At 47.7% G+C, this 52,282-nt stretch overlaps 1 long non-coding RNA gene and 6 other non-coding genes across 10 annotated transcripts; 3 read left to right on the forward strand and 4 right to left on the reverse strand.

The window, feature by feature from the left end:
* Positions 1-5,088: 5,088 nt before the first annotated feature.
* Positions 5,089-11,599, reverse strand: LOC131741761 (uncharacterized). Of its 4 annotated transcripts, none has more exons than XR_010836628.1 (7): positions 11,004-11,599; positions 10,384-10,456; positions 9,543-9,655; positions 8,824-8,884; positions 7,588-7,662; positions 5,568-5,740; positions 5,089-5,479 (listed from the first exon to the last, which is right to left on the reverse strand). It is a non-coding gene; the product is annotated as an uncharacterized lncRNA (long non-coding RNA). The 4 variants fall into 4 exon arrangements; XR_010836629.1 differs by having other exon boundaries at positions 11,453-11,598; XR_009331192.2 differs by lacking the exon at positions 10,384-10,456 and having other exon boundaries at positions 11,004-11,594.
* LOC131741946 (small nucleolar RNA SNORA71) lies at positions 6,420-6,553 on the reverse strand. The gene has a single exon (XR_009331295.1). It is a non-coding gene; the product is annotated as a small nucleolar RNA SNORA71 (small nucleolar RNA).
* Positions 8,105-8,237, reverse strand: LOC131741950 (small nucleolar RNA SNORA71). Its single transcript, XR_009331299.1, has one exon. It is a non-coding gene; the product is annotated as a small nucleolar RNA SNORA71 (small nucleolar RNA).
* LOC131741947 (small nucleolar RNA SNORA71) lies at positions 10,023-10,156 on the reverse strand. Its single transcript, XR_009331296.1, has one exon. It is a non-coding gene; the product is annotated as a small nucleolar RNA SNORA71 (small nucleolar RNA).
* Positions 11,600-23,984: 12,385 nt separating the features above from the next.
* On the forward strand, positions 23,985-24,118 carry LOC131741948 (small nucleolar RNA SNORA71). Its single transcript, XR_009331297.1, has one exon. It is a non-coding gene; the product is annotated as a small nucleolar RNA SNORA71 (small nucleolar RNA).
* A 1,150-nt stretch (positions 24,119-25,268) lies between these two features.
* On the forward strand, positions 25,269-25,402 carry LOC131741945 (small nucleolar RNA SNORA71). Its single transcript, XR_009331294.1, has one exon. It is a non-coding gene; the product is annotated as a small nucleolar RNA SNORA71 (small nucleolar RNA).
* Positions 25,403-26,950: 1,548 nt separating this feature from the next.
* LOC131741949 (small nucleolar RNA SNORA71) lies at positions 26,951-27,082 on the forward strand. The gene has a single exon (XR_009331298.1). It is a non-coding gene; the product is annotated as a small nucleolar RNA SNORA71 (small nucleolar RNA).
* Positions 27,083-52,282: the final 25,200 nt, after the last annotated feature.

Consider the following 52,282-nt stretch of genomic DNA (forward strand, 5'->3'; position numbering starts at 1 on the left):
CTGACTGAACGAACGCACTCCCAGCACACTAAGGTTAACTCTAGGAGGTGGGGCTTATGCTGGGCGAGCACTATGGCACTTGGCATCCTGCCTCCAGTAGGTTCTGGAACATGATGCAGGGATTCCATCTGGCACACCTGATAAATACCTGGCCCTGTTCTGCCAAGATGGGGAAGAGGGATTCCAGGGGATGGGGAACCCAGGCTGGAGGAGCTTCTTTACCAGATGCAGCAGCCTCCCTGTAAAGAAGGCATCCTTGCAACACTCTTCTTTCATGGAATTAGCCTCAAACCCCTCATCATCTACATCTGTGTGCTGTCCAGTAAGGTAGCCACCAGCCACACGTGCTGTAAGCATAACCAAGATGTGCTATAAGCATGAAATGTACACCACATTTCAAAGATTTAGTTTGGGGGAAAAATATAAAACATCTCAATCATTTTTATATTGATTATATCTTGAAATGACAATATTTTTTGATGTAGTGAATCCAATAAAACCATATTACTAAAATGTATTTCATCTGCTTTTTATTTCTTTAGTGCAGCTAGTAGGAAAATTTTAAATTACATGTATGGGTTTATATTGGACAGCGCTGTTCTAGACTGTGCACTCCATGAGGCCCCTCCTCAGCTTTGTTCAGGATTGTGTACACAGCTTAGAGCAAGGCCCACACACAGTGACTGTTCCATAATCTGGAAATAGGACTTATTATGTATATACGTGTATGTGATCCCCATGAGGGCAGATCCTGCTTCTCAGCACAGTGCCTGACAAATCTTTTTTTCATGGACAAATAAACCTTCATTCTCCCAGATGGCCGTTCTCCTGGCTTGATTATACTATACCTAAAACTCCCACCAGCTGCCTCACCTCTGGTACCAGGCACCAACTTGCTGATAGGATCATGGCCCTTCTTGACCCTAATCCTGATTCTTGGGCCACTTCGGTCATACCCTGCCAAGGTTTTTTCAAGTTTAGAAGACCTAGGATGACTCCTGCCTCAGACACAGCCGTAATGAGATGCGCACTTGATACTTTGGCGTTGGCTGAAACATGCCTATCATCTCTGTACATGTCAGGTTCACAAGTTCAGTCCTCAAGACTGGTGATTTAGATGGGGACTATTTTAGGAAGACTGGATAATAGGCCATAATTTGAAACAGATGGAGGGAATAGTAAAATATCCTAATTTCCAGTTTCCCAGTACAAACAAGCATCTGACAGCCTCGTATGCTTGTGCTATTTATGAAATCAGCCTGCCACATTTTTCACTACTTGATACCCTAGGAAATGGAAAGCCAGCTGAACCATTCATTGGAAGGGAGACAGGTCCCTTCATTTCTCTGAGCTTTGGTTTCCTCATTTATAAAATGGAGGATAATTAAGTCTACCTCACTGGTTATTGCAAAGATTAAGTGAAGTAATTATAGATACAGGCTCACTTAGTACCGTGCATGGAATTTAATAAAAGTTCAATCAATGGTAAGGATGATTAACACCAGCCCCCCTGGGACGTATGCAAATTTGCAAAGAAGTAAGTATTTATGGTGTCACGTTAATTGATGAGTCTGTCATAATGACATTTTATATTTGTTCTTCATTTTAACTATCAACAAGCTAGACATGCTCATCGAATAAAAACAGTTGATGTGTACAGAGCACTCAGTGTGAGGCAGGTACTGTGTTATGCATTTAACAAGCATCATCTTATTTCATCATTACTATTTGTGGTAGGTCCTATTCTGATGGTCAAACTACAGAGCCAGAAACTGAGGCTCAAGGAGGCAAAAGAATGTGCTCCAGGCCCCACAGCAATTAAGGGACAACATCAGAATTCAACAGGCTCTTAATGATTTCTCTAGGTCGCTTCCTAATGCAGGCCGAGTTAGGTATCCTGGTGACATGCCAGTTGTAGTCATGGGGGCAGAGGGACCTCAGTGAACTATTCCTGGTACCCATGGTCGAGGCCACCACTGGCTTCATCCCTCATCCTTAAATGCAGATTGAGCTCCTCGCCTGTGTCAGCCACTATACTGGTAAGTAACACCCTGTAGGCTGTTATTAGCAGAGACTCATTTAGCTCCCTCTACTAATGGTACAGTGACGGTGAATGTAACGTCTCTTAGAAAGAAAAGGAAGACGGGAATTTTGGTCACTTGGCCACGCCTTGTAAGAATTCAGGGAAAACGGAACCCCAGGCCTTGTAGCAGGTGCTGCTCAGACTCCATAGCCAGGCCTTGTACAGCAGCACAAACATGGTTTGGAAATAAGAATCTCATCCTCTCCCTGTAAAAATTCTAGAAACGGTCTCTTGCCTACAACAGGAGCTCAGTGCTCTGCACCTCTGGACTCTGCTGTTAAAGGGACTTAATTCTTCCATCTCTTCCTGTTTTTGTTCCTGCAACCAATCACTCAGGCTCTTGACACACTAAGAACTCCCCAAGAGGAAAACACGCCTAGCTTGGTTAGCAGTGTTCTTGGTCCCAGACCAAGGTCATGGGTTAGGCCTGCCCATGGGTGATGGCACCGAGTCCACCGAGCTATGGTCGGGGGGTGGGGCGAGGGGCTGCGTGCTGACAACGCAGAGCCTGCCCTCCAGACATGCACACAACCTGGTCTGACTAGCTAATCCCAACTTGATTCGGCTGCTGCCCTCACCACATGGCAGATGTTGCTAATTAGCTGTCGCCCTGCAGAGGCCTCAGAGGTGTCTCGTCCCCCCAGTTCCCTGGGCCTGGTATCCCAGAGGGAAGATTCCTCCCATCGCTGGTCCGTGCTGTGATGGAGACCGCACAGGCTGCCATGAACGCCCAGAGGTGAGACTCCCTCTACTCAAATCACACCTCCTAGGTGAGGCCTTCTCCATCTACAGATTCAAAGGCCAGGCCCCCTGCTTGTCCCGACTTCCTGTCCTGTTTCTCTGCTTGATTATTTTTCTTCTCAGTCCTTCTCTAGCACACTAGACATTTCAGTACTTTATGGTATGTCCCTGTCCTCTAAAATGGAAGCACCATAAAGGCAGGGGTTTTCGCTCTTTTGCCTTCTTTTATTTATCATTTCCCAGAATTGTGCCTACCCAAAATTGAACTTGATGTGAATGAAAGGAAGGGCAAGGGATCCAGTCTGGGTGGAGGTTTAGCCAGTGAAGGTTTCCTACAGGAAGTGACACAAGCTGAGTCAGGCAAGCATCTGAAATGGAAGGGGCGTTCCAGGCACACAAAACGCAGGCCAGGAAAAGGGCAGCATGGTCAGGAACCTTACGTGGTAGCATGGCTGGGGCCTATGGCGCTTGTGGGGCGTAATGTGTGAGACGCGGGTGGACAGTAGACCATGGTCACAGGGGAGGGCCCTGCATGTCTACCCTGGTGAGTAGGAAGCCTAAGCTGGGGCTGAGGGTCAGGTGGGAGAGGGTAGCAGAGGGCAGGCGAGGGCAGACTTAAGAGGCTGGGTCAGGAGTGAGCATCATTTATAATTTGAAAGTGAACAGGTTAACGATCAGGAAGCGCTGTCCTCTACTGAGTGCTATGTGAGGGGCGGGCAGGCGGGGTGGTACAACCTGTACTTCTAATGCATTACTTCACCCACCCTCACCTCCAGTCATTATACCAGGATGCCACGGAAACAGGGAGAGGAATGAGTGACGCCTCCGGAAAGCGACCAGTCTGCCGAATTACGAAGGAAATTTTGGTGCCCTTGGGCCAAGCCACGGTCACACCTCCGGTCAGAGATCACACCTCCGGTCAGAGATCACACCTCCGGTCAGAGATCACACCTCCAGTCAGAGATCACACCTCCGGTCAGAGATCACACCTCCGTAGGCTTGTGACTCCCCTCCCCTCCCCTCCCCCATTTCACCAACCACAGCACCTCACGCCTCTCCCCTCTCCAGTGCTCCATCGCTGCCCCCTCCTACAGAACACAGACAAGATGGCATCAGGGACTCCCAGGCTATAGGACTGAGGTGGGGGGTCCAGAAAACCATGAAAGAATAAACAGAATAAAGGGGAGGGGAATGGGGCATAGACACTGGTACCAAAAGCTGACAGGAAATTGCTTAGCAATGAGGGGACAGTCGGTGTTAAAGAAAGAGGGCTCCAAGTGTCAAGGCAACAACCATCAGCAAAATCTCGCTGGAAAGGAAGGGGCTTTGGCTAAGTGGGCGGACATGTGCTCCCTTTTCACTAGAGGACTAGGGCCATGGTGGGATGAAACTGGCCCAGAGAGGAGTTGGAGCAGGTGGGGGGTCCCTTCAAGAGAGCAAATGGGAGACTTCACGTGGCCCTTGGGCAGGTACCGAGGACGGGGGAACGGCAGAAACAAGGACCTCTGCTGCGGCTGCCCGGCAGCGTGGACCCCTCAGGCCCAAGAATGCCTCCCACTGACAGAAGCCATCAATTTGCTGACCTCACATGGGCCTGACCACCTGGTTTCTACCTCAGCCCCAGTCAAGGTGATTCAACGTCACTGGAAGGAATGGACAGCGAACTCCTCCCTTCTCACCAGGGCTTTTGGGAGAATTACCCTGTGTGGACGACACCTGAAAGGTGAGCAGAGTACCATGTACCCACAGGGTGGTGAAGCGCACCACTGCCGTTATCATTACTGTACCAGTAACCCCAACACCTGGCCTTTGCCCACCACACCCCCAGAGTTCTCCCAAGGGCAGCTGTTCCTCATACATCCCTCTCCCAACCCTGCTCCAAACCATCTCCCCAAATTCACCCCGTGTACTTTCACCCCCAGAGCCCAAGGCTCTCCTGCCTTCCTCGAGGACTTCAGCCCCTGACTGTCTCTACGTCCACCGCACCCTCATCCTCTCTTCCGAAGCCCTGGAGCAAACATTCCTCCGCCAACAATTCCCGCCTCTGCTAAACCTGAGCCCCCAGAAGCACTTGGGATTATTCAACCCCAAGTCAATGCTACATATCCCATGCCCCATCCCTAGGTCAGGTCTCAGGCGTGTGCTAAGTGGAAAGTCTCAATGACTGAAACCGGGAAGACCTGCCCCTGTGACCCACTCTGCCTCTGTACCCAGATGTGCACATGGAAGCAAGTAGTAGAAACAGAAAACAAAACCATAAAAAGTGGCAAGGCAGTTTCAAGATTTATTGAAGTGGGTGAGAGGACACGATGCCCAGCACAGAAGACTCCAACAGGAACTCGTTTCTAAAGTGACACCAGGAGCAGACGAGGGCACACGGAGGCCACTGGATGACCTGGTCCAGACGGAAGGAATGCAGACTTCTGGGTCCACGGTGCTCTGTGGCACCTGCTGGGAAGGGCAGAGCCCACTGAAGGTTCCCGGTTCTGAATCCCAAGCCCCCAGAGTCCCAGGACTTTCCCTCTGCCCCCCTCACAGGGGCAGAGTCCTTCCACACTGCGCTAAGGCAACAGGAGGAGAAGGTCTGGTGACGATCAGCGGCAATGTCCCTCTTCACTCTGCTGTGCCAGCAGCCGTGAACAGCCCCAAAACAACCTGAAGGAGGAAGTCACATGAGGCTGGCAGCTGGGAATTTCTATTTCAGAAACACAGGCCGACTTAGCCCCCCTTGGCAGTTACTCACCATGAGGAGGCTCCTTCAGGGGAGCTGGGACCCAGGTCACCATCCTGAGAGGCCAGAGCTTCCATCCCTTGAGGCTCCTCCTCCAAGGCAGCACCCCAGAGTGATGAGGAGGCCACGCGGCAGGAGGTCAGGACCAGGGATAACTCTCCAACGTCACCTCATCTTCCTTCAAGCTGACACGCAATAAGAGTGCCCCCAATTAGTCAGGCATGAGCTGTGGGCTTTTCACACCAAACTCGGCTCAAAAAGGAATCTCAAAACTCCCAGAGAAGAGTCAAAATGAACATTGTCTTTAAAAAATGGGCCTTCTCACGGCGACAGAGCAAATGTAGTAACTGGCAGACAGACGGCTGGAGAGCTCGCTCTCAGGAGCTCTTCCCTCTCAGCCCTAGCCCCGTGGCAGGAGTGGGGACCGCCACCCCCAGCAGCTGTCCCCCGCACTGTCATTACTGCCTGTACGCCAGACTCCCAGGTGCTCACACTCACCCCAGCCTCAAATCGTCCTCGTGTTCCTCCCTTCCCCCCGAAGACCTTCCTACGGCCTATCACATCTCACTCTCACATCTCACTCCTTCAAAGGCCAGGTCCACCACCTCCAACAAGCTGCTTCCCTTTGAAAATCTTACGGCAACCACTATACACCACCCAACATTGTGCTTATTCATTGTGTGTAATTCATCCCGGTTCCTTACACCCCTAAAGTATCTAAACCTGACACAGACGTAGCCTGGCTCTGCTAAACAGGAGGCCAAGCTGAGACATGCCAAGCTTGGAAGACTCCTGTCACTGCCTGTCACACAGCAGCCCCCAGTGCCTGAGGGCTGGAAAGCACGGGCTGGAGAGAAGCAGGAGTGTGTGAAAGCGCCAGCATTTGAAAGGGACAGGTGTGGACCCTCCAAACACGGGAAATTGCTTTCCACAATTCCTCTCCCTGCATTATCAACGACCAGAGCACGGACAGCCCATGGTCACTTTTGAATGCAGGTGCGTACAAGGCAGAGAGCACTCCAGGAAGAGAAGGGACTGCCAGTGGCCTGTACGGTAGACTGAGTCTGGGGAAACCACCCAGCCAAGCACAGGACCCACGGAGTGGACATTCTTTCCTGCAAAAGCCCAAAAGAAACCTTCTCCCAAGGGGAATCAAAGAGAAGTCACTTTGGGGCTTCCCTGGGGGCGCAGTGGTTAAGAATCTGCCCGCCAATGCAAGGGACACAGGTTTGAGCGCTGGCCGGGGAAGATCCCACATGCCACAGAGCAGCTAAGCCCATGTGCCACAACTACTGAGCCTGCGCTCTAGAGCCCACAATCCACAACTACTGAAGCGTGTGCGCCTAGAGCCCGTGCTCTGCAACGAGAAGCCACGACAATGAGAAGCCTGCGTACCACAATGAAGAGTATCCCCCACCGCAACTAGAGGACGCCCGCGTGCAGCAACAAAGACCCAACACAGCCAAAAATAAATAAATAAATTTTTTTTAAAAAAAGCACAGTAAAAAATCCACTCCAAAAAAAAAGAGAAGTCACTTTGGACAAAAACGGGAAAATATTATAGTTGGAAATTACAGAAATCATGTGGTCTTAAGAACCACAAAGTCACCTCTAACACAGCTTTGGTTTTTCAAATGAAGAAAACAAGGTTCTGAATAGGACACTGACTAAGACGGCAGCAGAAGGGGATTCAAAGCCAGGGGAGGAATCTCTGATGCCCAGGTCCACCCATTTTCCATCACAACATGCTGCTGCCCACACTCCAGGGAAGGACAGATACCCCACAACTCTCACTGCCCCAGTGGAACTCTAGAGGCTCCATCCCTGCAGCAGCCACTGCAGACAGTGAAGGGCCAGATGCGGTCCAGGATGCCCAGGGCTGGGGTGGTGAGCAGACCTGGGGACTCATGGATGCTGCCTTCAGCTCACCTCTCGGCTCCCCTACATCTTCACACAAAGCCCCTGGGAACACACACACACGACCACCAGATGAGAGGACCCAACACTCCAGAGAATGGACCAAAGATCTTACCTCAAGGACACTGGGGTCTAGACACCACTCCTGACATGACAACTTCCATGACACCTCTGCACACAGTGGACTCATCTGCAACAGACAAGAAGCCAAGGATGAGCACCCGACTTGTCCCTGCTCACAGCAGAGCATGTCAGGCACCAGGAAAGGACTTAGTGCAAGAGTTACCAGACAGTAAACGTTCTGCATATGTTGGCTGTTATTATTTTCTGAACAGACACACTATTTCTTCATAAAAAAGGGAGACAGTGGATGGCCTATGGCAGGGTGGCCAATGCTGATCAATGTGTAATTGATCAGTGATAGGCGGAAAAGGATGCCATTGCCAGGTTTACGGGAACGTGCCATGGCCGACTGACAGCAACTGGGCGTCAAGGGGAACTTAAGCAGCACATAGGGCCTGGTTCCCAACAGCAGGGGCAGGAAGCGAATGCCCCAACAATGATACTAATGCACTCATGATAGACCCCAAGGCCCTGGAGGCCCAAGGTGTGGCAGGGAAGAAGCAGGAGTGTGTGTGAAAGCTACCGGAACTGGAGTGTGAGGATGTGAACCCTCCAAATGCAGGACAGCCCTACCATGTTTCCTCTGCCTGCACTACCGAAGTGCAGGCCACAGGCAGCCCGTGATCACTTCCAAGTGCAGGGGCAGGAAAGGACAGAGGGCTTGCTGAAAAAGGAGGCCAATGGCAGAGGCCTGGAGCAGTCAGGCTAATGGAGCACAAGGACCCAGTGTCCGCCTCTAATCCTGCAGAAAAGCCTTCCACGTGGCCCGGAAGGGAGAGACAAAGGGAGGACACCTCTGAAAGAAAAGTGACAGAGTTCTCAGGTTGTAAAAGACAGGGACTAGGTGATCTGAAGACAAATGGCCTCACTGTAGTCCTGCTTTATGGAGGATGAAACCAGCGATAAGAGAAGGTCCCAAAGTTAGGAGGAGGCAGAGAAGTGACTGACACCTGGGTACAGGTGGACATACCAAAATCCTTTCCCTGCCTCCATTCACACATTCTGCTGCCAACATAACAAACAGTCTGAGGAAGGGTTCCCCAGGGGCTCTCAGAAACAAGCACATAAAGAGGAACCAGGTGTGTTCTCAAAGGCCCCAGAGAGGGTAAAGCTGAGGACCGGGTCGAAGCAACTCTTGTCTCTCCTCTAGCTGCTTCCCAGACCACGGCGGGACCTGCGTGCACCTTGAGGAAGGCAAAGCCCCAGATCTCAAGGGAACAGAGCTCACCTCAGTAGCACGTGGTCCAGCCGCTTCTTGACAGGATGGGGACACCTCTCAAGGGTCTCCTCTGCAACAATGGAGAAGCCCTGGATGAGTAACCTAGATCCCACCTGGCCACAGCACGTCCTGGGAAGCCCAGGCCGAGTACGTGCATAGCGGCCACTTCACAAACGTGGGCTGCTGTTACCACCCACGAGCCACGCCACCACTCATGAACAGGACGGAAGTTATTACTCCACATGGGACAACAGCTCATCTGCATCTGAGGCAGGAGCCTTTTCAGATCATCTTTTGTGCAAACTCTGACTTTGTAGTTTCTGGAAGCTGGATCTGAACAGGATAAAAGTCCAGGACAGGTTTGGGAGCATGCAGCACCTGACAGGCCATGGTTGGCCTGGTCTGGCCTTGACCCGGGGGTGAGGTAGGAGGGATAAAAGCACCTCAGGCTACCTGCGGAGGTGAGGTCTGGTGTCTATTTAAGTCTTGTCCAATTACAATACTGCTCTGGTTCCTGCCACCATAACCGCAGGCCACGGGGAAAGTCTCCCTTGGTGGACTGGGCTCCATCTCTTGCCAAGGGACCTCCAAGGGATAAATACTGCTCAATAGGAAGATCAATTCCAAGAAAAGCAAACACAGGAAGTGCCCCCACCTCTCCCCTGGCTGGCTGACTCACAAGCAGTCTTTCCCTGATTCTCCATGACATGATGGGCCACGCCACCTACCGGGATGCGTCTGTCCTTTCCTTCTTTCCTGCTGGGCAGTTGTTCCACAGTTGCTGAGCACCGGACACCTGCCAGGCACTGAGCCTAATGGGAGGCAAAACTCATACACCGACCTTGAGATCAGAGCAGAGAGAGGCAAGAAAATAAGAAAACCAACGATTTCCATGAAGTATTATTAGTGCCCTCATCTCACATCAAGCCACTTCCCACACTACATCACACCAGGAAACATGCTTGACTAAGGACCTGGAAAGGGGAGAGGGAGGAGGCAGACCTGGCTTCCTGGAGAGAAGCCCTTGGTAAAAATTACCCGAAAAGAGGCTCCACAGCCAGCCCATAGCTCCTTGGACATAGCCCATGCTTTATCTTCCTTTTTTAAAAGCTTCTCTGCAACTAGCACTGTGCCTCGCATAGGGAGCACTCAGTAAGCCGGACACCAGGGGCCATGAGGCAGATGTAAAGGCGGCGGGAGGAAGGCCGTGTGGGACAGCTCCAGAGCTGGGAAGGGACAGGAGTGATCCCTCCAACCACGGGGAAACGCTTTCAGCAACTCCTCTGCCGGCACTACCAGTGACCAGGGCACGAGTAGCCCACGATCACTTCCGAATGCAGGGCAACAAAGGGCAGAAAAAGAGCCAGGCACAGGAGCCCATGTTAGCTGCCGACTCTCCGCCCAAGCAGGGGAAAGCTGCCCAGCCAAGCCCAGGACCCCAATGCTATCCTCACTTCATGGAAAGGCTCCATCTCCCCTCATCAACAGAGGCCACAGGAAGACCAACTTCTCGTAAACATGCCTCAAGTACTCATCCACCCACAAAATACCAACTAAGCACCTACTAACCACTCGCCAGGCACTGGGGATTCAAAGACACAGACCAGGCCTCTGCCCTCCCGGGCTGCTTGCTGTTTCCCCCCTGGAAGGAAAGAAAAGCTCAGGAGAATGAAGTAATTCACCCGAGGTTCCACGGCTAACCAATGGCTGCGTCAGCGTCTGAACTCAGGCCTTTCTGGCCCCCAAACCCGGCCCCATCCTCCTGCACAAGGCTTTGCAAGACAGTTCCCAGAAACCCCTGGGCCCAGGGACCAGCCCCTCTGCGGCGGGGCAGGAAGGCCACAGCCCCCAGCTCAAGGCCCTCAGGAGCAGCACTTGCCCGAGGGACAGCTCAACCCCTGGACACAGTAGGGCGCAGCAGGTAGCGCGGCTCAGGCTCCTGCAGGAGAGGAGGGGCGCCGACAGAGGCAGGCGCAGCAACGCCGTTCGCGGGAGGGTCTAAAGCAGAGCGGGGCCCGGCCAGGGGACGGGTGCGGAAGGGCTCCAGTGCGAAGCAGGGCCAGGAAGCCAGACTCTGCCCCTCGGGGGCCCTGGGGCGCCCTCATTTTAAAGCTCAAACATCCGTTTGGAAAAGCAAGTTTCAACACTTTCCCTTAAAGCTTATTAAGGGGAAACGGGCTAACGGTTACCAGAATATTTGGCCGGTAACCGACGAGCGGCTTTGGGGCCTGAAACGCTGGAGTCGGAGGTGATGGGCAGTGACTCAGGGGCTCTGGCGCTCCTCGGGCCAGGTTCACACGGGCTCTGCACGACCCCCTCCGGGACCTCGGGCCCACGCGTCAACCGACCGGTCTCTCGACACCAGCGGGCACAAGTCTCCCCACGGGGCGGGTAAGGCTCCGAGACGGCCGGCAACCCGAGGCCTCTTTGTCGAGGCCACGAGTCCCGAAAGGTCCACACACGGCGGAGGGGACGGGCTCAGAACAGAGGGCGGACAAGGGCTCTGAGGTGACCTGCGGCCGGAGCTCCCCGCCCCCTCAGGCCTCAGTTTCCCCTCCTGTCGGGGGCGGGGAGACGGAGCACCGGCCTTGTAGACCTCCGGGGGGTCCCTGGGCAGCGCGGCCCCGCAGTGACTCACCCAGAGCGCCGGGACTCTCGGCTGCAGGTCATAGGGGGCGACGTGAGAAGATGCTGCACAGTTCCCGGCTACTAGGATGCATGACTCAGCGTTCAGCGGTTGCGCGCCGGCGGAAATGCAGTTGAGGTGCGGGGTGCAGCCTAGAGCGGCAGCTCCCAGGGCGCAAGCGGTTTCTTGCGCCCCCTTGTGGATGAGAGCTGAAACTCCGACCTTCCAAGTCTCCTAGCATCCTTTCCTCTTCCCAACCACCCATCTGAATATTAAATGGCTAGGACATCTGTAGTTTTGACCTGTCTACTCCTTCTCCCTGATTTTCTTGTGGCATTCACTTTTCCAGTTGAATTCAGTCTTGTTGGGAATATCAATTATGGTGTCCTGCCCTCTCCTGAGAAAGGGTTGGGTGTGGGACCCAAGCTGGGGAAATTATACTTTCTTCCTTAATTATGTGTATCTCGAGTGTGAGAGAGCAGGGACCCTAAAGGAGCTTGGAGGCTAGTTGTGGATCTATGAGTGGAGTCATACTTCAATCAATTTCCATACTAATCTGGTTTCTTGTAGGTGGTGTACCTTAGCCGGGTTTTGAAGGACTCAAACAGAAAGGGGGAATGGGAAGATGTTCAGAAAAGGGAGGAAAAGGAAGATGCACAAGCTGATGTGGGGGAAGGGATGGGGGAGTGGATACATGGGTTGGGATGTGAAGAAGTTAGAAACTGGATAGGGCATCTCATTGCATGGCTTGTAATAGATGAATCTTTTTTTTTTTTTTCGGTGGTACGCGGGCCTCTCACTGTTGTGGCCTCTCCCATTGCGGAGCACAGGCTCCGGACGCGCAGGCTCAGCGGCCATGGCTCACAGGCCCAGCCGCTCCGCGGCATGTGGGATCCTCCCAGACTGGGGCACAAACCAGCGTCCCCTGCATTGGCAGGCGGACTCTCAACCACTGCGCCACCAGGGAAGCCCTAGATGAATCTTTAAATGTTACAAGAGAAGAAATAAATTCTCATTGTTGCAATGGGAGAGGCACTCACTTGATTTTGAAATGTAAGAAAACGTCCATGTGTCTCAGTCTGCTCTTGGTTCCTGAGGGCTTAAAAAAAATGAGGAAAAGGACAACTGAAATGATCCAAATAAAGTAAAATCAATAAAACAATGAATAGAAACCAAAATGGCAGAAAACGAGCATAACCATATTTAGAGCAACATAGCCAAACAACTTTAGGAATGAGAAAAGGGTCTTTGTACAGTCAGCAGAGGGTAAAAAGTTAGAGAACAATGTGTTTGACTTTTTGCCCATAAAATTTTAAATTTAGGTAAAATGAACACATTCCTGGAATATATTTAACAGAATTGCCTTAAGGAAAAATAGAAAACCTAAATAATTTCATAACACTTAAACAAATTGAATCAGTTAACAATCTTCCCACAAAGAAAACATCATACCCAGGTGTCTTTTTTTATATATATAAATTTATTTATTTGTTATTTTAAAAAATATTTATTTATTTTATCGATTTATTTTTTTGGCTACATTGGGTCTTCGTTGCTGCGCGCGGGCTTTCTCTAGTTGTGGCAGGCAGGGGCTACTCTTCATTGCGGTGCGAGGGCTTCTCATTGCGGTGGCTTCTCTTGTTGCAGAGTACAGGCTCTGGGTGCGTAGGCTTCAGTAGTTGCAATGCGCGGGCTTCAGTAGTTGCAGCACGCAGGCTCAGTAGTTGTGGTTCGCGGGCTCTAGAGCACGGGCTCAGTAGTTGTGGCGCACGGGCTTAGTTGCTCCGCGGCATGTGGGATCCTCCCGGACCAGGGTTCGAACCCGTGTCTCCTGCGTTGGCAGGAGGATTCTTAACCACTGCGCCACCAGGGAAGCCCCCAGGTGTCTTAATAGGTAAATTCTACAAAGATTTGTAGACTTACACAGTCTCCCAGATTATAAAGAGAGAACAGTTGTCAGTTCACATAATCCCCAAATTAGAAAAGGTTAATAAAAGAAAAGTAAATTACAGGTTAATTTATTCAGTAATGTAGATCTAAACATCCTAAAAGTATATTGGTAAGTTTCAGGCGGAAGCAGCCTTGGTCAGTGATGAGAGATTAACAGAGGACCCAGCTCAGATTCAATCACCTTCAGGCTCCTCTTCCTTTCACTGTTGTTGCCCACCCCCCGCCGACTGCATCACTGGGTAGGGCCTGCCAAGTGAGCTCATCCAGGAAGGAGCTGGGTCTTGGCCAAGCATCCCAAGCAGGGCAAACCAGAGAGACTCTGAAGTCTATGCATGCTTAACACCTATGCACCTAGGCACGCTCAACACCTCCCAACCCACCCATGAGATGAGAGACCTCTGAGATGGGTGACTCCTCCCTTTCTCTTATTCCAATGGACCTGCACGGGTTACACTGTCACAGGTTTAATTATCTTCTGCTTGTCCTCATGAAGCTTGTGGGAAAATTTCCCCAAAGTGTTGCCCTTTAAAGATATTCCCAAGAGTCTTCATTAGAAGGGCCCACCATTTAAGGATTAGAATGGAGATTTTTGAACCCCTCCCTTCAGGATGGTAGAACGTAGGGTGACTCTGCTGGACGAGAGAAGGATGTGCTAGGAAAACATCAAGTATTTTCTATGTTCAGCCAAGTATCCCTAACATCTCTGCTTTTCAGTCAGAGTCTGTGATGTGAATGGCACGTCCATGAGTTGGGCAGTACACAACCCGCACAACCATATGTGGCAATCCTGCCTACCTACAGTGGAAGATGTATGGAGATGGACTTCAGGGCAAATGTAGCATATGTCCCCCCCACGGAGTAAATGTAAAGTCAGAAATCCACACACAGAGAGAGGGGGAGATGCAGGACAGAGATTACTGGTGGAATTTCAGTCCCTGGTGTTTGTCATCTTGGAAGCCCAGTTCCACCTCTACATTTCCTTTTGTTCGGTTACATAAGCTTTCTAAGAAAGTAATTCTTTTTTTTTTTAGCATAAGTTAGGTTTCTGTCACCAACACTCCTGGCTAAATGCCCAAGTCTTTTCCTTAACTTATCCTAAATGGCCAGTTATTAAGGTATTCCATCAGTAGGGGTGAGCGGGGGAGGTTGGCGTTTGCACGAGGCACTGCGTGCTAATCTCAGATGACTTTCCCATCTACAACACTGGCCTACCTAACTGGAGATTCCAGCAAACAGGGCAGCATGCTGAGGTCTTGAAATAAATGTGTTACGACAACCTTTGCTCTTGGCGTTCAGATAACAGTCCATGCTCAGTGGCTTGTCCTTATTTGTCAGTCAGCAATGTGTCTGCAGACGTTAAAAACAAAACAAAACTGCAGTGCACTCTCTGCAAGCTCCAGAAGGGATTGATGTTTCAAGTGGGTCTTTTGCCAGAAGGGGATGTATTGGGGACCTACCCAGGCAGGAGTAGGCTGGTGATTAGGTCTGCCTGGACCAAGGCTCTTTCAAGAGTGGACACAGGGGGGCTTCCCTGGTGGCGCAGTGGTTGAGAATCCGCCTGCCGATGCAGGGGACATGGGTTCGTGCCCCGGTCCGGGAAGATCCCACATGCCGCGGAGCAGCTGGGCCCGTGAGCCATGGCTGCTGAGCCTGTGCATCCGGAGCCTGTGCTCTGCAACGGGAGAGGCCACAACAGTGAGAGGCCCGCGTACCACAAAAAAAAAAAAAAAAAAAAAAAAAAAAAAAAAGAGTGGACACAGGGGGCTTAAGGAGGCTTTAGGGGGAGGGGGAGCCACCAGCCACTTGGAGCCACTGGTCATCAAGACAGAACAGTAGCACCAAAAAGGGGGCAGGGGCACTGCTGAGCCAATGAACCTACTATTCATTCATTCATTCATTCATTCATTCAAAACATGGTAAATAAGCGCTTCTGCGGCACTATGCTGGTGGGTGTGTCCAACAGATGTCAACAACAGCCTGATTGGCAGGAAATTGAGAAAGGAACAACAAAAACTACCACCTAAATAATTCCCCAAACAACTGTTCAAATGATTTTTTCCCCATAAAGGCACTGGAAAAGCTATACCACTTTTCCAACTGTTTTTTGTTTTTGTATAATGACTGGAGGCAAAGGGATGAATGAAAGACGTCTCTTGTGTCTGCCTTCCTCCAAGCTTATAGTCTAATAATCCACTAATAGCAAATAAGTTCTGTCCCATAAATGCAAGCATGGCTTTCTATTGGGAAGTCTAGTAGTTTATCACATTAAGAGGTCAAAAGTATGGTAAATATCACAGAATTTGGAGGAAGACATATTATGGATTAAGTTATGTACCCCCGAAAAGTGTTATGTTGAAGTCCTAATACCTGGTACCTGGGAATGTGACCTGATGTGGAAATAGTGTTTGCAGATGTAACTAAGATGTAAGTTAAGATGAGGTCATGTTGCAGGAGGGAGGACCATTAATCCAACATGACTGGTGTCCTTATAAATGAGGAGAAAGACACCCCAGGAGAATGCCAGAGATTGGAGTGACACAGCTGCAGGATTGATGGACACCACCAAGCACTAGGAAAAGGAAGCCTCCTACCCAGAGTTTTAGAGGGAGCAGGGCCCTGCTGACATGTTGATTTCAGACTTCTAACCTCCAGAATAGTGAGAGAATAAATTTCTGTTTTAAGCCACCCAATTTGCGGTAATTTCTTATGGCAGCCCTAGGAAACTAATTCAATAGACATACTTGAAATTTTTCTCTACCACATTTTACACATTAGCAAGCTACTTAATACCTCTGAACCTCAAGTTTTCAACTTCAAAGTCGATAAAATATGCAAAATGGTGTGCCACTATGGAAAATGGTGTGGTGGTTGCTCAAAAAATTAAATATAGAATTGCCATAGGATCCAACAATTCCACTTACCCTCGAAACAAATGAACGCAGGGTCTTAAAGGGATATTTGTCCACCCGTGTGCACGGCAGTACTATTCACGATAGCCAAAAGGTAGAAGCTACTCAAGTGTCCATTGATGGATGAATGGATAAACAAAATGTGGTCTCTACATACAATGGAATATTATTCAGCCTTAAAAAGGAAGGAAATTCTGACAAATGCCACAACATGGATGAACCTTAATAATATTATGTTAAGTAAAATAAGCCAGTCACAGAAGGACAAAGACCGTATGATTCCACTTATATGAGGTACCCAGAGTAGTCAAATTCATAGAGATAGGAAGCAGAAGGGTGGTGGCCAGGGGCTGGGGATAGTGGGGAAGGAGGGAGTTAGTGTTTAATAGGTACAGTGTTCCAGCTTGAAATATGAAAAGAGTTCTCGGGATTGATTGTACAACGATGTGAATGTACTTGATACTACTGAACTGAGTATTTAAAAATGACTGGGGCTTCGCTGGTGGTGCAGTGGTTAAGAATCCGCCTGCCAATGCAGGGGACACGGGTTCGAGCCCTGGTCCAGGGAGATCCCACATGCCGCGGAGCAACTAAGCCCGTGCACCACGACTACCGAGCCTGTGCTCTGGAGCCCGTACTCCGCAACAAGAGAAGCCACTGCAATGAGAAGCCCATGCACCGCAACGAAGTGTAGCCCCTGCTCGCCGCAACTAGGGAAAGCCCACACGCAGTAATGAAGACCCAATGCAGCCAAAAATAAAGAAATAAAATAAAAATGATTAAGATGGTAAATTTTATGTTCTGTGTACTTTACAATTCAAAAATTTAAAAATAGGTAAAATAATGCACTGAAATACATGAATACCATAAGTGCTTTTTTTTTTTTTTTAGCTTTTGGCTTATCGTCAGCTAGTAATACATTTTAGCTATCACCATCATCATCATGATTATCATAATTTGATAAAAATTACTATTCATTCATAACTTTGAGTCTTAGAATTCCAAAAATTGAATATACATCATAAACCATCGGTCAATATCACATGAAATGGTGAAATCATAGAAGAATTCTTCTGTTTTTATCCTAGAAGTCCCAGAAAAATAATCAGGGCTGTCTGCTGCCCTTGGCCAGGACAACCCAAGGTCTCAAGAGTAAAGAATAGATATAGTCAGCTAGCATGGTGAGAGATAATGACCCAAAGTCAAATATTGTTATCCCGGAAGGCCCAGGTATTCAGGCAAGAAAGTTCATGGTTCTCAAGCCAGGAAAGCTTAAGTATAATTAGCCACAAACATCTCAGTTATTTAGTCAGCAAAGTAGGTCCAAAGTTGTTGTTCAGGGAAATCCAAGTTAATTAGCTAAGACCATCCAGATTCATTAGTCAAGAAGGTTGTTTTCAAGGATTGTCCACCACAGATAGAAGGAAAGTCTGATGTCACCAGCCAGGGTTATAAGTTTTTCGCTTGGACTCCGGTCCCCCAGGGCCCAGCCCTGCCTGTTTGGGAAGGGAGCAGGCCACCTCTTCTCCTGTCTGTCCGCATGGCAGAGGCCTGAGCCATTTAGACTTTCACTGAGCTCACATTGACCCCCCTCTCCGGAACCAGTGGCCTTCAGCCCAGGAAAAAAATGAATCAGAAGCAGAACTAGTGACAAAGAGGCTGTGGGGGTCAGAGGACCAGTGAGGGGACACAGGGAGGAGGGGATGCTGACACCTCAGTGGGAACTGACCCTGGTGGGGAGACCCTCTTTCTCATCTCAGAGTGTCTGAGCATCCAGTGAGGGCCTGGGGGCTGCTGGAGGTTCCCAAACAGGCCCAGACCCAGGCCAGGGGGCAGCAGAGGCCCTGGGTGGCTGGACTGGCCAAGGCTACCAATGGGCCTCAGTCCCAGCCCGCAGGAGCCCAAGCCTATTCCTTCCGAAAGATGCAGTAACAGATGATCAGGAAGACGGCGAGGAGGAAGACGAACAGCATAAGCAAGACCGCCAGCATGCTGATCATTCTTAATGCAGGGACAGGGCTTGGAGATCCTGCAGGGCTCACCGGACCAGCTGCTGACTTCCAGCCTAGACCCTGGGCATCACCTCCTTGGGACAATCTGTCTAGCCAGCCGAGACCCCATCTCCCCATCCCGCCCCTCTCCAGGCTCCAGGAATCTCTCAGCCACTGTGAGGTCACAAACCCCAAGACGATGCAATGTTGGCCTCCCAGCCACAGCCCAATCCTTTAGAAATGTGACCGGTATGTTGAAAGAGGGACTTCTGGTATGTCATCATAAAAACCTTTTTTTTGCCTGTCTCTTTAAACTTTCTAAGTGGAAGTATCTTTTCGCTGCCCCTAGAGAAACATCAGGCAGCCCTCATCAGTCTTCTGATCATTCTTAGGTAACAAGTCTTGTGTTACTAAAACTGGGGAACATAGTTTTCATTCAATTATTTTAAATGTCCATCTCATGTGTTAATCGTGTTTTCAATGATCATTGATAGGTCAGACTTCTCTGCGCTCCACCAACTGGCGCCTAGCATAGGGTGGGTTGCTGTCTGCTGGGAGGGGATGGGAACCTTCTCCCCTTACTTATCCAAATGTGTTTCTCTTCACCAGGTTTCTGCCCACTCTCCCCAGCCCACCACCACCAGGACCAGGATCAGATGGAATGACGAGGGAGATGGGGGAACATTTCTCTCCAGGCTGGTCATGAAATGAATGCTGAGTATTCTCCCTCAGCCCCTGTTTCAGGGCTTCTTCAGAGAACCCCCTCCTGGTGCCCTTTGACTGTACCCCCAGTGATGTGAACAGGCCCTCTTCTTGGGGTCCCCTCCCCCTAGCAGGCTCCCTGTAGGGCAGAACCTCTTGGGCAGCAGGTGGACAGTCCTATCCTAGGTTTTACACCTGTTGAAGGAGACAATGAACTTTTGACTGAGGGAGGAGTGGGTTGGGCACGGGTCACCTGTGCTCCCCAACTCCAGGTGACATTTGTCAAGTTCCCATGTGTTCCTCCTGAAGCTCCTGGTATGAGGATCACCCGAGAAAGGGGAAATTCCTCCTACTCTCCCTCTTGGGGGGCAAGGTGGGGGGAATAGTGTAAGACACAGAGTCCATAATTCCCTCTCTTTTTCATGTCTAACACTGTACTGTTAAGACCCTCAGATTAGAAGAGAGAACTGAGTCACAAGTAACCATTTTCCAGTTATTTTCTTCCTAAATGCTGCATCTGGTCCAATGCCTTCTTTAGAAGGCCGCCGCCGTGATAGCAGGTGGAAGCTTCAAAAACTGCCAAGATTGAACCACCTCTTACCTACCCCAACTGTGATTTGTTAGTGTTCCACGGTTCATTCCACTCTCTTGGTAGCTCCTTGGTGCTTTGGCTGAAATGTCCATTTTAATATCCTGTTACACTAACCACAAACATCAACCACGCCTCTTAGATGCCCAGCCTTCTCTAGGCACTGGGGATGCAGAAATGAACCAGCCTAGATCCCCTTCCTAGCATCATGGGTGCAAAGGGTACAGGAGATCATCTAGGTTGGAATTGTGGCTCTGCCCCTTCCCAGCTTTTAGAAGGCACCTTTCCCTTAATCTCCAGCTCAGAACAACGAGGCTCCCAACCTGAGTGTTGCAGGAGGCCCAGACTCTCCTAGGGTGTCCCAGGCTCATGGGTGGTGGGGCGGTAGGGACATGCTCTCAGCCTCCTGCTTGCTGATTTTCTCCTCTGGCTCTGAAGAGCTGATCAGAGCCAGATGGCCTTAGATGTGTGCTGATATACAGCACCAGCAGGCACATGCAGCCACATGTGGCACAGAGCACTGGAAATGTAGCCAGTCCCAACTGCAATGAACTGTCGGTATAAAACAAGCACTGATTCCAAAGACTTTGAACAAAGAAAAAGAAATTGTAAATATCTTATTAATAAGTTAAAAATATTGATTACACACCGAAATGTAATATTTCGGTTATCTTGGGTTAAATAAAATATACTATGAAAATTAATTTCACCTTTTTGGGTACCTTTTTATTTTTTTTCTAATTTAAAAAAATTTTTTTGCCTGTACCTCAAGCGGCATGCGGGATCTTAGTTCCCTAACCAGGGATGGAACTTGTGCCCCCTTCAGTGGAAGCATGGAGTCTTAACCACTGGACTGCCAGGAGAGTCCCTAAATTTTTTGTTTTTAATTAATTTATTTTTATTGAAGTAGAGCTGATTTACAATGTTGTGTTAATTTCTGCTGTACGGCAAAGTGAATCAGTTATACACATATATACATTGTTTTCTATAGTCTTTTCCATTATGGTTTATCCTAGGATACTGAATATAGTTCCCTGTGCTATGCAGTAGGACCTTGTTGTTTATATGTTCTGTACATTTGGTACCTTTTTAATGTGGCTCCCGGAAGGTTTAAAATTACACATGTGGCCAGCCGGCATTATGTTTCTACTGGATAGCGCTGCCTTAGGCTCTTCAAATACAGCACACTCTCTCTCCCTCATAAATAATCTTACCGTGTCCTCACAGTGACAGAAGCCCTGGGCTTTCTCAGAAATACCAACGTATAGCAACTACTGTGCTTGGCCATCTGCTCTGTGCTGTGTTCTCGGTGTGCATTGTTTCACTTAATTCTCACAGCAACACTATTGGGGGAGGGGGGACTATGACTCTGCCCATTTCCAGAAAAGGAAAACTAAGGCTTGGCAAAGTTAGGTCACTTAGCCAAAGCCACAGGGAGAGTAAGGGCAAGAGCAGGAGGCAGCAGAGGACACTGGAGCTGTGTGCACACCTGACCCCTTTGTCCAGGATCCTTCCAGCCACAGCATCCCATGGCCCCTCCTCGTCACGGAGATCCCCAATGTTCTCACAGTGTTAGAATCCCACAGCCTCCTCCCAGGTACAGAAGATGGAGTGTTGTCACCCTCAGAGACACCCCCCCCCATTTCCTTCTCCGTTGCATCGGTCAGGCCTGGATTTCCACATTGTGCTGACTTAGTGAAGCGCCAGGAATCTGAAGTGGGGAGACACCTGCTCGGACACAAGGTGGGCTGTTTGCACTTCAGAATGTGGACCAAGTTAGTGGCGGTGTATCTGAGAGATACACCCGGCCCAGGATGCAGGCAGTGTTAGTGCTTGTGGGATTAGGGGCCGTGAGCCCCCCTCTCAAGCCTCTCTGCAGTGCCATCGGGAGTATGGGACCTCTGTCTGTCTTCTCTGGCACAATGCAAATCTGACCAGGTCCCCAAAATGCAAATTTGATCAAGTCCCTCTGATTCAAGACTGCTTTTACTTTTAGGATGTCGTTTTAGCAAAGCACCTGCCCACCTCTGTAGGCTTATCTCCTTGTCACCCTTGTGTTCCAGTTTCAGGTCATCTGAACAATATTTTAGTCTGGTGATGTGTCCAAATAATTATACAGCCAGAATTCATTCATTTGTTCAACTGTGCCAGCCACTAAACTGAATACAATGGTCAATCGGACAAGATCCCTATTGTCCAAACTCAACACAATACATGAGTTCTTCAACCTAAATATCCATCAACAGATGAATGGATAAAGAAGATGTGGTACAGATATACAATGGAATACTACTCAGCCATTAAAAAGAATGAAATAATGCCATTTGCAGCAACATGAATGGACCTGGAGATTGTCATACTGACCGAAGTAAGTCAGACAAAGACAAATATCATAGGATATTGCTTACATGCGGAATCTTTAAAAAATGATCAAACAAACTTATTTACAAAACAGAAACACACTCACAGACTTAGAGAACGAATTTATGGTTACCAGCAGGAAAGGGTGGCAGGGGAGGTATAGATTGGGAGATTGGGATTGACATGTACACACAGCTAAATTTAAAATGGATAACCAACAAGGACCTACTGTATAGCAGGGGTAACTCTGCTCAATACTCTGTAATAACATAAATGGAAAAAGAATTTGATAAAGAATATATATATGTATCTGTATAACTGAATCACTCCTCTGTACACCTGAAGCTAACACAACATTAATCAACTATACTCGGATATTTAAAAAAAAGAGAGCTTTTGCTAATTAAAGCTCCTCATTGTGGAAGAGTCACCATTCCTACAAATTAATGACAAATCAGTGCCAACAAACAGAACACAAAGAAAAGCAAAACAGGTGAAGGAATGTTATTTTCAAAATTTCAGACTGCTTCTGGAAATTACCAAGTCATCCCGACACAGAACTCGGTCTCCGCTCCACCAGAGGTCGCTGTAGGACCGCGCGCGAGGGATCCGGTCCCGGCGACGCCGCTCTAGGCCGCAGGCCTCGTCTCTGCTGCAGTTCCGCCGCCGCTGCGCGGGTGGAGGAGGTTCCGGACTCGGGTGGTTTCTGTTTTTCTTGGATCCACGCCATCTCCCAACATCCGCGGACATCCGCACCTTCCAGCACTGTCTACTGTGTTTCCGCCTCTGTCCCGCTCCATCTCTCACGGCGCCCCGGGTGCGTTACTGAGGGGAGTGCTGGGCACGTGGTCTGCTCCGCCTTCCTCCAACCTAAGGGGAAACTGAGGCCCGAGGGGGCGGGGAGCGCCGCATGTCGACTTCTCGGCCCTCGTGTCTTCGACAAAGAGGCCTCGGTCACCGCGCCACCGGCCGGCGCCGTCTCAGAACCTCACCCGCCCCATGGGAAGACTTGTGCCCAATGATGTCGAGAGACCGGTCGGGTGACGCGTGGGCCCGAGGTCCCGCAGGGGGTCGTGCAGAGCCCGTGTGAACCTGGCCCGAGGGGCGCCAGAGCCCCTGAGTCACTGCCAATCACCTCCGACTCCAGCGTTTCAGGCCCCAAAGCCGCTCATCGGTTACCGGCCAAATATTCTGGTGACCGTTAGCCCATTTACCTTTAATAAGCTTTAAGGGAAAGTGTTGAAACCTGCATTTTCCAAACGGGTGTTTGAGCTTTAAAGTGAGGGCGCTCCAGAGCCCCCGAGGGGCAGAGTCTGGCTTCCTGGCCCAGCTTCGCGCTGGAGTTCTTCCGCACCCGTTCCCTGGCCGGGCCCCGCGCTGCTGAAGACCCTCCCGCGAAGGACGTTGCTGCGCCCGCCTCTGTCGGCGCCCCTCCTCTCCTGCAGGAGCCTGAGCCGTGCTGCCTGCTGCGCCCCACTGTGTCCAGGGGTTGAGCTGTCCCTCGGGCAAGTGCTGCTCCTGAGGGCCTTGAGCTGGGGGCCGTGGCCTTCCTACCCCGCCGCAGAGGGGCTGGTCCCTGGGCCCAGGGGTTTCTGGGAACTGTCTTGCAAAGCCTTGTGCAGGAGGGTGAGGCCGGGTTTGGGAGCCAGAAAGGCCTGAGTTCAGACGCTGACGCAGCCGCTGGTTAGCCGTGGAACTTCGGGTGAGTTACTTCATTCTCCTGAGCTTTCCTTTCCTTCCAGGGGGGAAAAAGCAAGTAGCCCGGGAGGGCAGAGGCCTGGTCTGTGTCTTTGAACCTCCAGTGCTTGGCAAGTGGTTAGTAGGTGCTTAGTTGGTATTTTGTGGGTGGATGAGTACATGAGACATTTTTACGAGAAGTTGATCTTCTTGTGGCCTCTGTTGATGAGGGGAGATGGAGTCTTTCCATGAAGTGAGGATAGCGTTGGGGTCCCGGGCTTGGCTGGGCAGCTTTCCCCTGCTTGGGCGGAGAGCCGGCAGCTAACATGGGCTCCTGTGCCTGGCTCTTCTTCTGCCCTTTGTTGCCCTGTATTCGGAAGTGATCGTGGGCTACCTGTGCCCTGGTCACTGGTAGTGCCGGCAGAGGAGTTGCTGAAAGCGTTTCCCCGTGGTTGGAGGGATCACTCCTGTTCCTTCCCAACTCTGGAGCTGTCCCACACGGCCTTCCTCCCGCCACCTTTTTATTATTTTACTTATGTATTATTGCACACCGCACGGCTTGCAGGATCTTAGTTCCCCGACCAGGGATTGAACCAAGGCCATGGCAGTGAAAATGCACGGAGTCCTAACCACTGGACCTCCAGGGAATTCCACCCACCACCTCTTTAGATGTCTCCTGGCATCTGTTGTCTGTTGAGTGCCCTCTGCCTGGCTTGGTGCTGGTTTCTCTGAGTCTTTAAAAAAGAAGAATGGGAGTGGGTCTTGCCACAGCTGTGGTCTTCTGACCGTGGTCTCCAGTCTCAGCAGCCCTGTGTTCTTTTCTGCGTCTGGATTTGAAGTGGTTACAGGCTGCCTGTGTCCTGATCATTGGTAATATGCGCCGAGGAAAAGTTGGAAGATTTTCCCCATGTTCAGGGGACCCATACTTGTCCCTTCCATACAGGACAGCCTTCAGTGACTAGCAGTGACCAAGCATGAGGCAGTCTGAGGATGGAGGGAGTCACGCTGTAGTGCGTTCATTGCCTAAGACCCGAATCCCCCCAACACACCGTGTTTTCCTGTCGATGAGCATAATGGTTTCCTGCCAGTTGGGCAGATCACGTGATGGCTTCATGTCCCCTGCAGGAGTGTCACATGGCTGCTGTTGCATGAGATGTGTCGTCAGGGAGAGCCGGGACTGAGTCCCCGGTAAGTGGTGTCCCGCCGGTTCTCTAGTACTTGAGTTGTGTGCAGGCTGTGAGGCCAGAGGTGTTGGGTGCTGAGTTGTGGAGAGTGAGGGTGCAGTGGAGGCTTGGGCCCCCTTCTGCTCCTGAGAGCCTGGATGGAGGCTGCTGTGATGTTGAGAGGACAGAGATTCACATCCAGAGACCAGCCAAGTGCTCTTCTGTGAGCCTGAGCGAGAATTCTGTCACGTATTCAATCCTGGTGCCACTTACACACGTTCCTTCAGTACCTAAGAGTTCTCAGTATTTCTGCCGTTAGTCTTCTCTTCACCTCTTGGCAGGGACTGGTGAATAATCGGGTGGTTCTGTCATCTTAGGCTGTAAGTCTGGTCAATGACCTGTCTGCTGGTCTGTTCCTAGGCCAGGCCGTTTCCCAGGATGCTGGCAGTGGCCTCCCTTCTCAGCTCCCTCACTGCCCTTTTCTGCCCCTGCATTCGAAAGTGATCGTGGGCTGCCCGTGCCCTGGTCATTGATAGTGCAGGAAGAGGAATTGCTGAAAGCCTTTCCCCGTGTTTGGAGGGTTCACTCCTGTCCCTTGCAAACTCTGGAGCTTTCGTACATGTCTTTCTTCCCACTGATTTGTGTTGCTTCCTGGTCCCTCCCTGGCGCCGTGTGCTCACTGAGTGCCCCTTTTCCCGAATAGGGCCCTGCCTTAGCAGTTCACGGGCTGGCAGTGGAGGGCTCCCCTCCGGAAGTTTTCTCTGATTCCCCATCGCAGCCCTTCCTCATCCCACCTCCTCAGCCCCGCCCCTCAGCACTGATGGCACCTAGAAAGTGTTGATTTGCTGATCGTGCCCCTTATGCTGTAATCTTGAGGGCAGCACCTCCTTGCTTTGCGTTGCGTCTGATGCCTGATGCATATAGCACCTGGACCAAAAAAGAACCCCGAAGAGATGGAGATGACCCATCTGTTGTGAGGTGACAGGGCTCCTCCCATTGCAGAGTGTCAGGGAACCAAGCCCTCCAGCAAGCCAACCTGCCGGGTCAGCCTCCTTTTCTCCACTCGAATTGTTTCTGTAATGAAAGGTAGACTTACTATAATCTGCCTTAATCCTGGTCATGAGCAGGGCCCGTGGTCCGCTGTGGGCGATTTTCTAGTGACCGACCTGGAGAAAGCCCAGCATAGTTGAGGATGAATATGTAAGTGGCTCTTACACTATGTAGCAGGCACGGGGCCCTCCCCGCACCTCTTACCCATCCCGGTCCGTTCTAGTCATTGCCAGGCAGCCACAGCCTGCAGACTGGTTAGCAGCAAATTGATCACAGTTGGCACATAGGGTAACGTGGGTGTTATTCCTGTCACAGATGACCTGCAGACCCCTTCCTAGGGTTAAATCGTCCTTGTTCCTGATACCGTAGTGTGGCCATTCAGGTACTGCAGCAACAGCCTGCTTTCGTGGGTGCTAGAAACTGCCAGCTGCTGTGCCAAGTGTCCTGTATGTCCCCCAGGGCCTGCTGTGAGTGCCCGTTCACTGATTTTCCTTTGCAGCTGGGTCTGTGTGCACAGAGGCTCCACAGGAGGCGCCATCTTCGTGTCAGCCAGGCGCTAGGCCCTGGGCCCCCAGGTAAGGCTTTTGGACCTTTCTCTGGAATTTTGTGTTTTCTGGGGCTTGGGTGATCATGTAAGGGGAAGTGCGGTGACAGTAGCATCCTGCTGTGGGGCAGTCCCCCACATGCCTAGGGGAGGGCCCTGTAGAAACCTGCTTGGGTGAAGGGCTCCCCGGGGCATCTCCCTTCCGAGCCCTGGGGTGTCAGTGCAAGTACTGTTGTGATGGAGACAGGTCCCGCCTCTCAACCTGTCTAGCGCTGTGACCCCATCTCAGACTCCACATCTTCATCTGAAGAGCAAAGCTGGGATAGCAGCAAAAGTTCTAAAAAATTTTTCATGGTGGTGCCGTGACCACATGATCCTGATCTTTTTCAGCCCGAAAGCATTTCCAGTTTTTTATGCTGGAAGTGTCTTGACTCCCCCTGGCAGGGAGGTTTTGTGGGGTCTTGGCAGGACACGACAGAAGCTGCTGGGACTCAGCTACTCTGGGCTGCTCTCCCTGACCCAGGCCCCTGGCTCCAGCCTCCCATCCTTCCTGGCTCTTTCTGTCCTTTTCTGCTCCTGTGTCGAAAGTGATCGTGGGCTGCCCGTGCCCTGGTCATCGATAGTGCAGGGACAGCAGTCGCTGAAAGACCTTTCCCCGTGTTTGAAGGGCCCAGTTATCCCTTCCAAAACCTGGAGCTTTCACACACTAGCTTTTTGGTCCTGCCATTTCCTTTAGAGCACGGGCCTTTGCCGGCTCACATGTGGTATGGTGACCGGGCTGGGCCCCGGACTTGTGGAGGTTCACTTTGTCTTTGAAGTAAAGGAGCCTCCAGACAGAAACCAGTCCATACATTTGTATTTGGACCTCACACTGGAATAAGTTCAAATAATGCTGAAGGGCACATGGGAGAACTGTAAATCGTGGGTTCTGCTCTATAAACTTAACAGGAATGGAGGACAACTCATAGTCATATATTATTCAAGGCAGCCCATGACCGACATGCTTGTTTGTGTGTTGACTTTGCTCCTTTACTCTTTTTTTGTTTTTTTTTTTCCCTTTACTGTTTCTTGAGCACAATGTGTATTGCTTCTCCAGGAGCCGCCAGTAGTGTCGAATATGTGGAGAAAGAAAAATCAAGGTGGGCCAGATGTAGGAGCAAAGAGGCGTTCTGCCAATTCTGAATCATTCAGAAAGGTTCCATTTGTCACGGTCTGCCAGAAGCCCGAGGAGTTTTCTTGTCAGTCACTGATGAGAGATGAGTGTCTTGACTCACCAACCTCTTTGTAGCCCCCGCTTTTAATCTGTGCTTTTGTGGGTTCTCTTTTAAAAAGGGTGACCCCGGGTGTTCACTAGAGAAGAAATTCCAGGCCTGTGGATCTGTGAGTCTGTATCTGTAGACGCAAGGCTTGCTTTCTGGTTCATGTTAGGATGTGGTGTGGCAGGAGGAGTCTCCCGCCGTGTAGTCAGCCGTCAGCAGGGGGCTGCCCTTCTGCCTCTCTGTGCTGCAGATGTGTTGGGTGGAGGCTGCAACCCTGCACCGGCGCCTTCACTTAGTAGACTCCGCAGGGGCAACGTGGTGCTCCCAAGAGGCATGTCTGGCTCCCAGACAACAGTTGAGGTCAGGTCCCACCCACCCCCCACTTTTGGCCTGAGGGCTCCTTTTCTTCCATCTGCATTCGAGTTTCTCCTGTTTGATCCTGTTTTGCCAGATGTTTTTGTTCTCATCTCAGGATGATGTGAAGGCAGTGAGACTAATATTTGTGAACCACCTGGTCCTCAGTAGCCGTCTAACAAATCTGAGACTTCCCTTGTCTTTCAAACCTGCCCTCTGACCCCTTGCGTCAGAGGCTTGTCCTGTCCCACAGCCTAGTCCCTGGTCCTGGGGCTCCTCAGCCAGCCTGGACGATTAAATGGCTGATGGTGACCATTTTGAAAAGACTTTATTTCCCCCCTGTCGTCCCCCCCCCATCCCAGACCTGGCACTTTAAACCTCTGGGTGCAAAGTCCGACACGTTGAGTTGGGGGTCGCTTGTGTAGTGTCCTCAAGCATTAATGATATTTTCTCATTTATCCTTCAAATGGGCCTGGCAGTCTTGATTTTCACCCATTTGGGCACCTAATGAGTCTTTCTGGAAGTTTCTCTTTCATTTGCCTTTCTTGGGTGGGCATATTAAGTGGGTCTTTGCAGAATAGGATGACAGCTACTGGGGCCTTGGGACGGACTGGGCAGAGAAGTAGTGACAGTGGTGGGAGAACTGAGGACAGTGGTCCATCCTTTGATCAAGATGCAGTGGGAACTTGGTGTCAGAGTCTCTGACAGCGAGCTCAGACTGAGCTCTGGTGTATCTGGCCAGTTGCCTTGATCAGGAACTGCTTGAAAGAAAATTGTTTATTCTAAAAACCGAACCTTTGAGGTGTTTTCCTTTATCATCCCGTCTATTCTGGTGATATCTAAGGTCAGTTTTGTTTGTTTGTTTGTTTGTTTATTTGGCTGTGCTGGGTCTTAGTTGGCGGCATGTGGGATCTAGTTCCCTGACCAGGGATTGAACCCGGGCCCTCTGCATTGGGGAGTGTGGAGTCTTAGCCTCTGAACCACCAGGGAAGTCCTATTCTGGTGATACCTAGTAGGGCCTAGTCTATTGGGACCCTCTCAGTGATGTTACTTGGGGAGAAGATGGTATTGGAGATTAAATGCTTGTATGGTTCTTCTCCCTCCTAGGTCAGCGTTAGATCTGGAGATCGTTGAGGAAGTCCCAAGGCCTTGAGTCAGTGACTTTGGGGTGACTTGGGATCTGGCGTTGCTGGTATTTCTCCCCAAGGTGAGTTAATGCCACGGGCTGGGAACCCACCGCCAGAGGGTTGGCTGGTTTGAGTTTATGCAAATGGGAACTCCCAACCGTTGGTCTCGCCTGTCCTTTCTTGTAGATTCCTTTTGTTCGTGGACACCAGCGGGGCAGAGAATGGAGAGTGCAGTGCACACATGAAGAGCTCCCCGCCGCCTGCTCAGAGTGTCACGGGAGCACTGTTCACTCTGCACGAGAAATCAGGGCAAAGCGCGGGGACTGGGGGCTCAGGGTCCTCTTCAGCTGGCTCTGAGTCCCGACAGCATTGCCCTTGGACGCCGTGGACAGGAAGGCCGGTCCCCGTCCCTCTGCCTGCGTGACTTCAGCGGCCAAGAGTTTTTCTCTTGAGTTGGCAGCTGCTCATTGTCATCACTTTTCCCTCCACCCATCCATTCAGTAAACCGTACGCACCCACCCACCTGTGTTTTAAGTCAGTAACAAGCCACGTGCCAGCGAGGCTGGGCGGGGAGAAAGTGGGTCACAGGCCAAATCCCGTTTTCACTCTGAGCCTTTCTGTCCTGCTCCTGAGGCTTGGCACGTGGGCTGTTGTTTGAGGTGTTCTGTTAGGAGCGGGGTGAACAAACACTGGTGGTGGGCTCAGGTTAGGACCTGTGAGAGTTGAGGGCGTTGAGGAACAGTCAGGCCAGGGCTTGGGAAGGGTGATGGGGAACCGGAGTGAGACAGGTGCTGATGTCATTGGGGAAGCTGTGGGTTCCTGGCTCGTGAGTACGTACCTGCTTGTGTGACCAGCTTGCCTAGTTTGCCTGGAATTGGGTTTCTCAGACATGGGACTTTCATTGCCAAAACCAGGCAAGTCCTGGGCAAACTGGAACAAGGTGGTCAACTTAGCTGGGTGTAAAATACATGGTGTCAACTTGAGAGGACAGGTTACTGAGTAAAGGTGAGAGTGGTGAACGTGGAGCCGCCATTGGTGGACTCAGTCTTCTGGAGATAATTGGGGTAAAATCGACAGTTGCACTGAGGACACGTATGTGAACTTTTGAATCTCCATTTTATAGATGGAGGAGTCTGCATGAGGAAGTATGTCCCAAAGGCTGTGATGAAAGGCCCTACTTTAAAAATGTCCCAGTTCCTGCATTTGGAATTGAAACCACCTTGGCTGAGCTGAGGCAGGATTCAGGCTGTCAGGCCTGCCTGGTGGCTTTGACACCCTGAAGGTCTGTGCAGGGGCAGGCATTCTTCATGGCTGAAATGTTCTGCCCTGCTAGCCAGTTCCTGGTAGAGGCATCCAGAAGCGGGAAGTCCTTTTTCTGTCTTACTCCAAGGACTATCCTCTGACTTCTGTTTGCCACCTTTATTCAGCTGGTTGTAGCTGCCTGGAAAGGTGCCAAGAGAAGGAGTCTGGGCCCACTGGAGATATAGCCGCGACTGAGCGCGATGTCTGCTGCCACACAGGAGCAGGACACAGGCCAGTCCTTAGCAAGTGTCCTGGGGCCACTGGGCACTGGTGGTCATGCTAGCCCTGTTCTGCCACAGCTTGCGAAGCGGGAGCCATCCCAGGTCTGTAGGGCCTGAGGACATCTGAGGAGAGCATCCATCCAGGGTGACCCAGGAACCAGGCTTAAGGTCAATAAGGCACAAACCTTGGCTGGGAAACTAGGCCTCACTGGAGCAGCTGGTGGGAGATTAACCAGACATCATACGAGACATAGGGGTACAATGGTGAATAAGACAGTTTGTGCCCTAAAAGGGGTCACCAATAAATATATAGATGTCTCCACACACCAAATGTTACAGGACAGGCACTGCTGGGCACTGTAGGTGTTGGGGATGCAGCTTTAAACAAAACGGGGTGCCTCCTGGAGCTTGTTTCGAACTGCTGTCCATTATGGCAAGCCACCAGACACTTGGGGCTATTTTAATGGATTTAAATAAAACTTAAAATTCAGGTCTTCAGTTTTATCAGCCACATTTCAAGTGCTCAGTAGCCACAAGTAGCTGTGGGGTTGGACAGTGCAGATACAGAATATTCCCATTACTGCAGGAAGTTCAGACGGCACCAGTCTAGAAAATAAGGAGTTGAATTCCATGAAAGTAGCTGGGACACCTTTACAGAAAGGCTGTCATTTGAGGAGTCCAAAGAGGGCTGCTGTGCCTGGCGCTGCATTCCTGTAGTGATTGAGGGGGTTGGGTAAATGGGGGGCATCAGCCTGGAGGGGGTGTGAGAGCACTGGCTTCCGAGTCACAGACCTGGGGTCTAACCCAGCAGGGTGACATAATGTGAGTTTCCATCACCTGACCTCCGTTTCCCCTTGTGAAATGAGAACCACACCTCTACAGGAATATGGTGGGGTAAGGATTAAACAGACTTGTATGTGGAAGCCTGTGTAGGGTGTGGCTTCAGAAAGTGTTCAATAACTGATAGCTATTATTATTTATTGAAGTTTCCTCTTCAATTTTTTAATTTTTTTTTATTTTTTGCGGTATGCGGGCCTCTCACTGTTGTGGCCTCTCCCGTTGCGGAGCACAGGCTCCGGACGCGCAGGCCTACCGGCCATGGCTCACAGGCTTAGTTACTCCGCGGCATGTGGGATCTTCCCGGACCAGGGCACGAACCTGTGTCTCCTGCATCGGCAGGCGGATTCTCAACCACTGCGCCACCAGGGAAGCCCCCTCTTCAATTTTTTTTGGTCTTTTTTCAGCCTTGAGGTTTTCAGGGTATAGCCTGTAATGCTGAAGTTTCCAGGAAAGCAAAAATAGTTCCCCATCTTTTATAACTTAACATATGTATAATGCAATGATTAATAAATATCTAGAAACATATACCCCCAAATTAGAGGATATATGCTTTTCTCAAGCACCTACATTTACAAATACTTTTTATGTTCCAGGTTACAAAACAAGTCACAAATACCAAAGAAACAGTTATACAGATTATATTTGTATCATACTACAATATAATTAAGGACAATAACAACAAAATTGAGTTTGGAAAAATCCATATATTTGGAAAATTTAAAACGTTTAAAAATAACTCATCAAAGATGAAACCAGAGGGGAATTAGAAAGTACTTAGAGCTGAATGATAATGAAAATTTCTACATACCAGTACTTGTGAGATGTAGCTAAAGTAATTCTGAAGAAGTTTATGCCTCACGTGCTTATATTAGAAGAAAGGTTGAATAATTTTTATTAATAAGTAATAAAAGAATAGAAGTAATGAGGATAAAAATTAGAGCAGAAACTAAAGCAGAAGGCAAAAATACAACAACAATCAACATGGCAAAGAGTTGGTTCTTTGAAAAGTCATGAAACTGACGGAAGAAAAATAATTTCAGGAAGGAAAAAGGACATAGGACAGAACTGGGATTTAAAAAAATACGGATTACTTTTCGCCTATAAAAATTTAAACTTTGGGAATTCCCTGGCGGTCCAGTGGTTAGGACTCGGCACTTTCACTGCTGAGGGCCTGGATTCAATCCTTGGTTGGGGAACTAAGATCCCGCAAGCTGCATGGTGCGGCCAAAAAAAAATACTTAACTTTGACAAAATGAGCACATTTCTAGAAAACATCCAAAAAAATTGCCTCAAGGAGAAAGTAAACTTGAACGGTCTGATAAAACCCATCTGATAAAGACCACAAGGGAGCAATAAAGTCAGATTTATTCGCCTGTTGCAACATAAACTTTTTTGGTCACTGTTAAAGCTGTGACTTTCTCACAAGAGGAATTTTTGATCCTTTCTTAGATAGACATATAATGACCAAAACATATGTCCCATTGTTAAGGGACAATTGAATGCAGTCCATTTGGAGGAGGTTGAAGGGACCCTGAGGCTCTGGCTTCAGACTGTCCGTAGTTTCGTCGGAATTTGGTTGTAGACAGGACATGCGTGAGAAACATCATTGGTCAGGCCTTTAAAATCTTCCCACCAATGTTAGCTTTTGCTTACAAGAACTTTCTGATCAAGTCTATTATTCTGCATAAAAAATAAGTGTGTCAGCCGTCACTCCCAGCTTCCAGACAACGATCCGTTCTCAGAGGCTCAGCCTTGTTTGTCAGTCTGTCTACATGTCTGCTGACGTTAAAAATAGAAACAGCAGGCATGCCTCCTGCCAGTGGGAGAGGTGTGTGTGTGTGTGTGTGTGTGTGAAGTGGCCTCTGTGGTTGGAGGGGACATGCTTCTACCCTGAAAATCCAGGATAGTAGGCAGGGCTGTCCAATGACCTTGGTCAGGAAAACCCATGAGAAACTGGGGAGCCTATTGCTGCCAAAACATGCAGAAACAGAAGGAGGGGCCAAGGAGACTGGAAAGTTTTTATAAGTTTTTCTCATTTTTTTTTTGAAGACTGGTCCTTTGGTTTTTTTTATTAATTAATTAATTTATTTTTGCTGTGTTGGGTCTTCGTTTCTGTGCGAAGGCTTTCTCTAGTTGTGGCAAGCGGGGGGCCACTCTTCGTCGCGGTGCACGAGCCTCTCACTATCGCGGCCTCTCGTTGCGGAGAACAGGCTCCAGACGCGCAGGCTCAGGAGTTGTGGCTCACGGGCCTAGTTGCTCCGCAGTATGTGGGATCCTCCCAGACCAGGGCTTGAACCCGTGTCCCCTGCATTAACAGGCAGATTCTCAACCACTGCACCACCAGGGAAGCCCAAAAACTTTTCTTTTTAATTTAATTAAAAAAAATAATTCTGGCTGCTTTTGGGTCTTGGTTGCTGCACGTGGGCTTTTCTCTGGTTGCGGTGAGCGGGGGCTACTCTTTGTTGTGGTGTGCAGGCTTCTCATTGTGGTGGCTTTTCTTGTTGGGAGCACAGGCTCTAGGCATGCAGGCCTCAGTAGTTGTGGCACACGGGCTTAGTTGTTCCATGGCATGTGGGATCTTCCTGGACCAGGGCTCAAACCCATGTCCCCTGCATTGGCAGGCGGATTCTTAACCACTGCGTCACCAGGGAAGCCCAGCCTGCCTGTAACACTTTTGATCTCTCCATCAAGTCTGAATGAAAAGAGCCTTGCTGGGTAGAGTATTTTTGGTTGTAGGTTTTCCCCTTTCATCACTTTGAATATATCATGCCATTCCCTTCTGGCCTGCAGAGTTTCTGCTGAAAAGTCAGCTGGTATTCTTATTGGAGTTCCCCTGTATGTAACTAGTTGTTCTTCTCTTGCTGCCTTAAATATTCTCCCTTTAATTTTTTTCCATTTTAATTACAATGTGTCTTGGTGTGGTCCTCTTAGTGTTGATCCTGTTTGGGACTCTCTGTGCTTCCTGGACCTGGATGTCAGTTTCCTTTCCCAGGTTAGGGAAATTTTCAGCTATTATATCTTCAAATATGTTCTCTGCCCCTTTCTCTCTCTCTTCTTCTGGGACCTCTACAATGTGAATATTAATATGCTTGATGTTGTCTCAGAGATCTCTTAAACTGTCCTTATCTTTTTAATCTTTATTCCTTTTTCTTTCAGCTTCATTGGTCTCCACTAACCTGTCTTCCAGCTTGCTGGTCAATTCCTCTGTATTATTTACTCTACTGTTGACTCCTTCTAGGAAATTTTCTAGAAATTCCTTCTAGGTATTTTTCATTTCAATTATTGTATTCTTCTTCTCTGGTTCTTCTTTATATTTTCTAACCTTGTTAAAAAATTCTAACTTCTCACTCTGTTCCTCCAATATTCTCCCAAATTCTTTGGACATTTTTATGATCATTACCTTGAACTCTCTGTAGGGTAGATTGCCTATCTCAGCTTCACTTAGTTCTTCTTCTGGGGTTTTATCTTGATCTTTCATTTGGAAGATATTCCTCTGACACCTCATTTTGCCTGATTTGCTCTTTTTATTTCTATGTATTTGGTAGGTTGTTTACATTTCCCATCCTTGGAGAAGTGTCCTTTTGTAGGAGACATCCTATGTATCTCAGCAGCACACTCCTCTCTCTGGTCACCAGAGCTATATGCTCTAGGGGTGCCCACTATTTGGGCTGCATGTTGTGGCAGACTGACTGCTGTGGGCAGTCTGGTAGGTGTGGCTGGCACTTGGTCTGGTTTGTTGTCAGGCCCTACCTTGTGTAGAGGCTGCCAGCCACTGGTTGGCTGGCAGGGCTGGGTCATGGGGCTGCTGGTTATGTGATCCTGGGTGGTTCTGGAGCTAGTGCTGGCTCACTGGTGGGCAGGGCTGGGTTCTGGAGTGGGAGATTGTGGGGCTGGGGGTCTCAGACTTAGTGTCAGCCTGCTGGTGGGTGGGGCCAGTTCCTGATACAACTGGCTGCAGTATCTGGGATGTCTCAAGGCTAGTGTTGGCCCACTGGTGAGGGAGACTGGATCCTGGACAGATGGCTGAGGGGTCCAAGGTGTCTCTTCTGTGGACTTTGGCTTGCAGGGGGAAAGGTGCATTAGAGGGAACACTGAGGACAGGAGGGAACTCATTTACTCTGCTTCCCATTTAGCAATCTGAAAGAAGCCACTTCTTAAACTATCCCCTGTCCTATCCTGTAGTAGATCCAGGACAACTGGACAGCCTGGTGGGGTCAGGCAGAGGGAGCTATCTTCATTATCTTGGGCTGTCAAAACAAAATACCATAGACTGGGTGGCTTAAATAAAATAATTTATTTTCTCACAGTTCTGGAGGCCAGGAAGTCTAAGACTATTATGCCAGTCAATTTGGTTTCCCGTGGGGTCTCTCTTCCTGACTTGCAGATGGCCGCCTTCTCACCATGTCCTCACATAGCAGAGACAGAGAGGGACAGAGAGTGGCCTCCCTGGTGTCTCTTTTTGTTGTTGTTATTGTATTCATTCACCTGTTTTATATTTTAGGTTTCACGTATAAGTGATAACATACAGTATTTGACTTTCTCTAACTTATTTCACTTAGCATAATACCCTCCAGGTCCATCCATTATGTTGCAAATGGCAAAAGTTCATTCTTTTTTATGGCTTAGTAATATTCCATTGTATATATGCCTGGTGTCTCTTATAAGGACACTCATTTTACCAGATTAGGACTTCACTCTTATGACTTCATTTAACCTTAATTAGTTCCTTACTCCAAATACTGGCACACTGGGGGTTAGGCTTCAACGTACGAATTTTGGGGTTACATAACTCTGTCCATAGCAGGAGGCTTTGAAATTTAGTTTCCCTGAGCTGCCTGGGATCCTGAGTGGTCTAAGTAGACCTAGAGATGGCTGTGGAGCTGGCTGGAGAGCTTGCTAGAAGGGACCACAGTACCAGAGTGAGGTACCAGATCTGCCCTCTGCCTAAAATTCTGCATGTGCCATGGTGAATTGCATATGTTTATTAAAAGAATCAGTTGACTGTGCCTTCTTTTTGTAGGTGTCACATGAGTGTCCCAAGTCCTCCAGCCTTCAGGAGTCACCCTTTCCTTGAACATCCACTGAATATCAGCTCCCAGATCTGCAGGAAATCCATTCAAGAGCCCAGTACATGCTGATGTGTTTCCATAGATCCATCCTGTAGCTGTTGCATTCTTCTCTCAATGGCTCCATTGTGCCAGGCCTCTTTGCGGTCACCTACAGCCATTTCTTCACCTCTTCTCCCAGTTGCTGTTCTTTCCCTAAGCTGTTTTGCTCTGAACATCCTCTGAGCAGCCGTGGCTGGCTCCAGGACAGCACAGACTCCAAACTCTGGCCTGATCTCGTTTCTGCCTCAGAAGCACGTGGTGCTGTGGCCTCAGATGCCATCAGGGTGTCTTCTAGCTCATCCAGGCAGGCCTGCTCTCAAATGTTCCGCTGGGAGAATGTGACAATTTTCTGGAGTTTGATAATCTTCCATCTTTCTTGGTGATCCACAGATGGTCTCACAACCCAGCTGAGTACTTATATTCAATCCCAGGAGATTCTGAGAAGGTGTTGGTTTGTAGAGGAGAAAGGATGGGAGATGATGGGGAGGAAGAGAAGATGTGGGGAAGCCAGAGAAGAGAGAAAGAGGAAAACATTACAACTTAACCCAATTTAACTCAAACTTGAATGTGCATCCAAATCACCTAGAAGGCTTGTTAAAGCACAGAGCGCTGGATCCCACCTCAGAGTCTCTGATTCAGTAAGTTTGAGGTGGGGACCAAGACTTCGCATTTCTAACAAATTCCCAGGTGATACTGATGCTGCTGGTCAGGGGACCACACTTTGAAGACCACTGATTTCATCCCAAAGCCAAATGGGAGGCAGTGCACCCCCTTCAGACACTGTTTTGCTTCTCACAATGGGCAGGCAGATCTATCTGTTCCTTCTTAAATATCCTTGTGGCCAGCAGCCAAGTCCATCTGTTTGTTCACATAGTAGCAAGATGTCCAACAAATCCCTAAAGAAACTAATGAGCAACTTGGATCCAACTCTTTATTGTCTGCCAGAGGAAAGGCATCCGTGCTTGGTAATGAGCCTTTGGTCTCTCTGCCAGGCTCTGTGGCCAGAATTAAGCACTTTGTCATCTAGCTGGTAAAGGACTTTCTTGACAGTGTTGAAGCAGAAAGCCTAACCAAGTCAGGTACTTACATCCCATTATATTGGGGGAACAGTGGATGGTCTCTACTCTCAGAAACCTGTTTGTTTCCATTTGGTGGTATGCAGGACAGGAGAGGGTGTGTGTCCCACATCATGCAAAGTCCTGGGACGTGATGGCCGCTACTCCCGTTCACACATTCCACCAGCATTTTGTAGCCTCCTGCATAGTCTGACTCTGAACTAAGTCAGAACAGGGCACAATGACAAAATGCATCCAGGATCTGCTTCAAGGCTAGGCCTGTGACACCGCTCCATGCTGGGTGTATAGTGAAGCCTCACGAAATGTCAGCCTTGATTATTATGAGTTTGATTAAGAGAAGGGTGTTCCCATCATGATCTGGTATAGAACTCTCTTGCTTGATGCAATTCACAATCTCCTTCTGGGAGGAAATTAGCATTCTTGATAAATGTTTAAGCAATTTTCTGATAAACTCTAACAAGATTAAAACCTCCTTGGAGAAATCAGCTACCCAAACACTCGGCTGATTATCAGACATTCTTTATCTTGTATTCAGTTTAATAATGCTTATCCAATCATTCTTGTTTCCTGGGAAATGTCCTTAACAAAAGGGAACTCTGACTTGGCTTTGTGGCATGATCAAAATAAAACTTTGACACATGCTTATAACTAATTTATCTGAAAAAATTTAAAACAGTCATTATGGAGGTAGGACACAGGAATAGTAATTAACATTTTTAAGTACTTGCTGCTTGCCAGATATTATAGGAAATGTCATATAGCTCATCTTTCTTTCTCTTTATAATGAGTTGGGTTATTGTAGCTCTGTTTTACTTATAAGATGCTCAGAGAGGTGAAGTGACTTGCCCAAGATCACACAGCCAGTAAGCGGCAGAGCCGAATTTCGAATCCAGGTCTGTCTGAGTGCAGAGCTGGAGCCCGCAATAGCTTCCCTCTTCTGCCTCTGCCAAAGGATTATAGCGGGAGATGGAGAATAGGATATTCTCTGAGAGAAGGACAAGTATAGGGCTGTGGGACTGCAGAGCAGGGACAGGTCCCTCCTAGGTACAGGGCTTGGGAAGGAACTATGGGGGAAGAGGTTTCTCAGCCCAGAAGAGGATGTAGGGGAGGGACATTGAAGACAGCAAAAAAGGCAGTCGGGAACAACGGTCTGGACACAGGCAGAGTCAAGCCCAGGTATGTTTGGAGGATACAGTAGAGTTCAATCTGGCAACTGCAGGAGTGGTCCCCAGTCCTTTCAATAATGAGAACCATGTCTTCTAGTGTTGTGGACCCTATGTGCTGCTAGTTGGATTCTTACGACTCTGGATTGAGAGAGCCCATCCCAGTTCTATCACCTACTGGCTGTGTGATCTTGGGCAGATTACTTCACCTCTTTGAGGTGAAGCTTTCTTCATGTGATAACTGGAGGGTAATAGTAGCATTTCTCTTATAGGATTGCTGTGAGCATTTAATGAGCTAAACCATGAAAAGCACAAGTCCAGCACCTACTCTGTAGGCTCTGTAAAAAGGTGAGGTTTTAATGTGTAACTGATTTATGGTGGCATTATGTCACTATTTTCTCAGTAGGGCTGTGAAACAATTTTTTCTTATTTTAGTATAATTTCAGACTGCTAAAAAAGTTGCAAAAAGAGTACAAAGAATTCCTGAACACTCTTCATCAAGATTATACCTATACATACATAAATTTCCCTCCTGAACTGTTTGCAAGTCAGATGCAAACCTGTTGGCCTTTTACCCCTAAACACTTAAGTGTGTATTCCCTAAAAGCAAGGACATTCTCTTATATAGTCATAGGACCATGATTAAAATCATGAAATTGACACTTACACAATACTATTTTCAGCAGACTATATTCAGATTTTGTCAACTGTCCCATAACATCCTACATAACGAATGAAAATCTTGGATCATATATTACATTCAGTTTTCCTTTCTCTTTAGTCTCCTGGTAACAGTTTCCCAGTCTTCTTGTCTCTCATGACCTTGACACTTTTGAAGAGTATAGGCCAGTCACTCTCTTTAGGTTTGTCTGATGTTTCCTCATAGATTCAGGTTAGGTATTTTGGTCAAGAGTGCATTTCAGTGCATCACATCATTGTGAATATTTTTGTTCATGCCTTAAAATAGGTTCCCCTCATGGGAAGAGGTGGGGGGCACTGGACCACCTGCACAAGAATCTACTGAAAGACTCGATAAACATGCAGACACCCCAGTACCCCTGAGAGCGTGGGCCAGGAATCTACGTGATTAACCAGCAGCAGTGTGACCAGTTGTCTACTTGTCTACGTTCCTTCCAAGACATGGCCAGTAGATGGCGGTGCAGTCTGCACTTTCAATGCAGCTTCCGCATTTCTGGAAAGATCTCCCTGTGAAACCTCCTGTTAACATCCACCAGGAGAGCTTGGCTGCTTAAGCTGCTCTCCCCTCCTGTCCCTTCGGAGTGACTTCTCTTGATGCCCCAGGGCCTCAAAGTGGTCAGAACTCACTTGGAGGTTCCTAAACTCCTCTAGGTGAGAGACCCCTCTTTCTGAAGAGCTAGCCAGCAACTGTAAAATAATGATACCCCAACTGGCATTTACCGAGAACTTACTGTGAGACTAGCAAGACTCTCACTTTCTCCTTTAACTCTCACAGCTACCTCTGAGAAGGAGATTGTAACCTTCCCGCAGTCACACAGCAAGTTCCCATCACTACCTCCTGTTTTCATCTTGGCTGGAACTTGTGCTTCAGTCAGAGGAGCAGACGGGGAGCAGTAATGTCTGTGTCTCAGGCCCAGGCTCTGAGAGCTTGGGGAGCATCCTGAGAAAGGAGAGGATGCCCTTCCCTGGCTTGGGGGCCAGGGTGACTGGGCAGGGAGCTGCAAGGGACAGACACTGGGTCAGTCCCCTTGTTAAGGGGGCTTCAGCTGTTTAGGGAGGCAGACACGACATGAGTCACAGCACATCGAGGGCCAGTGGGCAGGCTGTCTAGAGACTCTGAGAGGCTGGAGGGACTGGGGGGCTTTCAAAGACGGGGTGAAACCGCACAACTCAGATTGGGATTTGAACCCATGGGCCGGGACTCGAACCGGGCCAAAACCCAGATGGGGACTTGAATCCACTGTCTTTTAATTAAAATCACATATCTTTTCTCGGGACCTACTGAAGTTCAGGGTCTTTATGTCTCAGCAATTCAGTGAGAGACAAAGCAAGAGGTAAAAAGTGGATTTACTTAGAGGAATACACATTCCATAGATGGAGTGTGGTGTGTCTCAAAAGGCAAGAGTGGCCCTGGGAGAAACACCCTCCACAGACAGAGTGTGGACCATCTCAGAAGGTGAGAGGCCCCGAAATACGGGGTGGTTAGTTTTTATGGGCTGGGTAATTTCATAGGCTAATGAGTGGGAGGATTATTCCAACTATCTTGGAGAAGGGGTGGAGATTTCCAGGAACTGGGCCACCGCCCACGTTTTGGCCTTTTATGGTTAGTCTCAGAACTGTCATGGCCCTGCTGTCATTTAGCATATGCTAATGTATTACAATGAGCATAAAATGAAGCTCAAGGTCTACTGGAAGTTGAATCTTCTGCCATCTTGGACCTAGTTGGTTCTAACCAGTTTATGTCACATCCAAAGGCTATGTCATTCTTTTAAAGGTTGTGCCCTATCCCCTTCCCACCTATTTCAGGGGGACACTGTGGGACATTCAGTCTGTGTAATGCTCATAATAGAGCAAATCATACTTGTTGAATTTGTTTCCGCTTATTTAATCCTTTTCTAAGAGGACTGAAGGGATTTTCAAGGGAAGGGATCCATGGTATCGGGGAGGATGGTGTGAAATGAGCCTGGAGACGTGGACAGGTAAGAATGTTCACCTGGAGATGTGGGCAGGTGGGGATTTTCACCAATGGGTGTGGTCAAGGGAATTGTCCTAGAAAGCAGAGAAGTTTGACTGGAGATCTGGAAGGCATCCTTATCAATATGTACTTCTGTTGAGGTCAGCGCTGCACATTGTTTATGTAAGACCTCAACTCCCCTTCTTCGTTGTTAGCAGAACCCTGGAATAGTTGAAGTGACCACCTGCCCAGCTAAAGAGCTACATTTCCCAGCACTGGCAGCTAGTCCTGGCCAATGAGATGTGAGCCAACAAAGCTGGGCTGGTGTATTAGTCTGGATTCAATCAGGAGAGAAAAACCACATGGTAATTTGAATAGGGAAAGTGTAATATAAAGAATTATTGACTATAACAGAGGATTGAAGTAATGAGGGGTTGCCTCGTAAGAGGTAAAGAGAACTCAAGAATACAGGTGAAGTAGCAGATATAAGGAGCAGTCATGACTCTCAGGGCTGAGAAAGAGCTTCCCCTCCCCTATGCCCTCCCCCCAGTGCTGAGGTCCAGACTTTGTTGGATTGGGCACAGCTGTGGTTCACTGAACAGCAGAGAAGTTACTGAGGTCTGCCCTGGTGGAACTTGCCAGAAAACTGCCCTCTATCTTACCAGGGAAAGCTATCCTGATACCACTGAGGTATCTCAATGGAAGCACTTGAATACAAAATTGCCAAAGGTGGGGTTCCTGGGGGAAGCTACTGGCCTTTCAGTGCTTCTGGCTGCTGTAGACTATAGGAACAGGTGCTGGAGCAGCTGCCTGTGCTGTAGGAGGCTGCCGAGTGACCCACCCGAACTGGGCTCCTGGAAAAGCCCTCTAAAAGGGATTAGATTTGGCTAGTTTGTCCCTTTTGCACTTTGATCTTCCCTTTCTTCCTGCATCCTGGATCCAGAATGAAGAGGACTTGGCACAGAGCTGCACTTGGCACTGACATGTCACGTAAGTGAGAAATAAACCACTGTGGTGGTCAGCCACTAAGATTTTGGGGTTGTTTGTTGTGCAGCACAACCTGCTGAAACCTGACCAATACACATGAAGAATGTTTATATAATAACTGCCAGTTACAGTAAATAGAAATTTCCTGTTTTGTAAAATACTATGAGGAGGTGAGAATTATGGTTAAAGAAAGAGCCAATAAGGTCTAAAGCAAAGAAAAAGAGTCATAAAAATACTTGCTGGACATTAGAAACACTGATGCTTTCAAATTTATTACAGGAACAGGAGAAGAAAGAAAAAAGAACAAAATGGGAAGGAGAAAGAGAAAGGTAAAACAGTAAAGAAAAAGCGAAGAAAGTTTGAGAATACTGTGTTTATAGACAGCTCAACTGACTCTTTGGTATTGCTCAGGAAAATAAGAGGAATATTATTAAACCAGAGCAGCCTGGTTGCTGCTTATCTAGAAGCCACTTCGAATTGCCTGTGGGAGACACAATAGGGAGCATCTCTCTGTCCTCAAGACATATGATTGAAGCCATTGTGCTCTCTCGCAAAGGCATCTTAACATGCCTTGTCTGTCCTCATGAGCAAGCACATGGGCTTCCCGCTGAACTCTAGTTTCAGAATGACCTCTGAGGTGTCCCCAAGGATCCATAAAGTTAATAGCTTTTATTTTGAGTCAGATACTTCAGCACACAGTCTCTCAATTCAGTGAGGATCCAGCTATTGGCTTTCATAGAAAGTGGCAAGAGGCAGAAGCAATTGGCTTTGATGGGTATGAGGAGGAAAAGGTGGCAGAGTGAAAGCCCCGCTGACCCTCTCCAACACCTTTCAGGTGAACAACAGCAGCAGCAGAGACAAATTGACAGAGCAAGTAACAGAAGAACGTGTCATCTGAAATGAGTGTGGCAGAGTTGAGCAAATTGGCAAGAGTACCTTCCAGACGTACAGAGATATCTGTAACACATTTAAGGAAGACATGGAGAGTCCCTGCCTATCTCCCGGATGTTAAGTAGGTACAGGTTTCCTAAAAGTAAGTAAGAGGGTCTGGAAGGGTCTGTCCAACATCTTTACTTGGAAAGATGAGAACTCAGAGCAAAAGAGGACTCAAGAGTGTTGGGGAAGATCACACCTTGCGACTGTCTTCAAGCCCCGGGGTGATGGGAACCAGGGCTGTAAGATGACCCTGTAACTTCACCACCCTTGTAATTCTCTGAGCTGGGCTCCTATATCAAGCCAACAAGCTAAGGGCAAGGTGAGGAGAGAGAGGTGAGAATCACACTCTGATATCACCCTTGTACAATGCCAGCTGAACAGAGATGAATCAGCCCAACCACACTGGCTAAAGGGCTTTACCAAGAGCCACAGGTCACAAAGGGATACAGAGCATCTGAATCAAATAATGAATCAGGTTGATATTAGTGATAATATGGCATCGTGCAAACAAATGAATATGTAAGCAGTGAATATGTCTTCCATTGAAACACCCATGAGAAGAGTTACAAAACTTGACCATGGCTATAAAGAAAATATCAGTAATTTCCCCCCAAATAGAAATAGTAGAGACTTCTTTGACCACCAAGTAATAAAACCAGAAATTAAAACAAAAAGTAGAAATGAGACAAAAACCCAACCACATGGAAAAATTAAACCCCCTCCTCGGGACTTCCCTGGTGGTGCAGTGGTTAAGACTCTGCACTCCCAATGCAGGGGGTCTGGGTTCAATCCCTGATCAGGGAAGTAGATCCCACATGCATGCAGCAGCTAAGGGTTTGCATGCCACAATGAAGGAGCCAGGGAGCTGCAACTAAGGGGCCCGCATGCCACAACTAAGACCCAGTGCAGCCAAATAAATAAATAAAATATTTTTAACAACCCTCCTCAAAATTTATTTACTTGTTTTAAAATCGAAGTATAGTTGATTTACAGTGTTGTGTTAATTACTGCTATACAACAAAATGATTCAGTTATACACATGTATACATTCTTTTTTAAAATATTCTTTTCCATTATGGTTTATCATAAGATATTGACTATAGTTCTCTATGCTATACAGTAGGACCTTGTTGTTTATCCATTCTGTATACAAAAGCTTACATCTGCTAACCCTAACCTCCCACTCCATCCCTCCCCCAACCCTCTCCCCTTGGCAACCACCAGTCTGTTCTCTATGTCCATGATTCTGTTTCTGTTTCATAGATAAGTTCATTTGTGTCATATTTTAGATTCCACATATAGGTGATATCAGATCGTTTTTGTCTTTCTCTTTCTGACTTACTTCACTAAGTATGATAATCTCTAGTTGCATCCCCTCCTCAAAATTTAAAACTCCATTTGAGAACAAAAGAAAGTCAAAATTGTAAGTTCAAACAAGATTGGAAAACAAAGATGAAAACACTATGTGTCCAAAACAATGAGATACAGCTAAAACCATTATGAGAGGGACTTCCCTGGTGGCCCAGTGCATAAGAATCCGCCTGCCAATGCAGGGGACACGAGTTCGATCCCTGGTCTGGAAGATCCCACATGCCACGGAGCAACTAAGCCCGTGAGCCACAACTACTGAGCTTGCGCTCTAGAGCCCTCGAGCCGCAGCTACTGAGGCCCGTGTGCCTAGAGCCGGTCCTCTGCAGCAAGAGAAGCCACCGCAATGAGAAGCCCACGCACTGGAACAAAGAGTAGCCCCTGCTTGCTGCAACTAGAGAAATCCAGCGCACAGCAGTGGAGACCCAACGCAGACAAAAATAAATGAAATTAAATTTAAAAAAATTATGAGAGGGAAATTTCTTCTTAAACACTTATATTTCTGAAAAAGAAAAAAGAAAGACAAATATAAATGAATCAAGCATTCAAAGCTGGAAGATACAAAATGAGCAACAAAATACATCTAAGGAAACAAGGGCAGAATGAAGACAAGCAGAAATTAATGAATTAAAGTACGAAACAAAGGTAGAATTGGTACATGGAAGAGCTGATTCATTGTGGAAAAAAACCCTACACAGTAAAATAGAGAAGCCACTAGCCAGCCTAATCAAGAGGAAAAAGACCACATACAGAGAACACATAATTAGGATGGGAAGTGAAAGACAAGCACGATAAGAGAACATTTTAATATGTATTTTTTAATTACATAAATAATGCACGGATACATAGGCACTGGAAATAAAAGTCAAAGAAGAAGAAAAAAATAGAGTAAAAAGTTAAAGTCAGCTCAGGCTGCCAGAACAAAATACCACAGACTGGGTGGCTTAAACAACAGAAATTTATTTTCTTATAGTTCTGGAGGCCGGAAGTCCAAAAGCAAGGTGCCCACAGGGTTGGTTTCCTCTGAGGCCTCTCTCCTTGGGGTGCAGACAGTTCCCCTCTTTACACATTCGCCCCTCTGTACATGAGCCTCCGGTGTCTCTTTGTGTGTCCAAGTTTCCTCTTCTTATAAGGAGACCAGTCAGTTTGATTAGGGCCCAGCCTAATTTTAAGTTCATTGCCACATTAAAAGGCCCCATCTCCAAACAGAGTCACATTCTTAGGTACAGGGGGTGGGGTGGGGTTTGGGGCTTTAGTATATGAATTTTGCGGGACACAGTTCAGCCCATGACACCCTCTCTCCCTTTTCCCCCCTCAAGTTCCACGTCTCTCCCAGAAGTAATATGATTAACCCCATGACATTTGCAGGGCCCAGGACAAGAGTCAAACCAAGGCCCACATACCATATATCTACATACTTTTTGTAAATCCAGCTAACAAACTGTTAAATAGAAACATTTGATCCTCCTACCTGGATAAATATACCTTCATATTGACCTGAGAAACCACGTTCGGATTTAGAATTCCTGGACTCTCCAGAGTTGCTTCCTAGAATGTGGTGTAGGGCCTCCCTTCTCTTCCCTTGCCTGGCTTTGTCTACATCACCAGGGCTTCATGCATACATAGATGGAGACTCCAACCTGCACATCCAGGTTTCTCCACACACCTCTCAAACAGGACCTAGCAGTGGTCACAGCAGTGGTACACCCCATCCTCAGGAAGACATACCTGAGGCAGGGTCCCCACAGACTCTGGAAAGAATGCTGGGGTCCCAGGAGTAGGAAGGCTGGTCTAGAAGGAAGGTTCAGACTCTAGATGGGCATGTCCTCTGTGGATGTGGTGCATCTGGAAGGAGGATGGCAGCCCCTCTAAAGAGCAAGCCCAAGGGAGAGGTCCCTCTTGCTCAGGTCTAAGGGGAATACTGCTGCAACTAGATATTGGTGGGTATCTTTTTAGACCATTTTACATCCATTTAATTAAAAAGGAGATTCTAATTCCAAAATAGAAGCTTATTTTAAAAAATGGATCCTCTCTTTTTCTGAGACTTGCTTTTTTCCCCTCATTCTATCTTGTAGATCTTTCCATGTCAGCATATATAGATCTACTTTATTCTCTTTAATTGTTGCATGATATTATACAGTATAAAGGTAAGGGGGAAATTATGAAGACCGATTTAACACAATGCAATGTTAATCCTCTTGAAAATTTGGATGATTTAAAACCAAAATAAATTAAAAAAATAAAAATTCCCAAGACTGGCTTAAGAAGAAATAGAAAACCTGAACAGACTAATAACTATGGAAGTAGCTGAGGAAGTTGTCCAAGACAACCCCATGGTTTCTTTCAAATCTACAAGTGACAGGTAATTCCAAAGCTCACCAAACTCTTCCAGAGCAAAAAGAAAGAAGAAAACTGCCCAGTGATTTTTTTTGGAATTGTATTAATATTGATAGGGATTGTATTGTGTCCTCCCCCCAAATTCATATGTTGAAGCCCTAACTCCCAATGTGATGGTATTGGGAAGTGGGGCCTTCCAACTAGGAGGTGGTTAGGTTTGGATGAGGTCATGAGGATGGAGCCCTCATGATGGGATTAGTGTCCTTAAAAAAAGTGTCCTGAGAGACATCTCCCTTTCTCTTTGCTATGTTAAGAGAGCCAGAAGATGACCATCTGTAAGCCAGGAATTAGACCCTAACCAGAAAGCAAATTGGTGGGACTTTGATCTTAGACTTCTTAGCCTCCAGAACTGTGAGACATAAGTTTCTGTTGTTAAAGCCACCCCAGTGTTTTGTTATAGCAGCCTGAGTTGACTAAGATAAATATCGAAACCTGACAAAGCAACAAAAAGAAATTCACAGACTAATTTAATCTATGAATATTGAAGCAGAACTTTTTTTTGTGTGTGTGTGTGTGGTACGCGGGCCTCTCACTGTTTTGGCCTCTCCCGTTGCGGAGCACAGGCTCCAGACACACAGGCTCAGTGGCCATGGCTCACGGGCCCAGCCGCTCCGCGGCATGTGGGATCTTCCCGGACCGCGGCACGAACCCACGTCCCCTGCATCGGCAGGCGGACTCTCAACCACTGCGCCACCAGGGAAGCCCCGAAGCAGAACTTCTTCATGAAAGATTAAGAGGTAGAATACAGTAATATAGTTAAAGAATAAAAAACTATAGTCAAGGGACTTCCCTGGTGGCACAGTGGTTAAGAATCCTCCTGCCAATGCAGGGGACATGGGTTTGAGCCCTGGTCCGGGAAGATCCCACATGCCGTGGAGCAACTAAGCCCGTGAGCCACAACTACTGAGCCTGCATGCTCCGACTACTGAAGCTCAAACACCTAGAGCCCATGCTCTGCAATAAGAGAAGCAACCGCAATGAGAAACCCGCACACTGCAAGGAAGAGTAGCCCCCACTCGCCACAACTAAAGAAAGCCCGCATGCAGCAATGAAGACCCAACACAGCCAAAACAAAAACTAAAAGCATACTTGGAACAGCTGTGCTTATTTTGCAAACTCAGTGAGAAGCTGACTTTTGCATAACTAATTAAAAACCCATTGGTGGGACTTCTCTGGTGGTCCAATGGCTAAGACTCTGCACTTCCAATGCAGGGGCCCTGGGTTCGATCCCTGGTCAGGGAACTAGATCCCACATGCCTTGAATAAGAGCTCGCATGCCACAACTAAAGATCCCGCGTGCCACAATGAAGATCGAAGATCCCGTGTGCCGCAACTAAGACCTGGCGCAGTCAAATAAATAAATGTTTAAAAAATAAAAATCCACTTATATTTTTATCTCAGCAAAAAGCCTCCCACACTTGTGAAGTTGACATTAGGTGCCCATTTTATGGATGGGGGAAGGAAGCATGGAGAAGATAAGTGTGTTAATTTCCTAGGGCTGCTGCAAAAAAGTACCACAAACTGGGTGGCTTAAAACAACAGAAATTTATTGTCTCACAGTTCTGGAGGCCAGAATTCTGAAATCAAGATATCCATGGGGCAATGCTTCCTCAGAGAATCCGGGTAGGATCCTTCTTTACCTCTTCTTAGCTTCTGGTAGCCTCAAGCGTTTTTTGACTTGAAACTGCATGTCTGATCTCTGCCTCTGTCATCATCTTGTCTCTCTGTGGGTGTCTGTCTCTATGTCCAAATTTATAAGGACACCAGTCATATTGGATTAGGGACCACCTGAATGACCTGATTTTAACTTGATTATCTCTATCAAGATCCTATTTCCAAATAAAGTCACATTTTGAAGTACTGGAGGTTAGGACTTCATCGTATCTGTTTTGGAGCACACAATTCAACACGTAACGGTAAGTAATTTTGAATCATGGAGTATTAGATCTAAAAGGGACTTTTTCTATGAAGCCACCCCACTCTATACTTCCTCTCTGCATGACCTTAACCATGCCCAGGCTCTCCTAAAGTGGAAAGTCACCAAGGAAATTCACCAAAATATTAACTATGCTAATCCCTGCAACCCTTGATGACCCTTTAAGATGTAGGCCTTTCAGATCCTGTCTTGTTTCCTGCTGACCTGGGTTTCCACCCTCCTGACTTAACATTTCATGGCTCATCTACCTCCCGATTACCCTCTGGAGCCCCAACAGAGGGCTTAGACCCATCAGAAAGAGCAAAAACTGGTGAGATACCCTTTGGGGATCTCTGTGATCTGAACAGGAGTGATATGAAAGTCAAACACAGGGGCATGCACAGCACAGCAGAGGCAAAGATATGGAGACAATTAACAGCAGACTCTAAATTGGAGGAGCTATGTGAAAAGGGCCTGGGGCAGCCCATAGCTGGGGAAAAGATTGGAAAATTAGGTTAAGTGACAAGAGACTTCAAATCAAATCACCAGATACATATTAAGTGCCCAACTCAGTACTGCAATGAGGCATGGGTGATACAAAGACATATAATATCTGTTTCCTGCCCTCAAGGAAAGTATAATCTACTTACAGAGGTTAGACATAAAACTCAGGAGAAGTAAGATAACAAAATATTTAAATAGCAATTCACAGAGCCACACAATCATTTGCTAAGTGAACTGCAGAGCTGATGACAAGCTTTTAGAATTCTGAACCAGGGGAGATTATCTGGTTATTTATGGTCTAGATAGGCTGCATATTTTCTTGCTGGGGGGAAAAGAAGGGTTAACTGAGCAGGGCAAATCAATGAAACTAAGAGCTGCTTTTTTACAGAGATCAATGAAATTGATAAACTTTTAGCTAGACTTAAAAAAAAAAGAAGATCCAAATAAAATCAGAAATGAAAGTGGAGACATTACAACTGATGACACAGAAATAAAAAAGATGATAAGAGACTACTATAAACAATTATATGCCAACAAATTGGGTAAGCCAGAAGAAATGGAAACATTCCTAGAAACATACAACCAAGCAAGGTTGAATCATGAAGAAGTAGAAAATCTGAGCAGACCTGTAACTAGTAAGGAGATTGAATCAGTAATCAAAAATCTCCCCCAAAAGAAAAGCCCAGGACCAGATGGATTCACTGATAATTCTACCAGACATTTAAAGAAGAATTAATGCCACTACCTCTCAAACTCTTCCAAAATACGAAAGAAGAGGGAATACTTCCAAACTCATTTTACAAGGCCAGTGTTACCCGGATGTCAAAACCAAAGTCAGTACAAGAAAAGAAAACTACAGGCCAATATCTCTGATGACTATAGATGTAAAAATCCTCAACAAAAGACTAGCAAATCAAATTCAACGGCACATTAAAATTATCATACAACATGACCAAGTGGGATTTACCTGTGTGGGGCAAGGATGGTTCAACATATGCAAATTACACACTACATTAACAGATGAAGGATAAAAATCACATGATCTTCTCAATAGATGCAGAGAAAGCATCTGACAAAATTCAACACGCTTTCATGATAAAAACACTCAACAAACTAGGAGAAGAAGGAAACAACCTCAACCTAACAAAGTCCATATGTGACAAGCCCACCACAAACATCATACTCATTAGTGAAACATTGAAAGCTTTTCCTCTAAGATTAGGAATAAGGCAAGGATACCCACTATTATCACTTCTATTCAGCATAGTACTGGAAGTCCGTGACACAGAAGGATTCAGGGATCCAGGCTGCTGGAGGCTCTGTCATCGTCAGTACATTTATCTCAAGTTACCTTGGGTGTCAAATCCGGATGGGGGAGGGGAGAGAAAGAGAGAGAGAGAGACTGAGACTCAAATAGAGGTGTTTATGGGCTACACCCAGAGTGGCACACACCACTTCTACCCACATTCCACTTGCCAAAGCTAAGCTACATGGTCACATCTAACTGCAAGGGAGGCTGGGAAACAGCTGTGAGCCCAGGAAGAAAGAGAAATGGTTTTGTGACTAGCTATCTAGTCAGACTCTTTCATACCTGCTCTTTTTCAGGTGAGGGAACTTAGACTCTGAGAGGTGCTAGGTCACAGTGAGTAGAGAAATTGAAAGACCCCAGCTATATATATAGTTGATGGAGCAAAAAACAAATGTGTGAACATAGTATCTGAAATTATAAACTGACCAACAGAGAAGCCAAAAATATGAAGTTACATAAATATTTTGAGAGAGGGACTGAAAGTGGGGCAGGTTAATGAAGTCAGGAATTTTGCTTAATATTGGTAAATAGAGAGAGAGAGAGAGAAATAGGAACATTACTTAATATTTGGAGGTATCCAGAACTAAAACCAGAAACGTTTAAGGAATTAAAAGTTGTTCCCTCTGAGACCATTGCTGCTTACTATGGACCCTTTTGTACATTGATGTTTTTGTTCTTTTTTTTAGTTTAATTTTTATTTTATATTGGAGTATAGTTGATTTACAATGTGTTAATTTCAAGTGTACAGCAAAGTGCTTCAGTTACATATACATATATCCATTCTTTTTCAGATTCTTTTCTCATCTAGGTTATTAGAGAATATTTTATTTTATTTTTTTAATTTATTTTTTTAAGAGAATATTTTTAAAAAATATGTATTTATTTATTTGGCTGTGCCGGGTCTCAGTTGATGCATGTGGGATCTTCGTTGTCACATGTGGGATCTTTAGTTGTGGCATGAGGACTTCTTAGTTGCGGCATGTGGAATCTAGTTCCCTGACCAGGGATCAAACCGGGGCCCCCTGAGTTGGGAACGGGGAGCCCTAGCCACTGGATCACCAGGGAAGTCCCTATTACAGAATACTGAGTAGAGTTCCCTGTGCTATACAGTAGGTCTTTGTTGATTATCCATTTTGTACATTGATTTTTTTTTTAAAGCATGTGCCTAAATTGCTTTGATTGACATCTTAAAATTTTTATTTTTAAAAAGTAATATTCACTTGTGTAAAAAAAATCCAAACTACAAAATGGCACAACAAGGAAAATGAAAACTTCCCAACCTAATGGACACTTTATTTCCACTCTTCAGAGGTAACCTCTGTTTCCAGTAACAGGTAACCTCCTAGAAATTTCCTGTGTACATATAAGCATTCATATGTCTATATCA

This window comes from Kogia breviceps, chromosome 14 (assembly GCF_026419965.1).
Source record: "Kogia breviceps isolate mKogBre1 chromosome 14, mKogBre1 haplotype 1, whole genome shotgun sequence".
Lineage (NCBI taxonomy): Eukaryota > Metazoa > Chordata > Mammalia > Artiodactyla > Physeteridae > Kogia > Kogia breviceps.